The sequence below is a fragment of the Silene latifolia genome, unplaced genomic scaffold (genome assembly GCF_048544455.1).
Source record: "Silene latifolia isolate original U9 population unplaced genomic scaffold, ASM4854445v1 scaffold_95, whole genome shotgun sequence".
NCBI classification, from domain to species: Eukaryota; Viridiplantae; Streptophyta; class Magnoliopsida; order Caryophyllales; family Caryophyllaceae; genus Silene; species Silene latifolia.
The window spans coordinates 520,149-592,237 of NW_027413826.1; positions in this window are offsets into that span (position 1 = coordinate 520,149).

Genomic DNA, 72,089 nt, shown 5'->3' on the forward strand with positions numbered 1-72,089 from the left:
CTTTCATAAAACGCGTTTACAAACCTAATTACATTGAAAAGAGATTGCAACCTACGTAGTTCGCATCCTTCGCATTATTGACAGATCCCGGAGCTTGGGAGGTCGGAATTCATCATTCTTTACATTCTTGTGATCCTTGCGTCGAGGGTAAGATCTACGTACTGATTTTATGGTATTTTGTTAAGGTTGTTTAAACCCTAATTTGGTGGTTTGGGGTTTTGTTGTCTTTTATGATTGTTAGTAATTGTATGATCATATGTTAGGAGGAGGATTTGTAGAGGAGGCCTTTTGATAACAGCTGTTGAGACCGTCTGATTGTATTGCATTCCAGGTAGGGTTTCCCTACTCAGTATTAGTCCCATAATGTGTTGGTTGTGAATTGTGATTGTTGATTATCATCATACGAGTATTGTGACGGTTGTTGGTTTTGATTGCTGATTAGTAGTTGTGATTGATTGTATCTGTCTGTGTTCTTCGGGGTGCGTCCCTGGCTAAGTGGAGTCACTTGCGGGAGTGGCTTCATGCCCATTATTCGCCTTCTGTGGAACCCGCCACAGAAGGGATGTGCACATTAATGGATTTGGGTTTATCGCTCGATGGAGATGAGCGGGGCTTAGGTGGGAACGGTGCGGTCCCCCATCGGCGGCGAGGAGTAACTGTTGCGATGGGTACTGGCGGGGCTACACACTTTAGTGTGTAGTCGATTGTGGAGTTGATGATGGAGTTTGGAGTATATCTCGTGACGATTGATTTGTGTTGTTTGTTGTATTGTTGAGTTATATAAATTGTGTGATTAGTCGACCCGTTTAAATGTTTTAAAATCGTGGTGATCCATTCGGGGTGGTGAGCAGTTATTGAGCAGGTATGATATGACGCATATGGGATAGCTGGGATGAGTCATCACGTGGCAGTTAGAAGTCTTCCGCTGTGTCAGACGATGTTTTATAACTTTGATAGTTTTAGCAGTAGACCGTCTGAGAATCTTGTATTTCAGTTTAACAGTTTTGGTTTTGATCATGTAATCACTTTAAACTTTATACTATTTAAATGTTGTTTCTTTATTGTCTTTTGATTATCATTGCCTCGGGTAATCGAGATGGTAACACTTCCATGCCTTAAGTGGTCCTGGTAAGGTACTTGGAGTATGGGGATGTTACATTATGTCTAGAATTTGAAAATTGCGTACAGGTAGTTCGATATTTGAATAAAAACCGAACAAAGCTTACATCAGTGGGAGTCAATCCCCTGCCTTCTTGGTAGGTAACCAACAAAACTACCATCTATGCTACCATTTGCCTATGCAATATTTGTGCACTAAATTTTATTTATCAATTCATCTAGGGCTATAAGCAGGGACGAAGCTAGAGAAGAATAGCAACCGGGGCCGAATTTTAATTTTATAGAATTTTTTTTTTGGGTAAAATTTTAATTTCATCTCAAGTGAACCTTGCATCATTACATTTTAGAACTCTTATATATAATGAATAAATCTAACAAATAATATGAATGTCAATATGTTTATTGTTAGAGACTGTATTACAGTAACTTGCATTTTACAAACTAAAATAAAAAATTAGTACATTTATAAAGATCTCACTTGAAAGCTTTCCCTAAATAAATAAAAAATTGCTTGCAAAATCATAATAATAAATGGAAGTTATGTAAAGTGATAATCTTAAACAAAGAAGAAAATTTAAAGAAGGGAAACGTGTAAAAAAAAGGTCAAAATTTTTGAAAAAAAATTAGAAAAATAGAAAAGAAAAAAGGAGCTAGTTGGATTTGAAACCTTGACCTTCTATAATGAGCCCCTACTACACAAAAGAAAACACTACCATCTCAACCAAATAGAAGATATGCTTCTCATTCACAAAACATTCTAATTATTCTTGCTCGGGCCATGGCCTAGTGGGCCAAACCATAGCTTCGTCACTGGCTATAACCCTAGTAAAAATAGGCTAAATCCGCCCCTGTCTCATTTATCCAGAGCCTTTAGAATGACTTTCCTAAATAAATAAATTTGTTAGCATCTCGGTTGCCCTGGGTAATAAATATCATACGACAAATAATAATAGTAGTACTTTAAAACTTAATTACATCAATACTCCCTCTGATACTGACAAATGGTAACACTTACCTAAAACGTACGATCCACACTAATGGTAACATACCTTATTTGGCCTGAAAATGACTAAGTTACCTTTATACCTCCACTACCTATTTACATGTTTGCCATCAAATAGCTCACTCACCCACTCACTCAATGTTTAATTACACAATATATTACTAGTTTAGATCCCGCGCAATGAATGCGCGTTATTTATAGAGTTTTTATTTTTAGAAAAAAAAAATTAACTATAAAACTAATCCAAAAAATTGAGTAATGTCATGAAATGTGTATATTTTTAAACAAAATTAATGAAATTATTTATAATTTTTTTATTAGCATATCTATTAGGTACGATTTAGCATACAAAGAACGAATTTTTTATCACAAAAATCTTAGAGACGAATTTTAAATAAGGGATTATGTCAAAATAGGAAAGTAAATAAGAGATTTTATCAAAATAGGAAATGTGTTTTAGGCGGGAAAACTTGAAACTTTTCCTATTCTTTTAGTATATAGGGGATTCTTGTGGCCACATTCAAAGCTTCCAACTTTACCCCTCATTTTTCCACCTTTTCTTAAATAACCCCTTTTTCCTTATGTTACCATTTGTCTGGTTCGGAGGGAGTATATTCAAATCGTTTTAAACTGTCTTACAGCTTTAAACCAATAACTGAAAGACTAATGACTATTACAGTGGAAGTCTTATTTAAACTGAATGTAAATCGCGTTAACTATGTGTATGACACTACCCAACAATAAACAAGCTTACGAAAAAAAATTGGTCTCATTTGTGATGTATAATGTTAAAAGTCTATTTAATAACATGAAAATCGTTATAACTATAATAATACGATTAATTGATAGGAATACTCTAAACTATGGGTGTGCTGCTAAAAAAAACTCTAAACTATGTTTTAACTACCAATAAACTCAACAATTATACTCATTCGCTTATATTATAACAGGTTGACCGGCGACCTAATAAGCAAGACACATTTCGTTTCAAACCTCTTTTAACCGTTCTTTTCTTTTTCTCTTGTAACTACCTTTCTCTAACCTTTCTCACCTAATCTTCATTTCTCAACCACTTCATGACATAATTGATGAATCTCATCATTATTCCTCACTGATCACTTCTTAAATTCAACTTCAATTACTGTTATATGTCCAGCTTAAATTATTGAGATTATGCAGTTTTATCTTTTACTCTAATAAAACTCTAGAAAAGAAACCTCCACCGTACCTTCAACATTAAAGAAAACTCACAGTTTCGTGATTTTCAAATGTTAAGCGTAGGTACTCAAATTCTTATCAAAAATCGGAATTGTTTGCTTTTATTCGGTTGGTATGTCAAATTAATTGGTTCTCTTGTTTTTTTTTTCTCATAGAAATTTGGGACTTTTATTGTTTTTGCTAGAATTCAAGGTTCCATCATCATCTTTGATCCAAGTAAAATATCATTAAATGAGTAGGAAAAATTACAAGTTTGTGCGTTATACATCTTAGGAAAAAACAGTGGTTATTTTGCTCAATTTTTAATCAAATTGAGGTGGATTCTAACTTAATATTTTCGTTAGGAGTGTAGGTGATCATTGGCCTTCCAAGTTTTGGTCTTCGTATTCGATTAAGGTGACTTGATTCATCCTTTGGATCATCCTCCGTGGGTGTATTTCAAGTTTGTTGGAAGAAGATGAAGTATGTTGGGGATAAGGGTGGGACAACAAGGTTAAAGAGACGCCAATTATATTCAAAGTGAATGTGTATAATTGTTGGGTATATTGTTAATTAAAACATAATTTAGAGTATTTTGAGCACACTCGTAGTTCAGAGTATTTTTATCAATTAATCCTAATAAATATTACTCCCTCCAATTGTAACACCCGCACTTTTCGTTACGGTTTTAAATCGGTTTAGCTTTTTATTTAAATTAAGGGTAAATTGATAACTTATACCTAATATAATACGACTTTTTAAATTTTATACCTAAGATAATTTTTTTTCAAAACTTATACCTAACATGTATATTTTTTTTTTCAAAACTTATACCTAACATCTATATTTCTTACAAACTTTAATACCAAATCTCAACTCCGGCGAGAAAAATGACCCAATTTCGATTAAGTTCAATTTTTATTGATATAATATGTTATTATTTGACAATTTTGCTCTTACCTAAGTTTATCAATCATAAACCCAATTACACCACCCACCACCAATACCCACCACTCACCACCATCCACAACCATCACTCACGACCAACACATGACAACATCACCGAACACCTCAGATGTCTCCGGCGATCTCCTGTAGATACCCAGTATCTGCTGAGACTCCAACAAACACCCGATTATTATCGGACTATAACATGCTTTGGAATCACGATGTTTGATCGATAGTTTGTATACAACTTTACGTCGAAAAACTTAAAACGATTTCGAAAATAAAACATCTTAAAACATTTCAAAAATACCTGGAGTGTTTAATGCACGACGACGGGGTCGCAATGACACTAACTAGAGTCAAAACCGACACCGGACCAAAAACCGACTCAAAAATTCAAATCCCGACTCCAACAACGAGTCAAACCGAGTCAACCACCAAAAACAAAATATTCAAAGCCTTCTATACTAAGATTTCCCGGATTCATGAATGGTCAAGTACCAAACATGTGACTACAAATCCTAGGATAGAACAAATCATGATTGCGTTTGTGTGAAAGCGACAAGACAACTCGAAGACCGCGACGTGGCTCGCGCCTCTTTGAGCAGCCCAGGTGGCCACGTCGCTCAAAACTCACACAACCACTCATTTTCCTATAAATACCCCTCAAATGCCCCCATTTGAGAACTTACGCGAGTGGCCGCCCCCTCTTTTCTCCCTTAAAATTCTCGACTCGACTTCTTAAGTCACAATCCGACGCGTATTTACGACCTACTGATCGTAAATACAAGCCTTACACATTGTTTGGTACCGTCATCGTGCATTAAATCACTTTTCCGACCACTTCGATCACCACACCATCACTAATCTTAAAACACTCTTTTTACTTACCAAAACGGTTTTAAACCGAGTTTTTTCCGACCAAACGAGTTGTTACACTTACGTCGGTCACTCGCCACAACCAAACATGTAAGTATGAGGGTGTAAAAATCCTTCTTCTATTATGTCTTTATTTGTTTCATGACTATAACATGCTAAAACATGCATAATACGATCCAAAACATGGGATAAACGAGCCAAAACTGATTTTTGACCTGAGACAGAAGCCCCTTGGTTCGCCGGCTTGCCCGCGCCTAAATGGGGTGTCCAGATCAGAACTCAACCGTGTTTGTTCTCGTCATTTCCCTTTAATTCATTTTCATATTTGTAATCGGTTTCTACCATTTCAAATATTTTCGAACCTTTTTATTTCATTTTATTTGTTTTAACCATAAAACATTTCTCACCCTTGGTTCCTCATACCATGACGGTTAAATACGTGTTTCGGTGATAATATTTGGTTAATAACATTTAAAAGGTATTTTAAAGCCTTTTATTTCATTTCTTTACATTTTGGGAGGTATTTTAAAACCTTTCATCATTTCTTTACATTTTCAAAACAAACATATTAGTCACCAACACAAAGTCATCCTTGGTTCTACATACCATGCCGGATTTTAACCCGGGTACGATGATGAGTACCGACTAATTATATTCAAATGAACTTAAAACAATTAGTTCATAATTATTTTCAAAACTATTCATGTCAAGCTTGTCAAGTCGAACCCGACACCGAATATTATCAAAATAATGATGATTATTCGAGTCTAGTTCTTCAAATCAACAAATACGGTCTAAACGACACTTTCAAAACAAATCGGGTCAAATACCCATTTTTCAATACGTTTTCTAAACGTTTTTCAAAAGGTCAGAACACGGCATACAACCGTTGGTTGACCCGCGCATAAACAGGCCCCTCCTTTCTTATTTTCAAAACCAGGGGAGACCCCCTTGCATCGCCAATAGGCTCGCGCCTATACCGGCTGCCTGGCACAGGTCCTGTTCCCTTTCCAGCATTATTCTAGGACGATCCCGACTCCGGTTAGCCCGGATATAGGACGGATCAGATGACTATTTGCTCATTAAAAATCATATTTGCAAAATATTTTACTAAGACAAATGGATCACGTTATGCACCATAAACCTAATACGGTAAATGGATGTTTAATTTCCGTCTTGCATGCAAATCAACCATTAATCCAACTCGACATCTGATACTTGATACTTGGATTAAATCAACCGACTTAGAAAGCTCTCACATGTTAGGTTTAAATTATTAGATGCGCATTCATGCATTTAAATCGTTTTATCAACTTTTGCATTCAACCAACCAAGATCGATCAGTAGAGGCCGCTACCGCGGGCGGGATTGGGTGTCTGATTAAAAGGCTTCCCAATACGTACCTTCACCTCTTACTCAGAAACTTTGGATAGTGGACGACCTTATCCAGGGCGTACGAGAGTCATTCTAGAGATAGGATGCTAAACATGGACGATTCCTCATCTTTAGTACCTATGTCAAACCCTGCTTTGTGCTTCGTTTGATCGAGGTATAAAGTGGATTCGAACGGGTTCCAAGCATCCCACAAATGCTTAGTGGCGACTCCGAACATCTCTAATCGTTTCGAGACCCTTACCGAGATGAAACCGACCGATCTAAAACGATTCTGTCGAAAGCATTTTTACACCGCCGGGGGTGGCTTTCAAAAAGACCGCTGTATGTCCACAGATCGGCTGGGCTTGCAGGTCGGCCATGTCCACAGATTAGCGACTCCGCTGGGGAAAACTAGGACACTTACGTCTTTGTGATCCCTAGATGGTGAGACTCGAACGAGGTCTTGGTTGGAATGCATTAATTGATATTACGGTCACGGTCGGGTTCCTTGTCCGAGCCCACAATCTAACCCTTTTCGACCAATTGGCTCGTCTCGTCGGCGTGAGTTTTCTCATCCCGATTGAGTCAAGCATACCGTTGACGTTACACATTTATGTTTCGTCAAAGAGCTTTCATCACTTTCGAGCACGAGGCTAGGGCACCCTCCTTACACATTTTGTTTGGATTGGTATCCCTCTCGCAAATCGGGGTTTGATTGCTTGGTGTGTAACCCACCCTTCTAAGCCAAAACCCGTGTCAGCATAATGCATAATATAATGAACTGTGAGTGCTTATGTGCTACTTGATCATAAGTCCTTCCGTGTCATTTTCAAACTTTCAAAAAACACCTTTTGCGCCGTTATAATGGCCGTTTCAAACCTCGGTCTTTTGCCGACCGTTGCACGCCTTTCTAGGCCGTCGTAATGACGATTTTCAAACCCGGTTTTTATAACCATTTCAACACGCCTTTCTAGGCCGTCGTAATGACGATTTTTAAAACCCGGTTTTTATAACCATTTCAACATGCCTTTCTAGGTCGTTGAATGACAATTTTCAAACCCGGTTTTTATAACCATTTCAACACGCCTTTCTAGGCCGTCGTAATGACGATTTTCAAACTCGGTTTTCTACAACCATTTCAAATCACCTTTTCACGCCGTTATAATCGCCGCGTCTAGACACGGATTTTAACCCGTTTCGCGCCGACAATGGCTCTTTCGAAACCCGAGGGAAGCACACACCCTTTTCTCGAGACACTTTCGAGATCCTGAGGACCATGAACCATCCCCGAGACCTCTTCAAACATTTCAAACCCGATTTTCAAAACATACAATTTTGAATTTCAAAACCGTCTTGGGAGACAATACACTGTTTTCCGAGCCGATTCAAACTCCAAACCGTCTTTTGCAAATAAACTTAAGACAACCCTTTCAACTGACCGACTTGCGGAGATCTCTATCTTCGGAAGCCGTCCACAAAGCGACAAATGAATCTTTTTGAAAATTTCTATTTTCGAAAACTTCAGTCCACCTTCCAATTCTGCCTCGTGTCTATCGAGTCAAAGCAAACGTACTTATGGGTCTTTACTTATGAGTCGTCTCACCACGAGACCCTTCCAATGGCGTCACGCCGCTACATTGGACTCATGTTAAAAGTTCGGTCAACACCGTCACGTCATAAATCGAGTCAGCACCGAGGAACCATACACGGTCACCCTCGCCTTCATGAGTCTGATCTTTGTCTCGTCCTTTGTGTTGTCTGCGTTCACTCTTTGAACCGTGTCGGATCGAGTTGTAATGTGAGCCGTTTTTCTGCCTCAGAGCCATGGCCCCGTCTTCAACTTCGTCTGTCAACCACAACAACAATGATAACAACAGAGATGTCACGACTGATCAGCTAGCCAGCCTGCTCACCGCTCTTAAGGTCACCCTGGATCGCGTCGAGACCCGTATCGACGCCTTGGAGAACAAGAAAACTGGAGAACATAATACTCCACCTCTGACTGAAACTGAGAAGAGGCTAAAACTCTTGGAAGAACAGCTCCTAGCCCGGGGTAACAATATCCATCTTGAGAACAACCGAAGGTTCGAACCTGTTGGGGATCAATTACCCGACAACTTTACCCTAACTGATGTACCTAAGTTCAAAGGAATGGAGGACCCGCTAAATCATATCCGTGCCTTCAAAGACTACATGGCCATTAAAGGGGTCAAACAGGAGCTTTTCACCCGGATCTTTCCGTCCTCTTTGGAACCGATCCCTCGTCAGTGATACTACTCCCTTGATCCGAAAAACCTTACTACTTGGGATGAGGTCGCAGTTGAATTCGCCAAACAATACGCCGATAATGTTGAAATCCAAGCCAATACCCGTACTCTCGAGGTTCTAACCCAGAACGATAAGGAGGGGTTCACCGAGCTCTTAACCCGTTGGAGGAGGGTAAGTACTCAGCTGGTCAGCAAGCCGAGTGAATCAACTTTGGTGGAAAAGTTCGTTAACAATCTCCGCCCAGTGTATGCCAACTTACTGAGGTATCAAAATACTAAGACCTTCCAGGATCTGCAAATTTTGGGGACACGCATTGAAGATGACCTCCGGAAAGGTGTCTTGGCCAAGACCACTAGCAGAGGCTACCAAGGATCCACCTCAACCGGATCTCGCCCTTATGGCCAAACGAACAAAATTGATGAAGTCAACCTCGTTGAACCATCTGCTAAGAGAGCTGAGCGCCCCCAGAGAGTGTTCACTAATATAGGGTCGACTTATGTGAGTGCCCTGAAAAGGCTCATGGACCAGGGAAAGTTACAACCAATCGGACCCACCCCGGATCCGACCGATGCTAAGAAATCTCGCTTCTGGAACCCCAATGCCTACTGTCAATACCATCAAGGGAAAGGGCATGATACTGAAACCTGCTTCAAACTCAAACACATCATCCAAGACATGATTGAGAAAGGGGATTTGCCTCTACCCCCGCTGACTAAGCCAAACAACAAAACAAATCCTCTGGGAATCCACGCCATCTCCAACGATGAGCCAACTCTGGACTGCTCACACCTCATCCCGCCAGTTGATGACGAGGTGAATGCCTTGGAGAAAGATCCCTCGGACGGGATATTTGTGTTCAGTGCCGCCACTATGCTCACCATGCTCCAACAGGTTGAGGAAGCCATAGCCAGTCTCTCCGAAAGGATCACCCGACTTGATGATGCCTACCGCCGACTTATCTTCAATCCTCCACCATCACGCCCGAGGTAAAGTCCCCCGAGCGCCCAAAACTACCCTCACCAGGACGGATTGCTTCCGCAACCATTCTGGCATGCACCTCACAATAATCACCCTCATAATAATCACCCTCACAAAAACTACCCCCATAAAAATTACCCTCACAGAAATATCCCTCACAAAAACTGCCCACCAAGAAATACCCCTCCAAGGTGCCTTCGAGATCCTGAAATCAATGGCGTCTAGAGAGATGATGTTGAAGATGTCTACCTTGTCCCAGGGAAAGAGAAACGGGGGAAAGTGATCGGTCACCTTACCCGGTCCGGACGCCCCTATCAGAACCCGAACAATCCAACGGTCGTTCCAACAACGAACGACCAAGTTGTCCTGGACGCGGACACTCAACCAAAGGCTCCTGAGAATTCAATCCTCAAACAGCTTCAGAAGGCAAAAGCCGAAATATCGATCTGGCAACTTATCGCGACATCCTTTGAGCATCGACAGGCTTTGCTACAGGCTCTGGGAAAATTAACGGTGCCCTCCACCTCTTCCCCCGAAGAAATAGTGGCACATATGACAAGGGACGCCCCTGACTTGAACAACCCAATCGTCTTCTCTGACGAAGATATCTCTCCTTTCGGAACCAATCATAACCTTGCCTTATACATTACCGTACCATGTCTCAAGAAGAATGTGCCCATGGTCCTTGTAGATGACGAGTCTGCGGTGAATGTCATTCCCCTCAAGACTGCTCACAAGATGGGTATTAAGGAAGCTGATTTGGTCCCGACAAACCAAGAAGTACGCGCCTACGACGGCACTCGTCCCAAGGTCGCAGGGCTTATCACTCTGACTGTCGCAACCGGACCACTGGAAAGGCAAACCAGTTTTCAGGTGGTCGACATCGACGCCTCCTTCAATATGCTCCTGGGACGTCCCTGACTTCACGCTGTCAAGGCAGTTACCTCGACTCTCCACCAGAAAATCAGGGTCCCCTTCAACGGGAAAACAATCACGATTCCTACTTCCCCGATCAAAGCCGTCATGAGAAAGGGGCCTCCCAAGCCATTGAGGAGGATGACAATGAAATATGGGGTTTCCAAGCTGTGAATGCCATAACTGATGAATCAACACCCTTTGATTGTGACCCGTTTGCCAACCTCACAGTCAACCGTATCATGATGCGCCAGGGTTACTTCCCGGGTTTACCTCTCAATCCACTGAAGAGCACCTTACCTCCCTTGAAAGAGGCTAAGGTCCACAACATTCCCTTCGGGTTAGGATATGAACCTACCAATGAATATATCCAGAAGATGAACCTCCTAGTTCGAAAACGCAAGAAGCACGGAGTTATCCTCCGTCCATATCATCTGACCCTCAATGGATACTTTGTCCCCGAGGGAGAATCGGAGCTCTACCATGGCTTTCCGGAGCCGATCTATGACTCTGTGGCCAAAGCTAGGTACCCGGGTGTGGAAGTCTTCCAGGATTGCTACTTCATCCCCAACAACGCCAAAGCTGCATCAACCGAGTCTAAGCCGTCGTCATGCCTCGACGGACAAGCTGTCACTCTCCTCTTTGGGGAAGATAACATCAAGCACCTCGACTACGAGGACATTATCAACATCGCCCTGAAGGACAATCAATTTGACCCAACCGCCTTGATCCCTGACACTGACCCGGAGAAAGCTACACAAGGCTGGAGGAAGACCGTCAAGTGGACCGATCGCCAAGGCCGCATTCTCAAGATCACAACTGGAGAAGGCCCTATGTTCAAGGAGGGAAGTGAAGAAGGATCTGAATCTGAGTCTGAGTCGGAGTCAGAGTCTGTCATAGCTCCTAACACTCCTGATGTCCCAGTCAAGGTCCCCTTCCTACTGTTTTATCATAAGGTCGTGGCTGATTCAGAGGCTGAGTCTGCTAGGGTCGCCCCCACTCCCATGAAAGGTGACAATCTGGAGCCTGTTCCAGGGGACACCTCCTCTGCTGTGTCGCCTCTGACTGACCACGAAATGTCTATCCTCTCCGAGCTTTTCGCTCGTGTCAACTTAATGAACGCTAAGTTTGCTTATGACTCGTCTCAATTTAACTGCAATGCAATTCTGAATGACTATGAGGAATTTGACTTGAGTGACTACCCACCTCACTTAGCCAAAGAACTTGACAAATGGGAAACCAGAACCCCCATTATTGAGGAGATCGAACCTATTAACGTAGGAACCAACAACACATCTCAAGAACTTAGGATAGGGACAACCCCGGACCCCTCAAAAAGACAACAGTTCATTGACCTCCTCCACGAATACAAGGACGTATTCTCCTGGTCCTACAGAGATATGCCTGCGATCGACAGAGAAATTGCAGAGCACCGGATACCCATTAAGCCCGGAGCTAAACTCGTGAAGCAAAAGCTACGCCGGATGCGTCCTGAATGGGCCTTGAAAATCAAGGAAGAAGTGGATAAACAGTTCAAGGCCGGGTTCATCAAGGTGTCTGAATACTCTGATTGGGTGGCCTACATTGTGCCAGTACCGAAGAAGGACGGAAGAATTCGGGTTTGTGTCGACTTCAGGGATCTGAACAAAGCAAGTCCAAAGGACGACTTCCCTTTGCCACATGTTGACATTCTGGTAGACAATACTGCCGAACAGACTCTCCTATCATTCATGGACGGGTATGCTGGGTACAACCAGATTAAGATGGCTGAGGAAGACATGCACAAGACTGCATTCACTACGCAGTGGGGTACATATTGCTACACGGTCATGCCCTTTGGCCTCATCAACGCCGGAGCAACCTATCAAAGAACCGCTACCACTCTCCTACATGATATGATGCACAAGGAGGTAGAGGTATATGTCGATGACATGATCGTCAAATCAAGAGAACGGGACGGCCACATCAACACCCTTCGGAAATTCTTCGCTCGTCTGCGGAAATATAACATAAGACTAAATCCTCAGAAGTGTGCATTCGGGGTCACCTCCGGAAAACTCTTGGGACATGTCGTCAGCAAAAGAGGCATTGAGATTGATCCAACCAAAATCAAAGCCCTTTAACAAATGCCTCGGCCTAGGAACGAGAAGGAGATTCGGGGATTTCTCGGTCAGGTTCAATACATCAGCCGCTTCATTGCCAGGCTCACTATGATTTGCGAACCGATATTCAAGAAGCTTCGCGCCTCCGATCACACCAATTGGGACGACGATTGTCAAAAGGCCTTCGACAGGATAAAGGAAATCCTATCCAAGCCTCTTGTCCTCATGCCACCTCAACTGGGGATTCCTTTATCCCTATACCTGACTATTACCAACACAATCATGGGGGCTATGCTAGCACAAACAGTCGACAGCGAAGAATGAGCCATCTACTACATCAGCAAAAAGTTCATTGAATACGAAACGAGGTACACCCAACTGGAAAAGACATGCCTTGCCCTAGTATGGTCAACAAAGAAGCTACGACATTATATGCTCAGCTACACGGTCCACATCTACTCCAAGATGGACCCGGTCAAATACATCTTCGAAAAACGCGTACTAAACGGAAGGCTGTCTAGGTGGACACTCATGCTGTCCGAGTTTGATCTCAAGTTTGTACCCCTCAAGGTTATCAAGGGAAGAGCAGTTGCCGATTTCCTAGCCGAGAATCCCGTCAATGAGGATCCAACGACTGACACATGGTCACTTCCTGACGAAGACATCCTTTGTGTTGATTCCGACGCATGGGACGTATACTTTGATGGTGCATCTAATTTGAGAGGCTTCGGGGTAGGAATCCTTTTAATATCACCAGAGGGAGAACATGTTCCGATCTCAGTTAAGTTGGACTTCGCCGTCACCAACAATGCCGCTGAATATGAAGCATGTCTTATCGGCATACAAGCAGCCATCACACTTAGCATCAAGAGACTGAGGGTCCATGGCGATTCCTCGCTCATCATCAATCAGATGTCAGGATCATGGAAAATCCGAAGTGACAGCTTTGCTCCCTACCGAGCAAAGATCAATCAAGAGGCTGAGTTCTTCGACCAAATCGACTATTTCCATCTGCCGCGAGAGGAAAATCAATTTGCTGATGCCCTAGCAAAACTTGCCGCACTCGTCAATATACCTGACGACATGACATCGATGCCCCTATGTGTCGAGAGAAGGAGCGAGCCAGCTCACATTTGTGCCATCCACAACGACGAGGAAAGCCATGATGAACCTTGGTACCAAGCCATCCTCAACTACAAAACCAAAAACGAATTCCCTCCCAACTCTGACCCAAGAGGACAAAGAGCCATCCGTTTACTTGCATCACAATTCGTGATAAACCAAAATCAACTATACAAAAGAACACCCCAAGGAATTCTCCTCCTTTGCATTGACCATCACAAAGCCAAAAAAGTCATGGGAGAGGTCCACGATGGAGAATGTGGCCCCCATATGAGCGCAATGATGCTTACCCGTAAAATCATGCGGCTAGGTTACTACTGGACCACCATGGAAGCTGATTGCCGTAACTACGTCAAACATTGCCACAATTGCCAAATCTTCGCCAACATACAACATATACCACCATCCCTTTTAAACACAATGACCTCACCCTGGCCTTTCTCAACCTGGGGCATCGACATCATTGGGAAAGTCAACCCGGTAGGCACTAAGGGGCATTGTTTCGTCCTCGTTGCCATCGACTACTTCACCAAATGGGTGGAAGCGCAGTCATATGCAGTCTTGACCGCCAAAAAAGTGGCCAAGTTCATCCAAAATAACATCATCTGCCGATATGGGGTACCTCACGAAAACATCAGCGATCAAGGCTCTCACTTCCGGGCGGAAACCCAGGCCTTGCTGGACAATACAAAATCAAACGACATCGATCATCCCCCTACCGTCGCCAAACTAACGGAGCGGTGGAGGCAGCGAATAAGACTCTTGTCACCAATATCAAGAAAATGCAAGACAACTACCGCGATTGGCCGAGCAAACTCCCATTCGCACTCTGGGGATACCGAACCTCCATTCGAACATCGACAGGAGCCACACTCTTCTACCTAGCATATGGCATGGAGGCGGTTCAACCGGTGGAGTTAGAGGTCCCTTCTCTACGCATCCTACTGGAGAGTCAAGTCCCTGAGGCGGAATGGACCCGTCGAAGGTACGAGCAACTCACTCTTCTAGATGAGCGGCGATTCAACGCCTTGCACAACGACCAACTATACCAATGACGTATACAACGGGCATTCAACAAGAAGGTCAAACCCAGGAACATCCAGGAAGGCGACTTGGTCCTCAAGTCGGTCCGAGCACCATTACCCTTCGATCCGAGGGAAAAATTCAAACCCAATTGGGCCGGGCCATACCTGGTCAAGCAAAATACTTTCGGGGGGCGCAGTGAGACTGAGTGACCTAGATAGGGAGGATTTTACAAACCCGACCAACCTATACCAACTCAAAAAATACTACCCTTGAAACATAGCATCCAACGACCTAGCCTAGTTTTACAACTAGCAACCACCTCAACCCTTTTCAAGTCAAGTTCCTCAACGTGTTCTGATTTAATATTGCATGTTTTATCGAGTCTAAGTTACGGCACCTTACCCGTTTTAAAGTTCCTTTGATCTGTCAAAGGCAACATCCCTTTGCACTGAAACAAAAAAAAAACCCTGACCTACGAGCATGGTTTGATTTCACCTCTTCAGGTGGATACGTAGGCAGTCCCTCTTATACCTGAGGGATACAACCACAAAACCCAAACAAATTCACAAAACATTTCGAACTACGGTCATGGTTTGATTCCACCTCTTCAGGTGAATACGTAGGCAGTCCTTTCTTACACAAGAACGATACAACCATCCCCACAATCAAAAACAATCATCCCCACAATCAAAGACAACCATCCCCATACAACAAAAACCCCCACATACAAAAAAAACACATCCCAAAAAAAAACAAAAGAGAAAGGGAAAACCATTCCCTTTCCCACAAAATACAAAAATAAGCCTTTCTCCCTTCCCACAAAAATCCCACTTTCCCAAGTGCAAATGTTTAGGACGATTCAAATCGAATTGCCTTTACAAAATGGATGGAAGAAACAAGCGTTCACAATTTTCGACACGAGCAATCCTCTTATTTAATTAATAATGGGAGGGATTACAAATTCAACAACAAATAACTCTCGACGAGTCTAGAACTTGTCAAAGCTAAGGTGTCAACTAAAACACCTCACATAATAAAACTAGCACAAAACACACAAAACATAGCTAGTACAACATAATAAAAACTCACAACACTAATACAACATAATAATAAAGTGGGTAATGGAGGTCTTCACTCTTCCATTTTACCCTTGCCTTTTATCTCGGGGTACATCTTCCCCTTGTTTCTCTTGTGGGCCCGCCTAGCATGGATTTCCTCCTCGGAACGGATCCTCAACGGCGACGGCCTCCGGTCTAGCACAAGACCCCATATTCGACCCGAAACGAGCCAATGCACGGGCCACCATGTTCTTGGGACACGAGGTTCTCCTCTTTGGTGGCCTCATCACATCGGGACTAGCTCCATCAACATACACCTCAAAGAAGGCGCGGTTGGCCTTGCCAACCTCTCGATACTTCAAGTCGACAACCTCGTCCTTACGGAACTTGGACCTCTCTTCCAAGGACGGAGCGCGTGACCACTTGATATAGGCGGGAGTCACCCATGCCGTGGCAACGGGGTTTGGTACCACCCAAAGCGGCCGAGTGGCCCACCATCTTTCGAAGACTTCCACAAGCTCGGAGTTCCGGAAAACATTATCTTGGACAAGGGTATCTTGAGCGGGCACCTTTTGTTGACGCCCCATTTGCCTCATGAGCCTTTCGGGATATATGAAGGAAGCAACCTTCAAACCCACCACCATCAAAGAACGAGGACTAGCACCCGAAGCGGGCAACCCCGTGAAGGACCTCAAGTGCCACCATGGCACCACCCAACGGACGTGAGGACCACCCTCCTCCGCTAATCTTGCGGCCCAATAAGCCTCGGTGGAAGCAAAGCCATCCGAGTACAACTTCTTCCTCATGGTAAGGTGACGGAAGGAATAAGAAGAAGAATCAACCGGAGGCTCTACATACCTTAGCCTCTCCAATAGCCACACTTGAAGGATCCTTGGGGACCCAAATGAAGGAGCTTCTCCGCAAGAGCCTTCCTTGTCCAAAGCTTGGATGATCTCGCCAAGCACCAACCATGATGGATCTCTACCATGCTCCATTTGCTCAACCACATGTATAAGGGTCATGCTACCATAGCACTTCGGCCCTTCCTTCTTCAAAATATCAACAAAGAGGTAAACATGGACAAGGTAAAAGGTAAGAGCCCTTCTCCTAGTCACCTCCGAAACATTGGCATCTAATCGGTTTGAAAAGATGTTGATAAGAGCCAACATATCCACACCATGGGGAGCAAGGAGAAATTTGACTTGACTCGTCGACAAGCCCAACATGGAACGAAATTTCTCCTTGTAGCACAACCGAGTCGGAGGAAGCACCGGAACACAACCCGGCCATCTACCAATGGCTCCAACTTCTTCGGTAAGAGGACAAATTTCACCTTTCGGGAAAACGAAAACATGGTTTTTCGAATCCCAAAACCGAGAACATGCTTCGAGAAATGAAGGTTGCACCTTGACTTGACGAAGCACCAACAATTGACCAACTCCCATGCAAATGAGTTGATACTTTTCGGGAGGCGACAAATCCCGTCACCATTGTCGCAATGCATTCTCAAAAGCATCCATGAAATATTTTTGTGGAAGAAGAAGAAGAGGTTTTGCAGAGATGTTTTTGTGTTTCGGATGAGGAAACAATGAAGCGCAAACGTCCCTATTTATACAAAAATGATCAGCGCGTTTTTCAGAAAAAGGGGAGAGCTGACTTCCATCGCCAGGCAGCTCGCGCCTCTTTAGGCCTTCCCCAGGATTCCCGCTTTTGACTTGTCTCTTTCAACTTGTGTTTTCTCCTGACACCTCAAACCTCCCGCCAGGACGCTCGCGCCTCTTCGGGATGATCCAGGACATTTTGTGTTTCCTCACACTCACATTTCCTTGTTTTCGCGTTTTACGAAATCCGACACGGTTTCCATGACGCAGTTTTAAACATACGAATTTTGTTTCTTTTTTTTAAAGGGGGAAGGGCTAGTCGCCCCAATCCGCGACGGATCGTTTCCATGTCAATCAAAATTCCGAAATTTTTTCGCCTTTTTCGCAATTTCCCAGCAAAATTAAAAATTGAAAATTGATAACACGACGTCAGTTTTCCTCAAATTCAAGCACTCACAAATTCGAGTCTTGACCTCATCAAATCAAATACGCTCGCAAAAAAAAAAAAATCTGTTCTAAAATTCATTCCCGACGGTTTGAGTTTGAATTTTTCGAGTCACATATCAACGCAATTTAATTCACGACACGAGTTAATTGCTCAATTTTCAAATTATGTCCTTTTGGGAGTCCAAACGTGACGACTTGTCGCAAAAATATTCAAAATTCATTTCAAATTCCAAATTTCAATTTTAACTTCAAGTCATCTTGGTTAATTTTTGTCTTCAATCAAATGCTTTGACGTGTTTACGTTTATGCATATATTCTACCTGTTGCCCGTTGTTTTTTACACTAACAATGCAAGAACTAGTGCAAAGCAAAAAGGAGAATTGACAGCCGACAACACTCCTCCGAAACACAACACAAAAAAGCCAAAAATCACAAAATGAGCCACGCTCCAAAAACACATATATACAAACCATCTCACGCAAAATACATCGACACACGTTTGATACGGACAACTGACCGTACAAACAGGATCCAGTACAGACATCTATCATACAGACACTGGCCTAAAACAACTATCTATCATACAGACACTGGCCTAAGACAACGAACTGGGGGCTATCCGCCACCTACCGAAATAAGCACTCTCTATCCTCTCAAACGGAAAAGAAAGGGAGCAACACAAGAAACAAAGGAGCAACAACGGAAGCAGAGGTGGTTACCATGACGGTAATACCTCGTTCCTGCTCCACGACAAAAAGAAAAATGATGCCTGGTAGACTACGGGCGAAGCGACAACCGAGGATCGTAACTTAGCGCGTTACCCCGATGTTGAACCCCAATCAGCAGAATTCGACAACGATCAAAAGTGGCAACATGGGATAACACTGTTTGAAATCTATATCTCATTATACAACATATTTATATATGTTTCCAAATTAATTTAGTCATAAAATTAATTAGATCTTATGCATGCAAACTTAATAACATAAGATGAGAAAATCGTTTTCTCACCAATAAATTTTCGGTCATATTGGGCACCAACAGGATCTCCTACTTGTTAGTTCTTGAGCTATAATGAATATAAGGATGATCCTCCAAAATCCCAAAGTAGAGATTCTTCTCTTGATTGCAACCAAGATTATCCCTTATCCCCACTAAATAATATTAGCTAGATATTAGTTTAGTAGTTTACCTTAAAATTGATTACTAACACTCATATATTACATTAATAATTTTAGTAATCTTTTATGAACAATTTGAATCAAAAATCTCATGTTTTGATGAAGATTAAAGAGAGAGAAGGGAGAATAATTCATGAACTTTTGCATGTGATATGTTAGAATGAATAATAAGAGAACTAATCCTCTTCATAGTGGAGGGTTCACGGTTGGAGTGGAGTATATGGCATCTACTTTTCAGTTTTTGTCTTCACAAGAAATAGATGTGTAAGAGCAGGTGTAAGGCTAGTGTAGTGTAGGCTTATTATTTAATTCTATCACATAAAATAATATATGCACAACCCACTACATACTTCTCCAATTCGGCCCACCCTCCATAATATGGACTACCATTTTATTTTGTCAATTTGTCATTTGTCACACAATATGTCTCATGCAATATATTACATGTTATTAATTAATTTAATGCATATTTATCCCATAAATATCATTTTACAAATTAATTAAATTACATACAAGAAATTGACTAGTGATACTTGATCACATAAATAAAATGGGTCATAAAATTATAATTCACAACATCTTGTAATTATAATTAGCCATTCATTCTTATCTCTATTGTTTCTCAAACAATGAACAATTTTAGTAACAAAGCATTTTATTACTAAAATAAATCTTATTTAATCCCATTACAATAAGATAATATTATTCTCTCTCACAATTTGAATTGTTCAATTTTAAGGAATTGATCAACTTGTATCGTCATACAATTAATCAACTTTATAGATACGGACATCATCTTTTAGGTGTGACCTTAAGGGATCAACTAACCACCACCGTCCCACGACAGTAACGTCAAACTCTAGCAAGCCAATCATTGCCGATTAATGTTGATCAGTTGACTATAAAACGAATCATCCCTTACGTATTCTTAAAAATGAGATTTAAACATGTGATCATCATGATCGACAATTGTGATCGCATTATTGTCGGAGGACACATATTCCAACAATGTCCCACTTATCCTCACAAGTGTGCGTCACCAATTCTCTTGTCCTATTACTATCTCCCACTCAATGCAAGGTGTCTTTCGGGTCGTAGTTGCAAGTGATCATATCGAGAGTGGTTTCCTCGATCAGGAGAATAACTGATTGACCGGAATTTATCTACCATAGATACCTTCCGAGCGCGGCCACGCATTTCCAGTTCATTCTCCTCGAGTGGCCTTGAGATATTGTTTTAACCCTGACAAGGGGGTGGACAATTCCTATCGCACTTATTCCCTTCGACTAGCCACAACCATCATAACCCAAAATATGCCCATTTGACCCCATTTACGAAGGTCGTAGTAACACAAATCAAAGTTAATCTGAAACTGTGCCATCTTAGGCGAACAATCTTTAGTCAAAAGAATCGACTCATTAGAATACTATAGTAGCTCTCGCCACGACCAGGCTGTATAAATTTGCCAGAACTCTATAAGCGGTCACTGCCCGACAAAGTGTTCCTAACAGTCTGCCTATGTGATCGACTAGTCATCTCACACGACTGTATGGCACTGAACTTGCCATCAATCGCATCACACTCTAGTCACTTTGAGACGTCACCTCATACAAGTGACTATGGGCGAATACTATGTTAATCCGTGTTCACTTTAACGGGGTTCAATTGTCACCACAACCCGTTTGGATGTAACAAAGTATAATAGGAGTTTTTCAGCTTAAAAACTCGAACGACAAATGTGATTATCACATATGAATAGTCAATACCTGATTACTATTTCATATTCTATAATCTAATTTGATCTTTTATGTAGTTAATAATCTCAATCCAATTGAAATGACATGACTCATCATGTTAAGCCTATGAGAAGGCTTTGGTTAGTAAGTTTTATCAACTTCTTGTACCTTACTCAACCTTACCACATACTCGTTTCCTTTGTAATGTATACATTTGCATTACAAAACTTTATGAGTACGTGTCGAGATCCAATAAAGACATAGGCCCTCTAGCCTTAGAATAGCTCCCACTGTTTTCACAGTGTGCGGGACTCATCCTTCTTGCACATCTCATGATTGCAAGTGTACTCAATTTTCGTTGTAAATATTTCTCATTGTTCTTTATTGCCTAGAACGATTCTAGAAAATCTATTTCTTAAACCACATAGCCACAATGGTATCTTAACCATCCTAATGTATTTTGATTATGGTTTTGTCAGAAACCATGCGCAATCTCAATTGTCAATTGTCACTTGTGTAACACCCTTACACAAAATTGCATCAAAAACACTTTGCATTGCATCCTTAATGCTTCTGCAAGCACTTAAGGGTAATCTTCATGGCTTACTTGGTAACTATTACTTAAATTCGATTTGAAACAATTCATCATACTCAAAGTATATGAAGTGTTATACATCATTTCCTATTTAATTGATTCGGCAGCGGAAGCAAATGGAATCAATCAAATATGTTCAATTCAATTGAACTAGTCATGAATCTTATCAACATAAGACTTCTTCTTAGACGCTAAAGTCATGTAGTTTTATCTCCATAAATCCGGATATTAAAGATGTATTATAATACTCCAAAAGTCTTAAATCATACCCAATGATCAATATGTCATCCACATATAAGACTAATTAAAATTTCCGTAACTCCCACTAAACTCCATGTATAAACACAACTTCTCGACTTATCGAGAAAAGTTTTATAACATGATCAAAACATTGATTCCAACTCATTGATGTCCTACTTAAGACTCTCTCTTAAGTTTCACATTATCTTAGGATTGCAAGAATCTACAAAACTCAAGACATGTATTGAATACATTCCTTTTAATTGAAGAAGTGAGTTTTTTATTCACTCGCTATATGTATTGTAATACCCTCCCTTTTAGAGACCCTTTGACCAGCGTTGACTAACCTTAGGAGCGGTAATAGTTCTTAGATATGCGTGCCAAAGCTATCTTGGGTGACGAGTTAGGGGTGGTACTCGATAGAGTAGAGGCTACTCGATCGAGTAGCGTGGTTACTCGATCGAGTAGGGGGTCACTCGATCGAGTATGTGGGATACTCGATCGAGTATCGGGTTTTCAGCGAGGATTTTTAATCGCGTTTTGTTAAATCCGCAAATCATTTCCGCCTCATTCCTTCTATCCTTTAGTCGCCTCTTTCCCTTCCCTTCACCATAAAACCTCCATGGAAGCCTTTTGAAGGTCCTTGTGCCTTAGGAGAGCATAGCTTAAGTCGGGTAGCGATCTTTTGCCGGGTTTCTCTTTATAGGTATGTCGTCATCATCATCCGTATCCTTGTCTTTGCAGTTAGGGTTTGCTTGGTAGTAATAGATGATTGTGTTGTGGTTATAGGCTTTGCTTGATTGCTGGATATGTCGTATGTTGGCATAGATTGGTTGCAGTTGCTTAAAGGTAGGTTCGCCTACTCAGTTTCTGTAGATGGTCTAGTGTGTCGGTTGTTGTGGTTGTATTGTGGTTGTTGTGTATTGTCGTATTCGTATTGCAGCGGTTGTTGATTGTGATTGTTTGTCTCTGGTTCTCGAGATGCGTTCTCGGCTGAGTGGAGTCACTTGCGGGAGTGGCTTCACGCCCTAGTTTCGCCCTCCGTGGAACCCGCCACGGGAGGGGATGTGCACATTAATGGGACAGGGTTATCGCTCGGTATGATGAGCGGGGATTTGGTGGGTACGGCTGCGGTCCCCCACTGGCAGGGCTGGTCCAGTGGACAGTCGGTGACGGAGATTGGTTGGAGTGGGTGTGATTGTGTGTGTGCCTGATTGTGTTGTGTTGTATTGCTAAGTGTCATTGGTTTTGCCATATCTGATCTCAGTACTGACCTTGTGTGGTTGTCTTGTTGTTTTATATGTCTGCCGTGATCCCTTATGGCGAGCAGTCTGTCTTAGCAGGTGTTGATATAGTTGATAGCCGGAGTCCGGGCAGGGATGAGTCTTCACGAGATTTGATAGTTATAGCGAGTAGCCTTTGAGTTGTATCTTTTATATCATCAGTTGGTTTTAAATCACTTGTAATATAACATAATAATTCTTTTATCGACATTTGATTATTACTGTCCTCGGGCAACCGAGATGGTAATGCCCTTATATGCTAAGGAAGGCCTAGTTAAGGCTCCTCTGGATATGGGGGTGTTACAAAGTGGTATCAGAGCGACAATTTTGGAACCTGTAACCAATGAAAATAATGAACGTAGTGAGTCTAATAAAATAAACCTGGTGTATGTATAATGAGAGCCCCGCTGATGCTAGGTTTTGGGTGAGTAGGCGCCCTCATTTCAAAATCTTGGCCCCATGATACTTAAGCCAGTCACAGGGCATGGGAATGTGGAGTCCGTGTGTATATATGTGATGTATATGTTAGTTGTGTCGGAGTTATTTGTGGTTGAGTCTTTGCTAACGTAGAGATGGGCATAGTAGTTGCGATTGGATGGTGTATAATGAGGAATTGGCATGATTAGTAGGCTTATACGATGATTATGAGAAACGTGGCAAGGGTATATTTGATAGAGTGGTGAAAATATGAAAGTGTATGCTGTGATATGAAGGTGATCATGTTAGTGTTTGCTTCAGGTTGTTAATAACGGTAATCATATATGAGTTATAATATGAGACATAGCATATAGTGATGCGTAAATGCTTTGTTTATTAGTTGAAACTTTTCGCTGCGTGACGATCGATTTGTGTAGTAAAACTTTGTTTGTGTTGAGTTTGAACGTGATAAGCTTTAAATTGCTATGTGGAGTATACATTATATCTTTATGACATATGAAAGAATGAATTATCGTCAATTATATGTTTCATGTTGATGTGAACACGAGTTTGGTAGTAATGTGGTAAGATAAGTTTAAGTAAGGTATGATGACGTGATTATGCTTATGAATGACTCGGTAGCAGGTAAACCGAGTTGGGTAATTTGTTGTAGCATAGTATGAAATAAGCCTTAATTGTTGAGACGATATGGTATGCTTGAGTAATAATGGTAATATGTGAACGAGTATGATAACTAGTGGCGAATTCCGAACTTAGTTTGGAATCGACACGCGATATTGTTTTTGAAGGAACCATCTATATTTCGTATTTCAGACCAAGTACTCAATCTTACTTGACCGAGTGCGAGTGTTTACTAGACCGAGTAGACCTCACTCGATCTAGTTAGGAGGCTATGACGTCGGAATGTAGAAATTTTCTGCAGGTACCCGATGACATAGCACCTACTCGATCGAGTAGAGGGCACTCGATCGAGTACCCTAGGCACTCGATCGAGTAGGCTACAGTGCAGGGGTTCTTACGGGTTTCATAAAGCCCTTACTTTTCTCATTCCTCTTATTTCATCTTCTTTATTTCGAAACCCTAAGCCCTCATATCTCTCAAAGGCTCTAAAATCCCTCATATTCTTGTGTTGGTAGTGATTAGTTTGGGTTCTTTGCCTTGTTTAATTTCGTTTTTCTACTTCCCTATTTAGTCAAGGTATGATTTCTCCTATATTTACATGTTTTTATTGCTTTAATTTGTGGGAATGAAGGTGGAATCTGAAATTTTCGATTCATAGGGGCAAACTATTGCTTTTAATTGTTGTAATATGATTCACATGCTTCCTTTCATGAATGTTGGTGGTTAATTGCTGTAGAAATAGGCTAGAAATTGCCAAATCAAAGAAATTTTCTAGGGTTACCAAAATCAAAATTTATTTTGGGTTGTTTTTACATGTTATATGATGAAATTGGACACTATATGTGGTACATATCATGTTGAAGGTTGAATTTTAGTAATTTTCACCTTAAAAGTTGCCTTAAAACTCCGTCTTAAAAGTGCCCCAAATTGAAATTCGTCTTCTATATTTGAAATTTGGTGTTGAATATGAATGTTTAGGTAAGGGATAAACTTCAATATGATAGTAGTGATGTTAATTGATGGTGAATATGTCAAAATTGTTACAGCTGTAAAGACCGTCTGACAAAACTAATTGAATTGTTTGTGTCTAATATTGAAGGTTAAGGATGATATGTTCTAAATTACTTTGCCATGAGTATGTACAAATGCCTCACATGTTATTAGGTGTGTGTATAGAGTAACATTTGAATCATGCTAGGATGTTAGAATTGGTCGGGTATGTGGTGTTTACCATGCTAAACTTTTCACAATTGTTGGATATAAGTTGCTATAAACTGAATGTGCATATCAAATTGGGAAATTACTGGTGAAAGTGTGTACCTAGTTTTGCATCCAAGTTCAATTGCGTGAATTGTATGCTTTACATGTTTATGCAAGTTTGTTTAAGTTATATGCTGAAACAGATGCCGAGACCGAACGTAGGGACCCGTCAGAGTAAACGGGGAAGGGTGACACAGCCTGAGATTGGGGAAGGGAGTGGACCCGTGGTACCCGCGGTACCGGAGTACCCTTCGGTTGTGTTTGTAGATTTCAAACAAAGAGAGCATTTTGTAGCTTTGCAAAAACGCAAAATGAGGCCAACGAGGTGTGTGGATACCACACTTCTGACTGATTTGGGAATAGAGACGGATGTCCGTCACATATTTGAGACCTTGGGCTTTACGGGTTTGTATCGGCTGAGGAAACATTCCTACCCTTTCCTTACCTTGGAGTTTATGAGCTCCTTTAGCTTTGACCCAGCTGCCCAGATCGTTGAGTTTCGGTTGATGAACACCAGTTTCTTGCTTGCCATGGATCTTTTTGCTTCTCACCTTGGGTTGACCAAGCCTCCCAAGGATTCTATCACTGATATTCCTGCTGAGTGCGGTGTCTGCCGCCTAATGCCTTGTCTTACCGGGAAACCAGCTCCCACCTCAAGCAACATGCTGATTAATGATGTTCAGCATGTTACATTGAGGATCTTTCTTCGTTCTCTGTCGAACCTCCTTTATGATAGACCGGATATCAGTAAACTGAACAATCATGAGGTGTTGCTTCTGACGTCTTACTTGAATCCAGAGCGGGCCAGGAAGGTGGTCTTCAATGCTCCTGCCATCGTCTGCGCTAGCCTTGCTTTGATGGCTACTGCCACTTCCCGGTACCTGAGTTGTGGCGCTATCGCCACTCGGTTAGCTGAAAAGCTAACCTCCTTTGAGGCTTCTTTGGAGTATGTGCCTCTGGCTACACCGGTGCCTACGATGGACCGTGACTACTATCTCGACCTGAAATGGTTGAGAACTTTGGCCGACGGTAGCCTAGCCTGGAGAGTGTGGGGGGATGAGTTGGATGGGAATCCCGGCTCCTGAGCACCTTCCACCGACCGAGCCGTTAGAGCAGGTGGTGACAGCTGTTGACTCCGACGTGGAGGAGGAGGATGATGACGTGCCCCGCCAATTGCAGCCCTACCTCATTGATGACACGATTCTCGAGGTGATGCCCGAGCCGAGGAAGGGGGAGAACGCGGAGGTAGCGGAGGAGAGGCCCAGGATGGGGAGAGGACCCCGTCGAGTGAGAGAGAGGACCGCTGAGGCCAGACCACGACCGGTAGCACCACCACAGCAGCACCCTTTTCCGTGCTACCCCTACCTTGACACCCCGGAGACGCGATCGAGCTACTTAGTGGAGAGAGTGTCATCTACCTTGACACTCCGGAACATTCACGAGATGGCGTACACTCAGGGGATTGGGACAGAGGGACCGCATCCGATATGGTGGAGTGGAGTTGGGGACTATAGTGGGGTTTTCCACTCTTACGGGATGGATCAGTCAGCTTGGGGGACGCCTCAGTCCTTTGCCTATGGTGGCTTAACCCCATGGTACGTAGGTCCGGGAGCTGGAGCGGGAGTTGATGCAGGCATTGGCTCATCGGGAACGGGGACTTCGGGAGGCGATGGTGGTGGTGTAGATACCCGTATCCGTCGATATTGGAATTTATAGAGAACCCGACAAACACCCGGTGATGATAGGACACATGTATTCTTTAGTTGTCATTGTCATTATTTGGGTTCGTTTTACGATGTAGAATGGGCGTCGTCGATGAAGTATTTTATTAATTTAAATGATATTTAAATTAATGTTTTTTAGTGAGTTCATTTTATTATTTTAAATGATATTTAAATTAATGTTTTTTTGAGGTGAATTCAATTTACTTTATTTTATTTTGAATTTATTTTCCCAAGTTTATTTTATTGAAAATAAAATAAATAATCGATTTGAAAAATCATTTTATGAGTATATTTGATTTGAAAAATCATTTATTTTAATGTGTTAATTGATTTGAAAAATCGATTTTAAAAGCGAAGAAAACTCGTTTTAAAAGCATGTTTTTGAGCTCGATTTTAGCTCGGTTTTTGGGCCCGTTTTCTTTGCGAGTTGGCACGAATATCGAGTACACTAACCAACCTAGACCAATACCCATCCACCCCAGCTCGAACCCCCTATCCACGGCCCAAAATTCCATCCCAAACACCCCCCAAACAGCCCGCAACAAACAAGCAGCCCCCCTGTTTTGGCAGCTCAATCCCGAGCCCAAAACCCGCTCCAAATACCACCAAAACCCGTACCCATTAACCCTAACCCATACCCTAGTATCCTACCCATATTACCCTAGCTTAATCACCAAGAAAACCCCCCTCAAACCCTCACAAAAGCTGCTGGACAGCAGCTATGCGTGAGCAGGCCCGACTGCCTCTCCCTCTCTTTTACCCTACTTAAACTCCTTATAAATACTACCCCTTCACCATACATTCATTCCTCTAAGTTCTACATATATACTACCTTCACTCACAAGCTTTAAACCTCAGAAACAAACCCTAATTGCCTCTCAAAAACCCTCCACAAAACCGACATCCAAACTGAAACTGTTTGTGTGTCCTCTTCGAAAAACAATTCGTTCCTCCTTCAAACCTCCATCAAAACTCGAGTTTCTTGTTCCTAATTAACCATATAACATCCATCTACACATTAGACAAAGATTTACGAGCCAAATTGCCCTTGAGAGTACACGAAATCCCTCGAAAAACAGAGTGTTATACACTCTGTTTTCGCGGTTTGTTCCTGTCTTTCCAGTTCTGTTTGTGCTCGTTTTTCGTGCCCAATAACTCAAAACGAGCAGGGGTTGCTTTAAGATCTCTGTTCTCCTCTCTTTCTAGTTTTCAAAACATCTTTTAAATCGAATTTTCATCGTGAAACGAGGGAGAAATCGCTGTTTGAAAGTTGCTGTCCAGATTCGATAAAAACGCGTGTTTGCTTTGTTTCTTCGTCGACGACGGCCTCTCGAGATAAAATCTACCATCGATTACGACCCAAGACGGTGTCAACGATACATGTAGGTTGAGGGTGCATCAAATCCTTTTCTTTCTCCCTTTTATTTCGTTTTTTTATGTTTGTTTTTTTATAGTTTGCTTTTGTTTGTTTATCGTTTTTTGTTTATCGATTGTTCTAATTAACTACGAAACTAGTTTAGTCCGAGTATGAGTTAAAGTACCACCATGAACACCGCGTTGACTTGAGATGGGAAAGAAACCGCTACATCAGTCGGTCGTACACCCCGTCTCATTTACATATCCTCGTGTTCAAGGTAGGGCATTAATAAAACAAATTTTAACTTCGTTCTTCGCTTTTGACACCTCCTCTTCTCTCGTGTGATTCGACCCATCTTAGGACCCGTCACATGTTAGTATAACCTCTGATTGTTAACATATAACTCATTTAGATGAAATTAGATCAATTTGATAACCTAATTAGACACATTAGGGTACATCGACATAGCTTTAAAATCAATCGACAATTTCAGAACTTAATGAATGCATCTCTCTCTTTCACCTAATTTCTCGCTAGTATAAGAGTGCGTGACTAGCACCTACTTATTAACACTCGATGAGTTAACTTAATGAGCAAACTTGACCTAATTTGACCCCTTTTAGGCCGTGTAGAATACACCTTTGCGCGACATTCTTCCAATCGATCAACGTTGTTTCTAATTCGTTTTCTAACTTGTTTCCTATCCCATTTCGCAATAATCTATCTAACCTAATGAACCTGACCTAGGACCTAGGTTTGGCCGTGGCCTTTGGCCTTTATTGTTCCGTTTGTTTTTGCATCGTTCGTTCTTTATTTGTTTTGTCGCTTGTAATTTATCGTTTGTTCATCGAGTTGTAATTTTCAAGTTAGTTTCCCTTTATCGAGTCAAAACCTCTTTCAAAAACCTTAGTTTTGTTTGGTTAGATGGTTGTGTCCTAATGCATGTAAGAGCGTAGTAAATCGCATGTTGTCTAAAGCAACATGGCCCGGTTTATGCTAATGCATGCTTTGGTGCGTAGCCCTATGTCTAATTCGATGAGATTAAGTGAAAGCACACATCACGAGGAGTGACCCAAGGCCGTGAGTCATGTAAGCCATGGGCCACCCCTCTTGTGCACGGTTTCCTAGGCCGATTGGCCGTGTAATGTGTCGTGTACGGTTCTGTATGTAGCAATTGTATTTAGATCGAGTTGTATCTTTAACTTATTGTTGTGTCGGCATGAAATGCCTGGTTTGTAATAGGTAGATCCCAACGGCTCACCCATTCCCCCCTAAGCCTTGTTTGCTTTCGTTTATATGTTGCTTAGATTAATCAACCCACATGCTAAATTACAACTTTGACAAAGTTAGTTTAGTTGCATTTAAAACGACATAGAAATTGTTGTCACATGTTAGGGTTTAAAACGATGTTTGCATATCATATACCGTAGTAGCTATGACCTTGTTTGAAATCCATACTTGACTTAGTAGAGGCCGTTATTGACGGGCGGGGTTGGGTGTCCTTATGGGCTTCCCAACACGTACCCTCACCCCTTACTCAAGATCTATGGTTTGTGGATCCGTCTAAATACCATTGGATTACGAGAGTCATTCAAATCGAGTGATATAGGGTACAAGTCTTTATCTTTAATCACTCGCAGTCGATTGGCTTTATGCTTTTCGATGAAAGGTGTAAAGTTGACTTGAACGGTTCCAAGTTCCCAAAAAACTTGGTGGCGACTCTAATATGTCTTAATTCGATTCGAAAGAACCTCGAGTCGATTATGCCTAGTGTGGATCCCGCGGACGCGGTTCCCGAGGGCCTTGTCCACAGTTTGGCGACTCCGCTGGGGAAAAGAGGACTAGTTACACTTTGTTTCTAGGGTCTTTTCCTCCGAGGTGAAACTTGAAAAGAAAGTGTTGGAAAGTAAAACATTACTCATAGTGCTACGATTCATGCATAAACCCTTAAGGACTTGCCCGGGCCGTCCCAGCGTTTCTTCGTGATGCGTGGGGGGCGACGTCCCACTATGCTAGGAAGCTGCACATTGCTCGCTTCCACTTCACCTCGCGTGGTTCTTGATGGTGGGGACGATCTTCTAGGTACTCTACCTTAAGACACCTTGCTCTATAAGACCGCAAAAGGATGGAGGGCATAGACCTTCTTGTAGAAGACTTGCCGAGACTTAGAGATGTCTAGGAGCATACATCCTTGTAACATGAGAATGACGATGTGCAAATTGTTTTCCCGAGTCTTTTCGAAATTTCCCATGTCCTTTTCAAAACCGAACTTTTGAACAACTTACTTTCAAAATAGCATGGTTTTAAAAACGCGGAATGCTGCCCAAATAGGACTAGAATTTTCGGCCCAAAACAAGCTTTTATAGCCAACTTGCTGCCCATTTCAAATCTCATTTTTCAAATCGATCATTCATTTTTCAAAATCAATCCAAAATATTTCTCGAACCTCAACCAAGCATGAAATGTGTTAAGTCGTGTCCAGGTCATGGCCGTGTTAGGCCGGGTGTGTTTCGTTCTAAGAGTCTAGAACACGACCTTGTTGGGTCACCCAAGCTCACCTCTTGGGCCTTGAGTCATGTTGGTCGACCTTTTGGTCTAGGATAGTCCACAAAAACGCCCAAGCTAGGCCATTTAGGGCGTTTCACCCGAACCTATGGGCTATGTTAGTCCAATCACGGGTTTGGCCACACCGAGTCCGGTTTATAACCGATTTACGACAGTTTGAGTCATGTCGTTTTGTCGAGTCTAAAATGAACCAAGGTCTAGATCCAACCGTGAGTCGAACCTTTGGTTAGTCAATCTCAAGTCGAGTCTTTGTTTAAGTCAAGTTGGGGTCGTGTCCTTAAGTGTGCAGGGGCTCTTACTTTAAATATTGACTCAGTACGGGGTTTTCTTGTAGAAAGGCCGCCAAAAACCCAACGTCAAGCAATGGAAGATGCTGTTAACAAGCTTACTGAGGCCGTGAACCTCATGATGACCCGAATGGATGCAATCGAATCTAAGTTGGGTGAAGATTCCCCTCCACCACTGACTGATCTGAAAAAACGGTTCAAGTTCATCGAAGACCGTTTGAAACTCTCCCAGGGGAAAAACATTCACTATGAGAATGCTAGGGCCTATGCCCCGGTGCAGGATAAGTTGCCCACGAACATGGTACTCACTGACATCCCAAAGTTTAAGGGCACAGAAGATCCAGTCCACCATGTTAAGGCCTATAAGGGGTACTTAGCACTGAAGGGAGTACCTGTCGACATGCTCTCGAAATTTTCGCTCAATCTCCGGATGAACACCGAAGGCGTGGTTCTACAATCTTGACCTTAAGAACTTCCCCACTTTCGAAGATATTACGGTGGAGTTCTCGTAAGCACTATCGACAATGTCGAGATTCAAACCAACATAAGAACATTGGAGGTGATGACACAGAAAGAAAAAGAAGGCTTTACTGAATTCCTTGCAAGATGGCGCGCTGAAAGCGTGAAACTAGCCAAGAAGCCTGATGAAGTTGAAATGGTAGATAAGTTCGTAAAGAATCTACGACCTGTTTATCGCAATGCTCTGAAATACCAGAATTTTGGCTCTTTCAAAGAATTGATAAGAATCGGGATAAAGGTAGAAGATGACGTCAGAATGGCAGAGGCTGAAAAGCCGAAAGGGTACCAAGGGGCCTCATCGTCTAAGGCCAAAGCGCCAGCAACGACCCATATTGATGAAGCCATCAATCTCTTAGAAGGGCAATCGAAGAAGTCACAGCTCCAAGCTCCGAGGGAATTCACCGATATCGGATGCACTTATACATATGCTCTCCAAAGGTTCATAGCCCAAGGAAAGCTGAAGCCTATTGGTCCAACTCCGGACCCTCCCGCTGATTAACAAGGTAAATGGTATAAACCAAATGCCTACTGTGCCTTTCATCAAGGGAAAGGCCATGATACTGAAAGGTGCTATCGACTGAAGCACGAAATCCAAGACATGATTGAGAATGGAACACTCCCGATCCCAGCTGTTAAACCCAATAACATCACCAATCCATTTGGCGATCACTCCAACTTTGTTTCTGTCGAAGACAATGTCGATTATTCCCATCTTATCCGCCCATGTCACTTGAAAGGGGTGTTTATCGGGAAGATATTTGTGGATTGCTTTGAATTCTTGCCAAACCCGAAGAATGAAATTCAAGTCGGGAGTCTTGCTCCAGAATGTACTCCTCTCGTTAACAAAGTTAATAAAGGACAATTCGGTTCACCAACCTTTATCACTGGCGTAGATCCTCAGAGGACTACCTCAGGATGGAGGCAAACCATCACAGGGATCAAGGACAAGAGCCGAGCATCTAAGTTGACAACTGAACAAGGGAAAGCTCAAAACTAGATTTGAAAATTATGAGTCGGGATCTGTTTTCTTATCTTAGTCGAGTCGAGTCTAGGACTTTCTTTTCCTGAAGTTGAGTCGTTTTTTCCGCGATGACCTAGGGTGTGTCCTAGGAATCGTTCCTTCGAGTCTGTTAAGCATTTGTCATTCCAATAAAAATTGCAGTTTCGTTTCCAAATATGTCTTGTTTTCAATCCTCAATCATTCCGAAAGCATCACAAAATGCACAACACACTCAAAGAGATCCCTGGGGTAGAAATATGTCCCGTTTCAAAATGTAAGGTACACTAGGATCCCGTGTTTGATTCCTTTACCTATTCCATGTCTGGCGGTAGAAAACCTCCATCTGTACCAATGTTTGTGACAAGCTTTTAGATGATTCTATGATGAACCCGGACTAACTCCTGGTTTCCCTATCGATGATGGAAGGGAAGCTCATCCCCACAAAATCATCCCATCTCGAAGAGAGAAGATATCAACCCGTTCTAAGAAGGAATTGATAATTCTAACCCAATTTAGTTGGCGAAGCCCAGTTTTTAAGGTGTATCCGTTTATGACTAAGAGAATGAATAGAAGATCATTTTCAAAGAGAGAAAAAAAAGGGTGAAAAAAAAATGAAAAAAAAAATGAAAAAAAAAGGAAAAATGAAGAAAAAAAGATGAAAGAAAAAGAAAAAAAGAAAAAAAAAGATGTTGAAGTTATTGCGGAATGCTTTTTGGTTGAATGTCGAAGTTACGGAAGCCAGAATTCAAGTCAAGTACCCATAGCTGAAGTTCAATGGGCGAAGCCCAAAAGCTTAAGTAGTAACCTCTTTACCCTCTAAGTCCTTCCAGAGACAGTTACAAAGGGATAGTCGGGAATTTTGAGAATCATTCCGCCAGGTCGTTACACCCAAACCTTTAGGGTCCAGATATGGAGATTTGAACCCACATTGTTTTCCAACCCATTTGCACTCGGATTTCATCAAAACCGAGACACCTTTTCCAACCACGATGTAAGCCATAACCCGTTGGCCTTAGCACCACAAAGCAAACCTTCAGAATGATGGTTAACCATTCCAACTTGTTATTACCAAGCTCCACATCCCAAAAAACCACAACCTGTTGTACCAACCCTAGACACGGGATTTAACAGTACTTTACAGGCTAGAATGGGATACGACATGATACCTTAGGTGAAACCTTCGAGTGTGTACACACAATCAAAATGCCAAGTTTATGCACCACGATCAAACTACGTCGGATTTGATTTCGCTCCACGCGAATACGTAGGCAGTCCTTCGGAATAAGGATTCAATCCACTCATCAACCAAGTTGTCATCTTGTCGGTTTCTTACGGGTCTTAACCAAGTCCAAATGAAGCCACCTTTGTTTGAGTCGGTCTTAGCACTCGATGTAGGCTAGGATAAGGATATAGGTTCGGATGAATAGTATCAAGTCTCAGAATGAGCTTTATCGAACGGTTTAGGCAAAGATGCCGAGTCATATAGATGCAGGTTTGTGTTGGGAACAGAAAATATGAAAAACCCGCTGAAAAGAAAGAAGGCGTGGAAGAAAAATAGTAAAAGCCCGCTGAAAAGAAAGAAGGCGGTGGCAAGAAATGATGAATACTCGCTGAAAAGAAAGGAGGCGAGGAGAAGAGTGGCAGAATGTTCCCAACAAGAGTGATGTGTGATGTCCAACTGTTCTCATAAAATCAGTCTGGGTTTAATGTCTAGGCGAAGCTAACGTTGTTGCTCCGTGAGTTTAATCCACCCTGTCAATGCCAAGTGATCTTGATTCCCGTGTGCCCTCAGGAGCACGCCCATGCCATACGAAATCTCCGTCCCAAGTTCGACGACCTTGTGATTCCCATTTGCCATCTTTTGGCGCCGGAACGGCCAATTTACATTTCTACCCCCAACAAGTCAATAATTGAATTAAAACCCGTGCACACTTACGGTTTTATTTTCCTTTTTGTTTTACGGTAGCGGGCTACGCCCACGTTGTTTACGAGTCATACGGAGTGTCTGAGTCGTATTTCATGCTCACCCATCAAGGTTCGATTTCAAAATGCCAGATATTTCAAAATTTCAAAATTTCAAAAACTTTTTGCGCATTATGGATAGATAATCCAAGTCGAGGTTCAAATCTCAAATTCAAAATTCAAAATCAAATTTTGGGTCGACGACCCAACTTCCAATTGATTCATTTCAAATTCCAAATTTGGGTCGATAGCCAAATTATTCAAAATTTTCAACATGTTCAAATTTCGGGTCGATGACCCAGTCTATCAAACTCAAATTTCGGGTCGATGACCCAACATTCCAAGTGATGTCAAATTCAAAGGTCGGGTCGATGGCCCAATTATTCAAAATTTTCAAATTCAATTTTCGGGTCGATGACCCAACCTTTCAAATGATCCAATTTCAAGATTGATGATCCAAATGTGCTTAAGTGATGATTATTGCTCGTATATTTTCTATGTTTCAAATGTAGCAGGATATGCTTCAACTGGGGGCTCTAAAGTCTTCGACTTTAGAGCCATTGCAAACTGGGGGCTCTGAAGCCGTTGGCTTCAGAGACCATTATCAAGATGAAAAGGATGACATCCACTCAGAATTCAATTCAATACAAGAGTATGAAATGGAAGAATTCCGTAGCTGAAAGCAAATGATGAAAGCGGCGGCAACCTCCTTGGAAAGTCCCGTCCCATTCGGACAAGCGCCAGCAGATGATAAATTTTGGGCAAATGTCAGCAGATGATGAATTTTGGACATACGCCAGCAGATGATAAACTTTGGGCATGTGTCAGCAGCTGCCGAACTACGACGCGGGTTTGATTCCGTCAGAAACGGATACGTAGGCGCCTAAGGATAAGGCTCAATCCACCATATATGCAATTTATGGGTCGACGACCAACGATGATAATTCGACGCAACAGAAGCAAGAGTCAGTCCCCAGCGAAGTTTCAGGTATAATCTCTTCTTATGGCTGGCGAGCTTATATACGCAAGTCTAATGGACTATAAACGACCCGAAGAATCCTCAGGTCGAGAGGGACCTGGGGTATACTTTGACTTTCGCCTTGTCCAAGCCTCAGTCAAAGTGGGGGCTCTGTAGATACCCGTATCCGTCGATATTGGAATTTATAGAGAACCCGACAAACACCCGGTGATGATAGGACACATGTATTCTTTAGTTGTCATTGTCATTATTTGGGTTCGTTTTACGATGTAGAATGGGCGTCGTCGATGAAGTATTTTATTAATTTAAATGATATTTAAATTAATGTTTTTTAGTGAGTTCATTTTATTATTTTAAATGATATTTAAATTAATGTTTTTTTTGAGGTGAATTCAATTTACTTTATTTTATTTTGAATTTATTTTCCCAAGTTTATTTTATTGAAAATAAAATAAATAATCGATTTGAAAAATCATTTTGTGAGTATATTTGATTTGAAAAATCATTTATTTTAATGTGTTAATTGATTTGAAAAATCGATTTTAAAAGCGAAGAAAACTCGTTTTAAAAGCATGTTTTTGAGCTCGATTTTAGCTCGGTTTTTGGGCCCGTTTTCTTTGCGAGTTGGCACGAATATCGAGTACACTAACTAACCTAGACTAATACCCATCCACCCCAGCTCGAACCCCCTATCCACGGCCCAAAATTCCATCCCAAACACCCCCCAAACAGCCCGCAACAAACAAGCAGCCCCCCTGTTTTGGCAGCTCAATCCCGAGCTCAAAACCCGCTCCAAATACCACCAAAACCCGTACCCATTAACCCTAACCCATACCCTAGTATCCTACCCATATTACCCTAGCTTAATCACCAAGAAAACCCCCCTCAAAGCCTCACAAAAGCTGCTGGACAGCAGCTATGCGTGAGCAGGCCCGACTGCCTCTCCCTCTCTTTTACCCTACTTAAACTCCTTATAAATACTACCCCTTCACCATACATTCATTCCTCTAAGTTCTACATACATACTACCTTCACTCACAAGCTTTAAACCTCAGAAACAAACCCTAATTGCCTCTCAAAAACCTTCCACAAAACCGACATCCAAACTGAAACTATTTGTGTGTCCTCTTCGAAAAACAATTCGTTCCTCCTTCAAACCTCCATCAAAACTCGAGTTTCTTGTTCCTAATTAACCATATAACATCCATCTACACATTAGACAAAGATTTACGAGCCAAATTGCCCTTGAGAGTACACGAAATCCCTCGAAAAACAGAGTGTTATACACTCTGTTTTCGCGGTTTGTTCCTGTCTGTCCAGTTCTGTTTGTGCTCGTTTTTCGTGCCCAATAACTCAAAACGAGCAGGGGTTGCTTTAAGATCTCTGTTCTCCTCTCTTTCTAGTTTTCAAAACATCTTTTAAATCGAATTTTCATCGTGAAACGAGGGAGAAATCGCTGTTTGAAAGTTGCTGTCCAGATTCGATAAAAACGCGTGTTTGCTTTGTTTCTTCGTCGACGACGGCCTCTCGAGATAAAATCTACCATCGATTACGACCCAAGACGGTGTCAACGATACATGTAGGTTGAGGGTGCATCAAATCCTTTTCTTTCTCCCTTTTATTTCGTTTTTTTATGTTTGTTTTTTTATAGTTTGCTTTTGTTTGTTTATCGTTTTTTGTTTATCGATTGTTCTAATTAACTACGAAACTAGTTTAGTCCGAGTATGAGTTAAAGTACCACCATGAACACCCGCGTTGACTTGAGATGGGAAAGAAACCGCTACATCAGTCGGTCGTACACCCCCGTCTCATTTACATATCCTCGTGTTCAAGGTAGGGCATTAATAAAACAAATTTTAACTTCGTTCTTCGCTTTTGACACCTCCTCTTCTCTCGTGTGATTCGACCCATCTTAGGACCCGTCACATGTTAGTATAACCTCTGATTGTTAACATATAACTCATTTAGATGAAATTAGATCAATTTGATAACCTAATTAGACACATTAGGGTACATCGACATAGCTTTAAAATCAATCGACAATTCTGTAACTTAATGAATGCATCTCTCTCTTTCACCTAATTTCTCGCTAGTATAAGAGTGCGTGACTAGCACCTACTTATTAACACTCGATGAGTTAACTTAATTAGCAAACTTGACCTAATTTGACCCCTTTTAGGCCGTGTAGAATACACCTTTGCGCGACATTCTTCCAATCGATCAACGTTGTTTCTAATTCGTTTTCTAACTTGTTTCCTATCCCGTTTCGCAATCATCTATCTAACCTAATGAACCTGACCTAGGACCTAGGTTTGGCCGTGGCCTTTGGCCTTTCTTGTTCCGTTTGTTTTTGCATCGTTCGTTCTTTATTTGTTTTGTCGCTTGTAATTTATCGTTTGTTCATCGAGTTGTAATTTTCAAGTTAGTTTCCCTTTATCGAGTCAAAACCTCTTTCAAAAACCTTAGTTTTGTTTGGTTAGATGGTTGTGTCCTAATGCATGTAAGAGCGTAGTAAATCGCATGTTGTCTAAAGCAACATGGCCCGGTTTATGCTAATGTATGCTTTGGTGCGTAGCCCTATGTCTAATTCGATGAGATTAAGTGAAAGCACACATCACGAGGAGTGACCCAAGGCCGTGAGTCATGTAAGCCGTGGGCCACCCCTCTTGTGCACGGTTTCCTAGGCCGATTGGCCGTGTAATGTGTCGTGTACGGTTCTGTATGTAGCAATTGTATTTAGATCGAGTTGTATCTTTAACTTATTGTTGTGTCGGCATGAAATGCCTGGTTTCTAATAGGTAGATCCCAACGGCTCCCCCATTCCCCCCTAAGCCTTGTTTGCTTTCGTTTATATGTTGCTTAGATTAATCAACCCACATGCTAAATTACAACTTTGACAAAGTTAGTTTAGTTGCATTTAAAACGACATAGAAATTGTTGTAACATGTTAGGGTTTAAAACGATGTTTGCATATCATATACCGTAGTAGCTATGACCTTGTTTGAAATCCATACTTTACTTAGTAGAGGCCGTTATTGACGGGCGGGGTTGGGTGTCCTTATGGGCTTCCCAACACGTACCCTCACCCCTTACTCAAGATCTATGGTTTGTGGATCCGTCTAAATACCATTGGATTACGAGAGTCATTCAAATCGAGTGATATAGGGTACAAGTCTTTATCTTTAATCACTCGCAGTCGATTGGCTTTATGCTTTTCGATGAAAGGTGTAAAGTTGACTTGAACGGTTCCAAGTTCCCAAAAAACTTGGTGGCGACTCTAATATGTCTTAATTCGATTCGAAAGAACCTCGAGTCGATTATGCCTAGTGTGGATCCCGCGGACGCAGTTCCCGAGGGCCTTGTCCACAGGTGGTGATGATGTGATGGAGGAGGAGCAGCAGCAGCAGTAGGAGGAGTGATACTCCTATTTCTTTATCCTTGTTGTGATTGGTTGAGGGTAGTCGTCGTTAGTTATGGTAGTTGTTGGTTGTCAGAACTTTTATTTTCGGATTTGTATGCTTGGCCATAAGGCCGGATTTGCTAGTTGACTTTGTTGCAGGATTTTGTGAGTCAGGAGGTCATTCCGACTCAAGTTATGTGACGATTTTATGTATATACATGTGGTTTATGACGGGTTTTCCAAGGCATTTGACCTGTAGGTACTCGACAGAGTACCCCATACTCGGTCGAGTAGCTGCAGGTATTTCAGAAGTGATGCATTCTGATCTCAGGGCTACTCGATTGAGTAGCCAAGACACTCGATCGAGTAGCAGGGCACTCGATCGAGTACCACTATATACTCGATCGAGTAGCACTGTTACAGGAACTTTTCGAAAATTAAAATTGTTTAATTGTTATATAATTGCAAGTTTGGTGTCTAACGTGGTTATTAGCGAATAATAACATGTTCGGATCATTTATTTCAATTGTTGGAGGTCGTGCTTGGTTTTAAAGGCGTATATTTGCAACGAATAGTGGAGTTGTGATTATTCTAATTGCATTTGTTTTACATCCGTTTTGTTTACAAGTCATATTTCACCGAATTCTATATATACACATTCAGATGATACGCTTAACATGCTTTTTCGACGGCGGCTAGTCATTCAGGTGGGTTGTGTATGTTTTCTAATTTAATGAGTATATGATTAGTGAGTAATGTCCATAATAAATGATATGGTTTTAATTTATGTTACGATGCAAGTAATAAGTAACATGTGTGGTATATTGGTGGTGAACTTCGGGGACGAAGTTCCTTTTTAGAGGGGAAGAGTAATGTCGCAAAATAAAAAGGCTGATTTTGAGATTATGTTGTTGTTCGTTTAAAATGTTTTGTCGTTTATTTACAAAGTTTTCTTTTACCTTGGTCACTTTGATTGTATGAAGTTGTAATTGGTTACTTTAGTTCGTCGAGTAATTCATACGTTGAAGTGAAAATTGATAGTATGTTTAAAAGATGGTCATAAAGAGATAGTTGTGGTGCAATGCGTCGTAGTAGAATTGCGTTGTTGAGTAACATGGTGGTATAGTCGTGCGGCATGAAGTTGACATCAGATATGTTTCGTGTTGATAGTTGTTACTAATGAGTAATCTCATATATGATGGGTGATCGTTGTTTGTGCTGGTTCGTATTGCGAGGTTGATGTTTTATATATGATAGTTTGTAAGAGTTGATATATACATATAGAGTGACAGTTGATGATGATGACATAGAGGAATGGTATTTCCGGGGAGTAGTGACTTGTGTCGAAAGAGGAGTGAGGTCGTTGTGTTTCCGTGTCAAGTGCGTTGAGATAGGTGAGTTGAACTTCGGGGACGAAGTTCTTTTTAAGAGGGGAAGACTGTAATACCCGCCCTTTTAGAGACCCTTTGACCAGCGTTGACTAACCTTAAGAGCGGTAATTGTTCATAGATGTGCGTGCCAAAGCTATCTTGGGTGACGAGTTAGGGGTGGTACTCGATAGAGTAGAGGCTACTCGATCGAGTAGCGTGGTTACTCGATCGAGTAGGGGGTCACTCGATCGAGTATGTGGGATACTCGATCGAGTATCGGGTTTTCAGCGAGGGTTTTTAATCGCGTTTTGTTAAATCCGCAAATCATTTCCGCCTCATTCCTTCTATCCTTTAGTCGCCTTTTTCCCTTCCCTTCACCATAAAACCTCCATGGAAGCCTTTTGAAGGTCCTTGTGCCTTAGGAGAGCATAGCTTAAGTCGGGTAGCGTTATTTTGCCGGGTTTCTCTTTATAGGTATGTCGTCATCATCATCCGTATCCTTGTCTTTGCAGTTAGGGTTTGCTTGGTAGTAATAGATGATTGTGTTGTGGTTATAGGCTTTGCTTGATTGCTGGATATGTCGTATGTTGGCATGGATTGGTTGCAGTTGCTTAAAGGCAGGTTCGCCTACACAGTTTCTGTAGATGGTCTAGTGTGTCGGTTGTTGTGGTTGTATTGTGGTTGTTGTGTATTGTCGTATTCGTATTGCAGCGGTTGTTGATTGTGATTGTTTATCTCTGGTTCTCGAGATGCGTTCTCGGCTGAGTGGAGTCACTTGCGGGAGTAGCTTCACGCCTTAGTTTCGCCCTCCGTGGAACCCGCCACGAGAGGGGATGTGCACATTAATGGGACAGGGTTATCGTTCGGTATGATGAGCGGGGATTTGGTGGGTACGGCTGCTGTCCCCCACTGGCAGGGCTGGTCCAGTGGACAGTCGGTGACGGAGATTGGTTGGAGTGGGTGTGATTGTGTGTGTGCCTGATTGTGTTGTGTTGTATTGCTAAGTGTCATTGGTTTTGCCATATCTTATCTCAGTACTGACCTTGTGTGGTTGTCTTGTTGTTTTATGTGTCTGCCGTGATCCCTTATGGTGAGCAGTCTGTCTTAGTAGGTGTTGATATCGTTGATAGCTGGAGTCCGGGCAGGGATGAGTCTTCACGAGATTTGATAGTTATAGCGAGTAGCCTTTGAGTTGTATCTTTTATATCATCAGTTGGTTTTAAATCACTTGTAATATAACATAATAGTTCTTTTATCGACATTTGATTATTACTGTCCTCTGGCAACCGAGATGGTAATGCTCTTATATGCTAAGGAAGGCCTAGTTAAGGCTCCTCTAGATATGGGGGTGTTACATGTATATCATCATAATGAAACACAATCCCTAAGAAGATCCAAATAGACTTAAGCATTTCAACTAGTGCAAAACCCTTTGCAACCAATCAAGCTTTGATATCTAATAATTCACTTGGAAGTTATTTCGGATTTTCATGGCTCTAAGCCATGTATTGAGTTGTGACTTCAACACTCTCATGTAAGTCATATGTTCATTACTTTCCATAAGTAATCAACTTGAATCAAATAATTTCTTTGTAAGTTTTAAGCTCTTTACTTCCCTAAAAGTAACATGAATTCATCATCTTCAACAAGTGATGACTTTAACCTCCTAGGTTTTGAAGAAACAACGTCTTACACAAAACGTCTCATGTAGCCAAGAAAGACCAGTTTCTTGCGACATAACATTCTTTGTGGCTCTTGAATAATTTCTCCCACTCTGTCTTCTAGAAATAAACTTGTATTTTAGAAAGACAGCTTCACGAGCCACAAACCCGTTGTACTCGTGATTATAATAAGGAAAAATGAGAATTTGTTTCTATTGAAAACTTACAACCATGGTACCCTACCATTTCATATCTCATATGATTCGTTTTAGATTTAGTGGAAAAATAATTTAGACAAAATAATAAAATCCTCAAAAGGATCAAGTAACTCAAAGTAACTTGATCGAAGTCCAAACCATATCGAATAGCGTTTGATTTCTTTATCCAACCACACATTATCCCATAATGTGTGCTAAGAGAGATTAATTTGTGATACTATATCACATTTCATTTGGCTTGCATCAAGGTCTTCACTTGATAATCCCATCACGACTAAATCCTGATTCCTTGAATTCTTTGAACTTCTTCAAAGATTTCTCTATTTACCTTATTAAGTGAACACATTAGCGTCAACTTAAATCATTGGTAAAAGAAAATGATCAACCTATTTTGGATCAATGATTTACAACCTCGATCTCCTTTTCAACCAAAAGGCATGAGACATCTTGCTTTGAATACAAGATACGCATATACCATAAGATCTAATGGTTTCAAGAGTACTCGATAACTCTTTGCGTTCCATCATTCCAGAATCTAAGGTTTAATCTTGGGTTACCAATTTGAGTCTTGCATCATCTACATGATATATCATTCTAGTTTGGTTTAGAATATATTCACCTTGATAATGGGCTAGCCATACATCAAATCGTGGTGTATAGGGTCACAAAATTGAAACCTCTTTTGTATCTTAACAAGTTTATATTCTTATTTAGAATTTATACACTTAATAGTCACAATTAAGTACAACTCTAAACCCAAAACTAGATTGATTACACAATGACTCTATCTCTCAACATCATTGTTGCTAGTCGTCATATTCTAATCATCCTATATATCAAGTACAATGATGAAAACCACCACCGGTTTCTAATATTGATGAAGTAGTACTAGCAAAATTTATGTCAATCAAATAAACATTTAAAGAAGAAGGTCCGATTAGATGTCCCACAACTAACTTGCTGATTCTTCAATAATCTGGGGTAGTTTCCTTTCTAGCGTCCAACACTTAAGACAATGGAAACTTTATCGGTCGGGATTGATAGGTTTAGTATCGTTATTCTCAATAACGTTACTTTTAACATTACCTTGTATCAATTCCATTGTAATTTTACTTCTTTAAAACCTTATCCTTTTCTTAAAGGTTTAAGAGAATGCTCCCACTCATTTCAATGAGTCTTTGCTTTGAGAAGCAAAATTATATTCATGAAGACTACTCTTCATTCGTTTGTTTAGTCTTAAAACTTTCATTGAAGTGGTTGCGGTATTTTGGTCTATTACGATTTCCGACAAATCTAATTACCAAAACAATTTATCGCTTCAAGTACTTAACTCAATTAAGTATATGAAAAACAATCCATTGTAAGTAGATGTGTTAGTCAAGAATCAAAAACCTGTTTGATAATGAATAAGTTTTATCTATACTCTTAACAAGAGATCCTTAGCAATGGTTCATATGAGGTTTTAGAAGAAAATTCATATTTGTCTTTAGTTACGATGTTTTAATGGAGATTTGAAAAAACGAAATGATATCGTATATGAATTGTGGTAAAGAAATAGAACAATATAATAACGGAATAGTGGAAAACTCAACATTTATCGTTATAATAATACTTGTAAATAACAAGTAAAGCATTTACATAGTGACCTCTACCCAACTATGATAAATGATTCCAAGATCCAAATTCATATTAACTTGGACACGGTAGGGCCGATTCATCCCTTATCAATATAACTCGGTGGATTAACTCTTTAATCGATTCTACTTTTAGAACTCTTGGTCGATAAAATTACATTAATATTTATCTTTAGCCCGGAACACATGCGACTACGGTCACGAATACTTCCGTTGAGCTCAATCCAAATTTCGAATAAATGTGTCCATGATCCAAATCCACAGCAACTTGGGCACGGTAGGGCCGATTCATCCCTTATCAACATGAATTCGGTGGATAGACATTTATCACCCACTTCCCCTACGTAACAAGGTTTGTACCCCGGTAGGGCCGAGTGCACTCCCTCATGAAATAGGTTTTCATGGTTTCTACTTTTTGGTAAGGCTAAGTCTCAATTGTTTATTTTAGCGAGAGGTCATGTCAATTTATTATCTATCACGTTTTAAGTGAACTAAAGCGGTGAACTACGATAATTATAATTGACACGGTCGATAAACTCGATTAAAAAAAAGATGCATGTTTTAGTTATGGCGATTTAGCGATGCATGCGACATATAAAAAAAATGCAAAGCATAAATTAAATCCTAGTATGGCCTTCCTAAAATAGAAAATCTAATTAACTATTACATATTCGGAAACCAACTCCATTGGTCCCTTGAACTTCGGTTTTGGCACGCATCTCGAGGTAACACCGTCTTTAATGGATCGCCTTCTCGAGTGACACCGTCTTCAAGGTTCTCCGGAATAAACAAATTACATAACAAATTACATAATTTCCTATTATACATTCGTAATTAAAATAAAATAAATCTATTAAATTACAAAACGGTGATACGAGATCACAATAAATTACAACCGAATTGATATTCCCATACATTTCGGGTAATACCAATTAAAAACTAAGGCCATACTAAGTAAAATTACATAATTCAAAAATTACATAAAATAAAATTATGACAATCATAAATAAAATGCAGCATTATAATATGTATGAACATGCCCAATTTTATGCTAAATCGCCTTTAAGGAGCCAATATCGTATATTAAATGGTTTTTACGGATTTGCGTGATTCAACCTTTTAAAATCACAATAAATTACATAAAATCATATTTATGCACAAGTTAATTACCCTAACCAACTTAGGACTCAAAATTAGTCTCCACTAACATATTGACTATAATTAACTTATATTTCTTAAAATTGTTCATTAATGGACTCAAAATTACAATAAAATGCCATAAACTCCAAATAAATCACAAACAATTCAAATAAATTTGAAATTTGAAATTTTAAACTCATGAACATTATGGAAAAATACCATGACACTTATAATGTTCAAAAACTTAGGTTAAAAATTTCGAAAATTTATCGGGAAAAACAATGTTGCGGTTTATCGGATTTATTAATTATAATCATGAAAACATGAGAAAAATTACATTTATCAACTTTTCAATTTTAGATCTGAAATAGGTAATAAAATTCAACATGTGACGTTTTTCCTTAGTCATGAAGTATGTTTTAGCAATTATTCACTAATTAAAGTCACTATTTATGCTATTTTTCATCAAAAATTCATAAATCATGCATAAAGACTTCATTATAGCCTATTATTTTACACACATCTTGTAAAATTTCATGTGACAACATACTAAATTTCTATGACCATATTCGAAATTTATCTCATATTAACCTATTTTTCATTTAAATTCGATTTTTATCATGAAAAATCCATATTTCGAGCATAAGAACTCCAAAAATTATGAAAATTTACAGGTCATCTAAAAATAATATATGTGAAAACAGATCTAAAAACCACTGGAAAAATCGAAGTTTAGCTAATTTTAGTCCGAAAATGACATTTTTGTCATAAAATCACATTTTTAATGCCATTATAAAATAAAATGAACAATAAAAATCCATAAATTAACCAAAATATCCTAAATACATTTTAGGATCAGAAACTTTAACATGCAAAATTAATTTCGTGATATATCATAATAAACACAAATTTATAAGTTTTATATGTTAATCATATAACTCGGAAAAACTATAACCGATTTGCATGCAAACAACCTAAGGCTCTGATACCTCTTGTTAGAAATCTATATCTCATTATACAACATATTCATATATGTTTCAAAATTAATTTAGTCATAAAATTAATTAGATCTTATGCATGCAAACTTAATAACAAAAGATGAGAAAATCGTTTTCTCACCAATAAATTTTTGATCATATTGGGCACCAACAAGATCCTACTTGTTAATTCTTGAGCTATAATGAATATAAGGATGATCCTCCAAAATCCCAAAGTAGAGATTCTTCTCTTGATTGCACCCAAGATTATCCCTTATCCCCACTAAATAATATTAGCTAGATATTAGTTTAGTAGTTTACCTTAAAATTGATTACTAACACTCATATATTACATTAATAATTTTAATAATCTTTTATGAACAATTTGAATCAAAAATCTCATGTTTTGATGAAGATTAAAGAGAGAGAAGGGAGAATAATTCATGAACTTTTGCATGTGATATCTTAGAATGAATAATAAGAGAACTAATCCTCTTCATAGTGGAGGGTTCACGGTTGGAGTGGAGTATATGGCATCTACTTTTCACTTTTTGTCTTCACAAGAAATAGATGAGTAAGAGTAGGTGTAAGACTAGTGTAGTGTAGGCTTATTATTTAATTCTATCACATAAAATAATATATGCACAACCCACTACATACTTCTCCAATTCGGCCCACCCTCCATAATATGGACTACCATTTTATTTTGTCAATTTGTCATTTGTCACACAATATGTCTCATGCAATATATTACATGTTATTAATTAATTTAATGTATATTTATCCCATAAATATCATTTTAAAAATTAATTAAATTACATACAAGAAATTGACTAGTGATACTTGATCACATAAATAAAATGGGTCATAAAATTATAATTCACAACATCTTGTAATTATAATTAGACATTCATTCTTATCTCTATTGTTTCTCAAACAATGAACAATTTTAGTAACAAAACATTTTATTACTAAAATAAATCTTATTTAATCCCATTACAATAAGATAATATTATTCTCTCTCACAATTTGAATTGTTCAATTTTAAGGAATTGATCAACTTGTATCGTCATACAATTAATCAACTTTATAGATAAGGGCATCATCCTTTAGGTGTGACCTTAAGGGATCAACTAACCACCACCGTCCCACGACAGTAATGTCAAACTCTAGCAAGCCAATCGTTGCCGATTAATGTTGATCAGTTGACTATAAAACGAATCATCCCTTACGTATTCTTAAAAATGAGATTTAAACATGTGATCATCATGATCGACAATTGTGATCGCATTATTGTCGGAGGACACATATTCCAACAAACACGCCCGTACTGAACCCACTCATCGGACATCCGAACCTCTGCAGACAACGACCAACGATCGATACCCGATCATTGGCCGGGAAAAGGCCACCAGGGAGAAACATAACCAAGCCTGTAACAAAAAACAGTCGTCTCTTCCCCTCCAGGATCATCTTCCTCCTCCAAGGCCTCCACAACGGACCCCATAGGTCCCAAATGATACCCTGCAATCAAAAGCAATCAAAGAACGTCAGCCGAAAGTTCGGCATTATGACGGCGTAAAATGGAAAAATCCAAAAAAATCGACAACCTACAAAGCAAAACAAGGGCAATCCCGCCCAAACCCAGGCAAACAAAAACAATTCACAACAAAAAACGCAAAAAAAAACGAATCTCCCTTCTTTTCAAGCAAAAGACGAGTCAAAACAACCACAACAAAAAAACGGCACCCCAAGACCCACACGAGGTCCGCCAACAAACCAAAATGCATTCCCAATGCAATGGAAAATTTTTCTACGGCTAAAAAAAGCAATTTATACGCCAATTTGAACGCAAACCGGTCAAAAATTCAAAAACGACCGCAAAAAGGCAAACGTGATTTCATCACGCCTCAAGGTGACCTAAACTACCAATAAGGTCCATTTCAAGGCAAACTGACTCAGTTCAAGCTCAAAAAGACGCTTATTTTGTCAGACATGAGACCGTCACAATAGGCAAAAATTCCAATTTTGCCCACAATACCCAACGAAGGTCCATAATGCCAAATACGGTCTTTACCGACTACAATGCAGCCTAGTGGGACCCACTACCCAAGCAAATAAACTTGGCATTGCGAGATGAGACGGTTTCTCCACCTCAGTCACGTTTTTGAGCATAGGGAGCGGGAACGGGGACCAAAATGCAAACTAAAAGCACCCCTATACTCCTAAACAGGTTTCTAACCTAATGCAATCATCAATTTCACTTGAAATGGGCTCAATAAAAAACGCCCAAATCAATTTTCTAGGGTAATATTCTCGCCCCAATTCAATCTATCAAATGACCAACAAATTTAAATGGATTCATAGGGAAATATGTACCTTGAGATGACATTGATGATATCGGCGCAAATGAAAGCAAGCTAAAGGACCAACAATGGCGTCTTTTGGGTTTTTTTTTGTGTCGAAAAGTTGAAGATGAGTGAGGATGATATGCAACCAAACCTCGCGTCTTTTACAGAAAAATAGGGAAGCCCCCTTGGTTCGCCAGGTGGCTCGCGCCTCAATCAGGCGTTCCCTACTCTTTCAGCGAATTTTGGGCTTTGGCCCAATTTCCACATAACAAACTTCAAATTTTCATCGACGAGCTTAAAGACCGTCATTTTTTCAAATACAAAAACAAATAGTGAAATCAATATTCACTATTTTCCTTCAAAAATTTCAAACAAACGGCGATCAAAACCGCCATTTTCCCTTCGAAAAACGAAATAATAATGAAGATTCCAAATTCACTATTTCCTTCAAATGTCAGCGGCGGCACATAAACCGTCACTTCAAATAATAGTGAAGATTCCAAATTCACTATTTCCTTCAAATGTCAACGGCGGCACATAAACCGTCACTTCAAATAATAGTGAAAATTCCAAAATCACTATTTCCTTCAAATGTCAACGGCGGCACATAAACCGTCACTTCAAATAATAGTGAAGATTCCAAATTCACTATTTCCTTCAAATGTCAACGGCGGCACGTAAACCGTCACTTCAAATAATAGTGATGATTCCAAATTCACTATTTCCTTCAAATGTCAATGGCGGCACATAAACCGTCACTCCAAACGTGATAGCAAAAGTTAAAATTTGCTATTTCCTTCAAAATTCGAACAGACGGCGATCAAAACTGCCACTTTAAATTCAAAAAACAACGAATAGTGAAGATTCCAAATTCACTATTCCTTCAAATGTCAACAGGGGGCTTCCTCGCGAAACTCGCTCATTTCCAAAACAGTGATAGTGAAAATTCAAATTCACTATTTCCACGGCGGCATCATGAGTTCGCTACTTTCAAAACAAGCCCATTTGACCCGGCTATTCTCACGGTCCATTAACCGACCTCCTCATGGCTGGCGAGCCTTATTACGCCTCATGGCTGGCGAGCCTTATTACGCCTCGCAGCTGGCGAGCCCTCCTCATATACGCCCTATGGTTGGCGAGCCTTACTACGCATCGCGGCTAGCGAGCCCTCCTCAGATACGCCCCATGGCTGGCGAGCCTTACTACGCATCGCGGCTGGCAAGCCCTCCTCATTTACGCCTCATGGCTGGCGAGCCTTATTACGCCCCATGGCTGACGAGCCTTATTACGCCTCATGGCTGGCGAGCCTTATTACGCCTCATGGCTGGCGAGCCTTATTACGCCCCATGGCTGGCGAGCCTTACTACGCATCGCGGCTGGCGAGCCCTCCTTAGATACGCCCCATGGCTGGCGAGCCTTACAACGCATCACGGCTGGCGAGCCCTCCTCAGGTACGCACCATGGCTAGCGAGCCTTACAACGCATCGCGGCTGGCGAGCCCTCTTCATATACGCCCCATGGCTGGCGAGCCTTACTACGCACCGGGGCTGGCGAGCCCTCCTCATATACGCCCTATGGCTGACGAGCCTTACTACGCATCGCGGCTGGCGAGCCCTCCTCAGATACGCCCCATGGCTGGTGAGCCTTACAACGCATTACGGCTGGCGAGCCCTCCTCAGGTACGCACCATGGCTGGCGAGCCTTACAACGCATCGCGGCTGGCGAGCCCTCCTCATATACGCCCCATGGCTGGCGAGCCTTACTACGCATCGCGGCTGGCGAGCCCTCCTCAGGTACGCCCCATGGTTGGCGAGCCTTACTACGCATCTCGGCTGGCGAGCCCTCTTCAGGTACGCACCATGGCTGACAAGCCTAACTACGCATCGCGGCTGGCGAGCCCTCCTCATGTACGCACCATGGATGGCGAGCCTTACTACGCACCGCAGCTGGCGAGCCCTCCTCATGTACGCACCACAGTTGGCGAGCCTTTGTCCGCATGCGCGCAAGGACATATCCGAAGATGCCTCAGGTATGACTCCTTCTTATGGCTGGCGAGCTTTTGTAGGCAGTCTAACGGACTTTAAACGACCCGCACGGATAGTCGACACACTCTAAACTGTTCCTAACGACAGGTCCTTGACTTGTACCCTCGAGTCGCCTTGACGTCGCCCTTCCCGACGGCAGGTCCTTGGCCTGAATCCTTTCGAGCCGCCTCGACGTCGCTTGGGTCTCCAGGTTGTAATCTTCGATTGACCTGGGGGCTCTACTTTGACTTTCGCCCTGTCCAAGCCTCAGTCAAAGTGGGGGCTCAGAGATACCCAAGATTCTCTGCTGAGACTCCAACAAACACCCGATGATTATCTGACTATAACATGCTTTGGAATCGCGGCGTTTGATCGACAGTTTGTGTACAACTTTACGTCGGAAAACTTAAAACGATTTCGAAAATAAAATATCTCAAAACATTTCAAAAATACCTGGAGTGTTTTATGCATGACGACGGGGTCACAATGACACTAACTAGAGTCAAAACCGACACCGGACCAAAAACCGACTCAAAAATTCAAATCCCGACTCCAACAACGAGTCAAACCGAGTCAACCACCAAAAACAAAATATTCAAAGCCTTCTATACTAAGATTTACCGGATTCATGAATGGTCAAGTACCAAACATGTGACTACAAATCCTAGGATGGAACAAATCATGATTGCGTTTGTGTGAAAGCGACAAGACAACTCGAAGACCGCAACGTGGCTCGTGCCTCTTTGAGCAGCCCAGGTGGCCACGTCGCTCAAAACTCACACAACCACTCATTTTCCTATAAATACCCCTCAAATTCCCCCATTTGAGAACTTACGCGAGTGTCCGCCCCCTCTTTTCTCCCTTAAAATTCTCGACTCGACTTCCTAAGTCACAATCCGACGCGTATTTACGACCTATCGATCGTAAATACAAGCCTTACACATTGTTTGGTACCGACATCGTGCATTAAATCACTTGATCGACCACTTCGACCACCACACCGTCACTAATCTTAAAACACTCTTTTTACTTACCAAAACGGTTTTAAACCGAGTTTTTTCCGACCAAACGAGTTGTTACACTTACGTCGATCACTCGCCACAACCAAACATGTAAGTATGAGGGTGTAAAAATCCTTCTTCTATCATGTCTTTATTTGTTTCATGACTATAACATGCTAAAACATGCATAATACGATCCAAAACATGGGATAAACGAGCCAAAACTGATTTTTGGCCTGAGACAGAAGCCCCTTGGTTCGCCGGCTTGCCCGCGCCTAAATGGGGTGTCCAGGTCAGAACTCAACCGTGTTTGTTCTCGTCTTTTCCCTTTAATTCATTTTCATATTTGTAATCGGTTTTTACCATTTCAAATATTTTCGAACCTTTTTATTTTATTTTATTTGTTTTAACCATAAAACATTTCTCACCCTTGGTTCCTCATACCACGACGGTTAAATCCGTCTTTTCCCGACTCCGGTTAGCCCAGATATAGGACAGATCAGATGACTATTTGCTCATTCAAAATCATATTTGCAAAATGCTTTACTAAGACGAATGGATCACGTTATGCACCATAAACCTAATACGGTAAATGGATGTTTAATTTCCGTCTTGCATGCAAATCAACCATTTATCCAACTCGACATCTTATACTTGATACTTGGATTAAATCAACCGACTTAGAAAGCTCTCATATGTTAGGTTTAATTTATTGGATGCGCATTTATGCATTTAAACCGTTTTATCAACTTTTGCATTCAACCAACCAAGATCGATCAAGAGAGGCGCTCATGGCAGGATTGGGTGTCTGATTAAAGGGCTTCCCAATACGTACTTTCACCTCTTACACAGAAACTTTGGATAGTGGACGACCTTATCCAGGGCGTACGAGAGTCATTCTAGAGATATGATGCTAAAGAGGGACGATTCCTCATCTTTAGTACCTATGTCAAACCCTGCTTTGTGCTTCGTTTGACCGAGGTATAAAGTGGATTCGAACGGGTTCCAAGCATCCCACAAATGCTTGGCGGCGACTCCGAACATCTCTAATCATTTCGAGACCCTTACCGAGACGAAACCGACCGATCTAAAACGATCCGGTCGAAAGCATTTTTACGCCGCCGAGCGTGGCTTTCAAAAAGACCGATGTATCTCTACAGATCGGCTGGGCTTGCAGGTGGCTACGTCCACATCTCCCTACCGCCACCATCTCAACTTTAATTTTTCCAAACCCCTCCTCAAACTACCACACATTCACAAATCACACTCCAACCCTAATCTCGATCATCCTCATCTCGCTACTGCTGGCCACACACTATGGAAATGAGACTACGCCACCTCTGCCAATTCTCACATTTCTCTCTTCATTCTACTTACCGTCGCCAAGCCTAGTCCTTAACCACGCACGCCTTCTCTTATGCTTGTTGTGCACAGATCTGCATTTCGTCGGACGGTAATAATAATTAAGGTTATCCTAGAAAGTTGGCTTTGTGGGATCATCGATTTCATGGTTATTATAGTTGCGAGTGGTGGTTATTGGATTCTGATGGTGATGTATAACTATTTGTGCGAATGGTGGTGGGTTGGTATCCTATTTCTGGAGATGGATAGGGATAGGGTGGTGGTTGCAGTGGGTAGTGTTAGGGTTGTTGAGGTCGACGTTGATGCAAGAAAGAGGGCGTCGACGATGGTGTGGCGGAGATTACCAGCAAAAGGGGTGTGTATGTGGTGGCGGTTGTGGGTGTTATTTGGTTTATGTGGTGGGGAAATCGTTGCTGGGCATAGTTAGTGTTAATGGGTTAAATGGAAAGGGCAAAATGGTCAATTCGTCATTTTATTCGTCAGAATTTCAACTTGGTATTAAGTTTAGAAAAAATGAATATATTTGGTATAAGTTTTGGAAAAAAATTATGTTAGGTATAATGTTTGAAAAAGTGTATTATATTAGGTATAAATTATCAATTTACCCTTAAATTAATTATACTTTAAAAATATATTTTTATAAACATATAGCTTTAGAAGTATAATAATAATAATAATAACGATGATAATAGTATCCGTCTTAAGTGTATAACTAGCTTTAGGACGTGTTTTTAGTGTATATCGACTCAATTTTACATTTTGGGCCTAGTATGACTATTGGGCTCCCATAGTACTCCTTTCTCCTCATAAAACTCATGAAGGAAACCCTAACTACTCCTTCTTCCTCAAAATTTCAGCACACCATCTTCAACAACCATCACCATTTTTACACATTTCTCTTACAAATCTTCAAAACACCATAACTTGCTCAATTCTCCTCCGAATGGAGTCATTTTCACGCCAAATTCTTCCTTTTTCCGTCCTCCATCTGTCTAGGTAAGAAAGTTCTAGTATTTTGTACTTTTTAGAAAATAAATCTTTTTGTGAGATGAGTTTTCTCACCTTTTTTTGGTGTAATGTGAGTATATTATATATCATAACAAAATCAAATAATTACAAGAGGTTCTGGGATCGAATCCCAGTACAAGCAAATCATATCACTCCCATACTATGCAGCCAACTGAGGACAATCTGGTCATCAACTGCCTTGCATTTCAGTTTAACTCTTCTCCTAATATCCTCCTCAATTCGTGCAGCAACTATCTCAGGTCTTAATAGACAGTCATTAATCCTGGCATTATTTCTTTGATACCAAATAGCATAGTTAAAGGCATTGAACATGGCAACCTTGATCTTCCACTGCATACTATTCCTGCTGACTGCAATCAAGGTGTTCACAGTAGGGAAAGAGCCACCATACCAATGTACCAGATGGGTCTGAACTCTGACAGTATACACACAGGTTGTGAACAGGTGCTCCACCGTTTCAGGCTGTCTCTGACACAGTATACACAAATCATCCGCACAGCAACCAAACCTGACTAATTTACTCTTCACATTCATTCCTTCATGCATTCTAAGCCAGGTAGTCATAGAGTGTTTTGGGATGTTCCAATTGTTCCACACAAGAGCAGTCCAGTCAAGGGTAACATGATCAGGAGATAGCCAGTCATATCCACCCTTGATAGAGTATCCTTTAGGACTCATGGTCCAGATGCTGTCAATATACCCATTTTTGAGCTTATCTTTCACTTTACAAATATTCTTCCATACCCAAGTTGAATCAATAGGAGGTGAGTAGCTATGCCAGTCTTGATTCTTGATATACACATCATTAATCCATTTAATCCAAAGTTTATCAGCTTTGCAATAGATCCAGTTAACCAACTTGCCCACTGTGGCAATATTCCAGACATCAGCTTTTTTAATCCCCAACCCACCTTCCTTTTTAGGCATTGTAACCTTATCCCAGGCTACAAGAGGAACCCTGTGGTAGTCAGGGGAACCATCCCACAGATAGTTCCTGCAAATAGCCATAATATGGTTGATGATGCTCTTAGGAATAATGAACATTTGAGCCCAATAATTTTGAAGAGTATTGAGAACAACATTGATGAGACTTATCCTGCCAGCATAAGAAAGTTTTTTTGCTCCCAATCCTCTAATCCTAGCTACCATCTTTTCTGTTAATGCAGAGCATTCCAGCTTGGTAAGCCTACCAGCCTTAATAGGCACTCCCAAGTACCTGAAAGGCATGGTGCCTTCCCTGAAGCCAGTCACCAATTTAATACCTTCTCTAATGTCTTCAGTAACTCCATTAAAGAAAATTCCAGACTTAGCATTATTCATAGCCAAGCCAGAAGCCTTAGAGAATGAGGAGAAAGCTCTCATGAGAAGCCAGATAGACTGAGGCTTACCCTTGTAGAAAAGCAGCAAATCATCTGCAAACATGAGATGAGTAAGCTTCAAATTCTTGCAAAGGGGTTGATATTGGAATGGCCATTTATCAGTGGCAAATTTGATTAGTCTGGTTAGATACTCTATGCAGATAGTGAACAAAAGTGGAGAGATAGGGTCTCCCTACCTCAGACCCCTTTGTCCTTTAAAATAACCAAAGTTATTCCTATTCAGGGACAAGGTAAAGGAGGTAGACCTTACACATTGCATCACCAGCTGAATAAAATGAGATGGAAACTTGAGACCATGAAGCATTTGTTCAACAAAATCCCACTCAACCATATCATAAGCTTTTTGCAAGTCTATTTTGAACATGCATCTAGGAGTGACTGCTTTCGTTGCATACAGATGGATAATATCCTGGCAGATAAGGACATTTTCAATGATAGACCTGCCTTTAATAAAGGCTCCTTGGTTCTCATGTATAATATCAAGTAAAACCAGAGATAATCTATTGCACAACAATTTTGAAATCACTTTGTAGACCAGATTACAGCAAGTTATAGGTTTGAAATGGCTAACAGCAGTAGGTCTGTCACATTTTAGAATAAGAGTGATATTGGTAGCATTTATCTGAGTGAGCAGACTACCAGTAGCAAAGAAATCCATTATAGCACTACAAATTTCATCCCCAACAATGTCCCAGGAGTCCCTGAAGAAGCCACTAGTGTAACCATCAGGCCCTGGTGCTTTGTCTATAGGAATAGAAAACACTACCCCTTTAATTTCCTCCTTAGTGACAGGAGCTAATAAGGAAATAGTATGGTTCTCATTACAATAGGGTCCTATTTGCAGCACCTCACTTCTCACCTGTTCAGTCCCTTTCTGGCTACCCAATAAACCCTGATAGAAATTCAAGAAAGCTTCCTGAATACTGACTGTATCAGTACATAATTTGCCATTCTGATCTTCAATCTGTACAATCTTATTTCTCAGGCATCGTTTCTTAATGATATTATGGAAATAGGCTGTATTGCTGTCTCCCTCATCTAGCCATTGAGTCTTTGCTTTCTGCTGTAGGAAACTGTCCCTTGCTTTAGACCAATGCTTCACCTCATCAAGAGCCTTCAATTCTAGAGCAATAAGATCAGGTCTATCATACCTTTCCTGGAGATGCAGCTGAATATCCTCAAGGTTAATAATAGCTTGACTGGCTTTGAGTTCTACATCAGAGAAGCATTCTTTATTAAGTATTTTGAGATCACCCTTGAGAGCTTTCAATTTCTTAGCCACCCCAAACATCTTTGTGCAACTTATCTGTTGACTCCATGTGTTCTTTACAGTCTCAAGGAAAGCAGGAGCACCACTCCACATGTTAAAGTATTTGAAACTAGTAGATCTCCTACCATCCAATCTAATATTCCTGACAATACAAGGAGTATGGTCCATAATCCCCTTAGGGTGGAAATGAGCATTCATATCTGGAAACTCATATATCCATTCTTGGTTGACCAAAAATCTATCTAGTCTACTAAATTTCATGTGGTTAGATTCCTGCTTATTTGTCCAAGTGAAGAAAGCTCCTGTTGCAGGTATATCAATCATACCACAAGCAGACAAACAATCAATAAAAGCATCCATGTCCTCCTGTTTAGAAGCAGCTCCCAATCTCTCATCAGAGGAAATGACAGTGTTGAAATCACCAGCCAAAGCCCATGGAACAGCACAGTGACCAGCAATAGACCTCAACTTATCCCATAAATCCAGTCTCTCAGAGCCCTCATTAAAAGCATATACAATAGTGAGGAAGAAAACTTTCTTAGTTGCTTTAATAATAATTTTGGAATGAATAAATTGAGAATCATATTGAATAATATGAACTTCAAAAATATTAGGACGCCATGATAACCAGACCCTTCCTCCTTTATGCAAGCTGCAATTGGTTGTGACACTCCACCTTTCAAGCATATTATGAGCTATATTTCCTACATTAACACCATTTATTTTTGTTTCTAACAGACCAAATAAACAAGCTTCATTATTCTGAATAAAAATTTTAACTATTTTTTGTTTATTCACACTATTCATGCCACGAACATTCCAGAACCCTATATTATTCATGATTATTAATATTATTATTAGGGTCACCAATATCCACTACCTGATTCTCCAAATTTTCAGTTTCCTGATTTATAACATCTTCCACCTGAATACTGTCAATATCAGTAGCAACATCAGGAGGTTCAGATGCTGATACAGGGGGTTCTGCAGCAGCAACTGGCTCAGGAGTTGAAGTTTCAATCAGACGAGGGGTTATCACAGTAGACAGAGCAGGGAACTCTTTATCAGATACAGTAGGGTTACTCACATTGGCCTTAGGAATAGGTCTCCAAACTCTTTTAACACTAGGCCTGGACTGAGTAAACCTGTGCTGATCTTTTCTGCAATTCTTACTTTCATGCCCTAATCCCTTGCATTTTCCACACAAGATTGGTTTCCATTCATATTCAATTTTTAGCTGGACAATATTTCCATTGTTATCTCGAAATTTAACTGATGAAGAAAATGCTTGCCTAACCTTTAATTCAATCATTGTCCTAGCAAATCCCAGTCCAGTTTTCTCCATAGTTGCAGCATCAGACTTCACATAAGGGCCAATAAGTCCAGCAATGGAAGGTAAACATGTACCCCAAAACTTGAGAGGCAGGCCATGTATACGAATCCACGCAGGAACAACTTTCACTTCCTCCTTCAAAAGATCAACATCCTCTTGCCAGGGCTTAACAATCAGGGGCTTGTTATCAAACATATGGTATCCTGCATTCAAAACCTCCTCCTTATCCTTCATCTCCTTAAATCTTACCAAAAAAAATACCATTTGGCAAAAAGGAAATCTTGTCAATACCATGACGTCCCCAAATTCTATGCACATACCCCTGCAAAACCTCCCAAGGAGGGTTTGCACCAAGAACAAAGCAGTAAACAACCTGGTTCCAGTAAGCAATTTCTTCACTTACATCTTCAGTTGTGAATTGCAGCAAATCCTCCATATCAGTCTCACTATTCTCTTCACTACTCTCGTCTGTCTCAACTACTATGGATTGTTTACCTGTCTTTTTACCCCTCTTTGTCACCCATTATATGTTGTCGTCTGGATTCTCCTCATCCTCAAAGGACAAGCCAGGGATCGAGTTAACTTCATGCATGGGTTTTGTATGTAAAACTTCATCTTCTTCTGGCCCCTGCCTCTTCTCACATCCAATCCTTCTGTCACTCCCTTGCAGTGAATCATTACTACTACTACTACTTTTATTATGTTTTTTTGGTGATTTTGATGAAGAAAAACGAGCCATAATCAAGGAAATTAATGCCCTAGTTGTAGATGAGCAATCGCTTTCTCAGTCGGCATTAGGGTTTTTGAGTTTTCTCACCTTTTTTTCCTTAAACTTGTTCTAGGATGAAGATTAAGCATTCCGGGATAGTATTGAGTCGGAATCGTGTTCATAGAATAGCTAAAAGGTAACGGTGATAGGTTACTCGACATTATGTCAATTTTGTGTGTTTATATGTTTTAGTATACTCATATGTGTGTTAAAGTTTGAATCTTTACATGTTTTACATGTAGTATACTCATATGTGTGTTAAAGTTTGTCTCTCCAAGGGTCCCTTGCGACGGTCAGGGTGACGAGGCCTACGACCTTACGGCGAGTGTCGTCCTAGGCGCGCACTCCTTGATTGGTTGTGATTAAGTCAGCTTCCTTGATCTCCAGTCTATGAGCCGTTTTGAGGGGAATGACATTGACTGCAGATCCGTCATCCAGTAGGACCATGGGTATGTTCTTCTTCAGGCACTGCACGGTGATGTACAGGGCCAAGTTATAGTTGGCTCCGAAATAAGGGATATCTGTTAGGTTCATATACCCCTTATTAGACTCATCTAATTCATTTTATTAATTACTCATTAATATATATCTTGGATCTAGTTGCATGCATAGCAAAAGAATAAGAAAAACGATTTCCTTACATTGAGAAAGGCACGAAATGGGCATAAGTAAGGTCTCCTACCTTCACTTGTTCTTGATCTATGAATAATAGGATGATCCTCCAACCTCAAGTATAGAGATACTCCTTAAAAATTGCACCCAAGACTTTCCCTTAAAACTAATACACTAATTAACTAGATTAATATATTAGTAGTCCTTAATAATTCTAATTGAAGGAAAGGTAGATCTTTATACCTAACAACATACTCATATATGTATAAATTTAATTTGTCATAAAATTAACTAATGATCTTATGCATGCAAACATTAAAACAAAGTAAGGAAGAAACATTATTCTTACATTGCAATATCGGTATATATGGGCACAAGTAAGGTCTCCTACCTTCACTTGTTCTTGAGCTATAATGAGTATTAGGATGATCCTCCAAAGACCTCAAGTATAGAAGTCACTCCTCTCGATTGCACCCAAGATTATCCCATATCTCCACTAAACTATATGTGCTAGATATTTGTTTAGTAGTTTACCTTAAAATTGATTACTAATACTCATATATTACACTAATAATATTAGTAACCTTTATGAACAAATTGAATCAAAATTCATATTTTTGATGAAGAAGAAGATGAACATTTTCAGAGGTTTTTTTTTAGAGGTATTCAGCATATGTCATATTAAGAATATCATGGAGTAAAAAGATGAGCACCAAAAGCTATTATTAGCCCTCAAGAGCCACGGCCCTTTGGCCTTCAAAAAGCCAATTTTTTACTCTTTAAAATTCTCTTTAGAAAAGCATATCATAATGGTGTCTTTAGAGAATAATTGAGTAAATTACAAAAGAACCAAAAAGCTCTTCTTACACACTTGATGGTGCGGCCCTTTGCTCTTAATATGGTCCATATTTGTCTTATAATATTTGTCCCACAAATGCTTATAAGTCTCATGTTTAATTATCTCACATAATTAAATATTAATTTGATCATACAACAATTATGACACAAATTAATAAACATATATCCACTCAACTTTTTGAGTAATATTATATCATTATATTAACATATAATGAGTCCCATAATAGCTAGTTAGTTAAATTCACAACCTCTTGTAAATGTAAATAACTAATTACCTCTACCTCCAAACTATTCTAAAACCTCAACTTAATTTAGTGAATTAACATATTAATCCACTAAATGTGATCTTATTTAATCACATTAACATAAGATACATATTTCCTCTTATTAAAAATCAACTGTTCATATTTAAGGAATTAATCAACTTGTATCAACATACAAATAATTAACTTTATAGATAAGGGCATCATCCTTTAGGTGTGACCTTAAGGGATCAATCGACCACCACCGTCCCCACGACGATAACGTCAAACTCTAGCAAGCCAATCGTTACCGATTAATGTTGATCAGTTGACTATATAATTGAATCATCCCTTACGTATTCTTTATATGAGATTTAATAATGATATTTAAATCATGTGATCGCACTATTGTTGAGGACACATTTCCCAACAATCTCCCACTTGTCCTCGACAAGTGTGCGTCACCAATTCTCTTGTCCTATTACTATCTCCCACTCAATGCAAGGTGTCTTTCAGGTCGTACTTGCAAGTGATCATATCGTGAGTGGTTTCCTCGATCTGGAGAATAACTGATTGACCGGATTTATCCACCATGGATATATTCCGAGCGTGGCCACGCATTTCCAGTTCATTACTCCTCGAGTGGCCCTGAGATATTGTTATAACCCTGACAAAGGGGTGGACAATTCCTATCGCACTCATTCCCTTCGACTAGCCACAGCCATCATAACCCAAAATATGCCCATTTGACCCCATTTACGAAGGTCGTAGTAACACAAATCAAAGTTAATCTGAAACTGTGCCATCTTAGGAGAATAGTCTTTAGTCAAAAGAATCGACTCATTTGAATACTATAGCAGCTCTCGCCACGACCAGGCTATATAAATTTGCCAGAACTCTATAAGCGGTCATTAGGCCCGACAAAATGTTCCTAACAGTCTGCCTATGTGATCGACTAGTCATCTCACATGACTCTATGGCACTTGAACTTGCCATCAATCGCATCACACTCTAGTCACTTCGAGATGTCACCTCATACAAGTGACTATGGGCGAATACAATGTTAATCCGTGTTCACTTTAACGGGGTTCAATTGTCTCTACAACCCGTTTGGATGTAACAAAGTATAAAAGGAGTTTTTAAAGAAAAACTCGAACGACAAATGTGATTATCACATATGAATAGTCAATGCCTGATTACTATTTCATAATCTATAATCTAATTTGATCTTGTACGTAGTTGTTCATTTCAACTCAATTGAAATGACATGACTCATCATGTTTAGCCTTTGAGAAGGCTTTGGTTAGTAGGTTTTATCAACTTCTTATACCTTACTCAACCTTACTACATACTCGTTTTCCTTTGTAATGTACACATTTGCATTACAAAACTTTCTGAGTACGTGTCGAGATCCAATCAAGACATAGGCCCTCTAGCCTAAGAATAGCTCCCACTGTTTTCACAGTGTGCGGGACTCATCCTTCTTGCACATCTCATGATTGCAAGTGTACTCAATTTCCGTTATAAATATCTCTCATTGTTCTTTATTGCCTAGAACGATTCTAGAAAATCTACTTCTTAATTATCATAGCCATAATGGTCTCTTAACCACCCTAATGTGTTTTGATTATGGTTTTGTCGAAACCATGCGCAATCTCAATTGTCAATTGTCACTTGTGTAATACCCTTACACAAAATTGCATCATAAACACTTTGCTTTACTTCCTTAATGCTTCTGCAAGCACTTAAGGGTAATCTTCATGGCTTACTTGATAAAGATTACTTAAATTCGATTTTGAAAACAATTCATCATACTCAAAGTATATGAAGTGTTATACATCATTACTCATTTAATTGATCCGGCAGCGGAAGCAAATGGAATCAATCAAATATGTTCAATTTAATTGAACTAGTCATGAATCTTATCAACATAAGACTTCTTATTGACGCTAATATCATGTAGATTTATCTTCATAAATCTGGATATTAAAGATGTATTATATTACTCCAAAAGTCTTAAATCATTCTTAATGATCAATATGTCATCCACATATCGGACTAAATAAAATTTCCGTAACTCCCACTAAACTTCATGTATAAAAACAACTTCTCGTCTTATCGAGAAAAGTTTTATAACATGATCAAAACATTGATTCTAACTCATTGATGTCCTACTTAAGACCCTCTCTTAAGTTTCACATTATCTTAGGATTGCAAGAATCTATAAAACTCATGACATGTATTGAATACATTCCTTCTATTGAAGAAGTGGGTTCTAGATTCACTTGTTGTATTCATATCCTCATAATGAAACACAATCCCTAAGAAGATCCAAATAGACTTAAGCATTTCAATCAGTGCAAAACTCTTTGCGGCCAATCTTGCTTTGAAATCTCTCTTTATTAGTGCAAAACCCTTTGTCACTAATCAAGCCTTTTTGTTTCGGATTTTCATGGCTCTAAGCCGTGTATTGAGTTGTGACTTAAACACTTTTATGTAAGTCATATGTTCATTACTTTCTAGAAGTAATCAACTTGAATCAAACAATTTCTTTTGTAAGTTATAAGCTCTTTACTTTCTTAAAAGTAGCTTGAATTCATCATCTTTAACAAGTGACGAATTTAACCTCCTAGGTTTTAACGAAACAAAGTCTTACACAACACGTCCCATGTAGCCAAGAAAGACCTGTTTCTTGCGACATGACATTCTTTGTGGCTCTTGAATAATTTTCTCCCACTCTGTCTTCTAGAAATAAACTTGTATTTTAGAAAGACAGCTTCACGAGCCACAAACCTGGTGTACTCGTGATTATCATAAGGAAAAATGAGCATTTGTTTCTTGTGAAAACTTACAAACATGGTACCCTTACCATTTCATATCTCATATGATTCTATTTAGTGGAAAAATAATTTAGACAAAAATGATAAAATCCCCAAAAGGATCAAGTAACTCAAAGTAACTTGATTGAAGTCCAAACCATATCGAATAGCGTTTGATTTCTTATCCAGCCACACATTACTCCATAATGCGTGCTTAAGAGAGATTAATTTGTGATACTATATCACATTTCCTTTGGCTTATATCAAAGTCTTCACTTTGATAATCCCATCACGACTAAATCGTGATTCCTTGAATTCTTTGAACTTCTTCAAAAGATTTCTCTATTTACCTCATCAACTTAAATCGTTGGTAAAAGAAAATGATCAACCTATTTTGGATCAATGATTTACAACCTCGATCTCCTTTTCAACCAAAAGGCACGAGACATCTTGCTTTGAATGCAAGATACGCATATACCATTAACAATCTAATGGTTTCAAGAGTACTCGATAACTCTTTGCGTTTATCATTCCAAAATTTAAGGTTTAATCTTGGGTTACCAATTTGAGTCTTGCATCATCTTCATGATATATCATTCTAGTTTGGTTTAGAATATAATCACCTTGATAATGGGCTAGCCATACATCAAATCGTGGTGTATAGGGTCACAAAAGTGAAACCTCTTTTGTATCTTAACAAGTTGTATTCTTATTTAGAGTTTATGCACTTAATAGTCATAATTAAGTACAACTCTAAACCCAAAACTAGATTTAGTACACAATGACTCTATCTCTCGACTTCATTGTTGCTAGTCGTCATATTCTAATCATCTTATGTATCAAACATAATGATGAAAACCACCACTGGTTTCTAATATTGACGAAGTGGTACTAGCAAAATTTATGTTTAATCAAATAAACATTTAAAGAAGAAGATCCCATTAGATGTCCCACAACTAACTTGTTGATTCTTCAATAATTTGGGGTAGTTTCCTTTCTCGTGTCCAACATTTAAGACAATGGAAACTTTATCGGTCGGGATTGATAGGTTTAGTATCGTCATTCTCAACAACTTTACTTTTAACATTACCTTGTATCAATTCCATTATAATCTTTACTTCTTGAACCTCGTCCTTATCTTAACGGTTTAAGAGAATGCTCCCACTCATTTCAATGAGTCTTTGCTTTGAGAAGCAAAATTGAATTCATGAAGAACACTCTTCATTTGTTCGTTTTAGTCTTAAAAACTCTCATTGAGGTGGTTGCATTATTTTGGTCAATTACGAATTCTGACAAAACTAATTACCAAAACAATCATTTCAAGGTACTTAATTCTTTTAAGTACATGAAAAACAATCCATTATAAGTAGATGTGTTAGTCTAGAATCAAAAACCTGTTTGATAATAGATAACTTTAATCTATACTCTTTAGAAGAGATTTTTAGCAATGGTTCATTTGAGGTTTTAGAAGCAAATTCATATTTGTCTCTAGTTACGATGTTTTAAAGGAGATTTTGTAAAATCGAAATGATATCGTATATGAATTGTGGTAAAGAAATAGAACAATATGATAACGGAATAGTGGAAAACTTAACATTTATCGTTTTAATAATACTTGTAGATAACAAGTTTTATGCATTTTTCTAGTGACCTCTACCCAACTAGATAAATGATTCCAAGATCCAAATTCATATCGACTTAGGCACGGTATGGCCGATGAAACCCTTGTCAATATAACTCGGTGGATTAACGCTTTAATCGATTCTACTTTTAGAACTCTTGGTCGATAAAAATTACTCTAATAATTATCTATAGCCCAAAACACATCCGACAAGGGCACGGTATGGCCGATGAAACCCTTATCGAAAAACTTTTGTTGAGTTCAATCCAAATTTCGAATAAATGTGTCCATGATCCAAATCCACATCAATTTAGGCACGGTATGGCCGATGAAACCTTCATTGACATGAACTCGGTGGATTAACACTTATCACCCACTTCCCCTACGTAACAAGGTTTGTACCCCGGTAGGGCCGAGTGCACTCCCTCACGAAATAGGTTTTCATGGTTTCTACTATTTGGTAAGGCTATATCTCAATTAATTGTTTTAGCGAGAGGTCATGTCAATTTATTATCTATCACGTTTTAAGTGAACTAAAGCGGTGAACTACGATAATTCTAATTGACACGGTCGAAGGACTCGATTAGTACGATGCATGTTTTAGTTATGGCGATTTAGCGATGCATGCAACATAAATAAAAAGCAAAACATAAAAAAATCCTAGTATGGCCTTCCTAGAAATAGAAAACTGTTTAACTATTACATATTCGGAAACCAACTCCATTGGTCCCTTGAACTTCGGTTGTGGCACGCATCTCGAGGTAACACCGTCTTTATGTATCGTCATCTTGAAGAAATCCGGCTTTGGGAACTCCGAAATGAATTAAAATTACATAATAAATTACATAATTCCTATTATACATTTGTAACTATAATAAAATAAATCTATTAAATTACAAGACGGTGATACGAGATCACAATAAAAATTACAACCGAATCGATATTCCCATCATTTCGGGTAATACCAATTAAAATCTAAGGCCATACTAAGTAAAATTACATAATTCAAAATTACATAAATAAAATCCATTCAACAATTGAAATATGCAGCATTATAATATGTATGAACATGCCCAATTTTATGCTAAATCGCCTTTAAATTAGCCAATATCATATATAACTCGGTTTTTACGGATTTGCGTGATTTCAACATTTTACAATCACCAAAAATTACATAAATTCATATTTATGTACATAAATTCATATTTATGCTCAAGTTAATTATCCTAACTCCTTAGGACTCAAAATTAGTCTCCACTAACTTTTTGACCATAATTAACTCATATTTGTTCATAATGGACTTAAAATTATTATAAAAAGCTATAAACTTCAAATAAATCATAAAAATTTCAAATAAATTTGAAATTTGAAATTTAAACTCATGAACATTCTGGAAAAATACCATGACACTCATAATGTTCAGAAACTTAGGTTAAAAATTTCGAAATTTTATCCGGAAAAACAATGTTGCGGTTTATCGATTTAAACTAAAATAATCATAAAAACATGAGAAAAAATTATTTTCACCAACTTTTCAATTTTAGATCTGAAAAAGATAATAAAAAGCAACATATCACGTTTTTCCCTAGTCATGAAGCATGTTTTAGCAATTTTCACTAAATAAGTCACTATTTATGCTATTTTTCATCAAAAATCCATAAATCATGCATAAAGACTTCAATATAGCCAATTATTTTACACACATCTTGTAAAATTGCATGTGACAACATACTAAATTTATATGACCAGAATCGAAATTTATCTCATATTAACCTATTTTTCACCAAAAAACGAATTTAATAATGAAAAATTCATTTTTCGAGCATAACAACTCATAAAATTATGAAACTTTCCAGATCATCTAATAATAATATATGTGAAAACATATCCAAAAAGAACTGGAAAATTCGAAGTTTAGCTAATTTTCGTCCAAAAATGGCATTTTTATCATAAAAATCACATTTTAATGCCAATATTATATAATATGAACAGTAAAATCCGTAAATTAACCAAAAATCCTAAAAATCATTTTAGGATCAGAAACTTAACATGCATAAATTAATTTCGTGATATATCATAATATCACAAATTTACAAGTTTTATATGTTAATCGTATAACTCGGAAAAACTATAACCGATTTGCATGCAAACAACCATTGCTCTGATACCAATTGAAGGAAAGGTAGATCTTTATACCTAACAACATACTCATATATGTATAAATTTAATTTGTCATAAAATTAACTAATGATCTTATGCATGCAAACATTAAAACAAAGTAAGGAAGAAACATTATTCTTACATTGCAATATCGGTATATATGGGCACAAGTAAGGTCTCCTACCTTCACTTGTTCTTGAGCTATAATGAGTATTAGGATGATCCTCCAAAGACCTCAAGTATAGAAGTCACTCCTCTCGATTGCACCCAAGATTATCCCATATCTCCACTAAACTATATGTGCTAGATATTTGTTTAGTAGTTTACCTTAAAATTGATTACTAATACTCATATATTACACTAATAATATTAGTAACCTTTATGAACAAATTGAATCAAAATTCATATTTTTGATGAAGAAGAAGATGAACATTTTCAGAGGTTTTTTTTTAGAGGTATTCAGCATATGTCATATTAAGAATATCATGGAGTAAAAAGATGAGCACCAAAAGCTATTATTAGCCCTCAAGAGCCACGGCCCTTTGGCCTTCAAAAAGCCAATTTTTTACTCTTTAAAATTCTCTTTAGAAAAGCATATCATAATGGTGTCTTTAGAGAATAATTGAGTAAATTACAAAAGAACCAAAAAGCTCTTCTTACACACTTGATGGTGCGGCCCTTTGCTCTTAATATGGTCCATATTTGTCTTATAATATTTGTCCCACAAATGCTTATAAGTCTCATGTTTAATTATCTCACATAATTAAATATTAATTTGATCATACAACAATTATGACACAAATTAATAAACATATATCCACTCAACTTTTTGAGTAATATTATATCATTATATTAACATATAATGAGTCCCATAATAGCTAGTTAGTTAAATTCACAACCTCTTGTAAATGTAAATAACTAATTACCTCTACCTCCAAACTATTCTAAAACCTCAACTTAATTTAGTGAATTAACATATTAATCCACTAAATGTGATCTTATTTAATCACATTAACATAAGATACATATTTCCTCTTATTAAAAATCAACTGTTCATATTTAAGGAATTAATCAACTTGTATCAACATACAAATAATTAACTTTATAGATAAGGGCATCATCCTTTAGGTGTGACCTTAAGGGATCAACTGACCACCACCGTCCCACGACAGTAACGTCAAACTCTAGCAAGCCAATCGTTACCGATTAATGTTGATCAGTTGACTATATAATTGAATCATCCCTTACGTATTCTTTATATGAGATTTAATAATGATATTTAAATCATGTGATCGCACTATTGTTGAGGACACATTTCCCAACACTAATAATATATATGTATTACTACACTAGTAATAATGTTGTATTAATATTAGAATTTGATGAACAATTTTAGAGATTCTAAAACTATTTTAGAGAGATGTAGTGAGAAGATGAATAAGAATGATAAATTACATGAATGAATGAATAGAAAACAATTTTTCTATTTACAAAAGGGGGAGCCGGTTTTTGGAAGCCTAGAGAAGGCCAATGCATGGCCTTTACTTTTCCTTTTGTTCTTCACAAGAAAATAGGTGTAAGACTACTTACAAAATAGGTCATCATTGTGTTTTATTTAACAATTAAATAAAACACCCACCAACCTATAAATCCCTCCATTTTTCGGTCCATAGATAAAATGGACATCCATTTTATGTTTGTCAATTTGTCAATTTGTAATAAGGTAGATCATGTGTCACACACCATGCCTACATGTATTTTAATGCATATTTAATCCCTTAAATATCATTTTACAATAAATAAATTACTTGTGACAAAATAACTAGTAATACATGATTACCATTATTAAAATGGGTCATATACATATAATTCACAAGATTTTGTAATTATAATTATTCAATCATTCTTAATTTAATTGTTTCACAAACAATAATGAATTTTAGTAATAAAATCTTTTAATTACTAAAATAAATCTTATTTAATCAAATTACAATAAGATACAAAAATTCTCACTCACAAATGAATTGTTCAAATTTAAGGAATTGATTAACTTGTATTGACATACAATTAATCAACTTATCTATTAAGGGAATTGTCCTATAGGTGTGAGCATAAGGGATCAACTGATCACCACCGTCAAACGACAGTAATGTCAAACTCTAGTTAGCCAATCATTACCGATTAATGTTGATCAGTTGACTATATAATGAATCATCCCTTACGTATTCTTATTATGAGATTTAATTATGATGTTTATTCATGTGATCGCACCAGTGTTGAGGACACTTACTCCAACAATCTCCCACTTGTCCGAGACAAGTGTGCGTCACCAATTCTCTTATCCTGTTACAATCTCCTACTCAATGCAAGGTGTCTTGCAGGTTGTACTTGCATTTGATCATCTTGAGTGGTTTCCTCGATCTGGAGAGTAACTATCTGACCGGAATTATCTACCGTAGATATCTTCCGAGCGTGGCCACGCATTTTCATTTCACTACTCCTCGCGTGGCCCTGAGATTTTAGATAACCTTGAAAAGGGGGTGGATAATTCCTATCGCACTATTCCCTTCATATACCCATTTGACTTCAGTTACGACAGTCGTAGAGCATAAATCAAAGCCAATCAGAAACTGTGCCAACTTGGGCGAACAATCTTTAGTCAAAGAATCGACTCAAAAGAATACTATAGTAGCTCTCGCCACGACCAGACTTTATAAAAATTACCAGAACTCTATAAGCGGTCACTGCCCAACAGAGTGTCTCATACAGTCTGCCTATGTGATCGACTAGTCATCTCTTATGACTCTATGACACTTGAACTTGCCATCAATCACATCACACTCTAGTCACTTCAAGACGTCACCTCAAATAAGCAACTAGGGGCCAATACTATGTTAATCCAGTTCTCTTCAATAGGGTTCAACGTTATCCTTACAACCTATTTGGATATAACAAAGTAATAAAAGAGTTTTTAATAAAACTCAAACGATGAATGCATTATCACATATGTAAAATTGATACCATATCAATTACTACATAATCTATAATCCATACTTAATATTGTATATAACTATACATTTCAAGTCAATTGAAATTGCATGACTTATCATGCTTAGCCTATTAAAAAGCCTTGGTTAGCAAGTTTTAGCAATACATTGCACTTTCCCTAACCTTACTATATACTATTTCCCATTGTTATGTATAACCTTTATTATAAAAACCTTTTGAGTAAATGTCTAGATCCAATCTAGATATAGGCTCTCTTGCCTTTGAATAACTCCCACTGTCCTCACAGTGTATAGAGATAGGAACCTCGGTTATTGGAACGAACTACCATACTTCTTTCAATTCATAAAACCGAATCCTAATATCATCCCTTCCTTCTTGCATATGTCATTATTGCAAGTGTACTCAATTTTCGTTATGTGTGTCTCATTGTTCAACTGCCTAGGATGTTTCTAGCAGATGTCCTCCTTAATAAATATAGCCAAGATGGTTCTCTAACCATCCTTATGCGTTTAGAATATGGTTTTTGTGTAACTCCTTGTACATAAATCCATCTCAATTCTAAATGCTTAACTTTATTTCTTTAGTACTTCCTGAGTACTAACTAATGAACTATGTGGCTATATAGAGACTTCTCTCAAAGATTCGATTTGTAACTTTTCGTCATACTCCAAGTATAAGAAATTTAAGAATGGTGATACATCTTAGCGTAATGAATTAATCCTGCAGCGGAAGCATGTGGATTCAATTTCTACATGTTCAATACTTTTGAACTTTGTCAAGATTCTTATTAACATAAGAATATTCATTCAACGCTAATATCTTCTTAGAACTATCTTTATTGGTCTGGATACCTTAGAGATGTATTATTCTTCTCCTAAGTTTTCCATCATTCAGAATGATCAATATGTCCCTTACATATAAGACTAGTAACACCACATTACTCCCACTAAACTCCATATATAAATAGAACTACTCGACAATTCGAGAAAAGTTTATCACATGACTCATGACCAAAATACAAAATTCAACTCTTTGACATCTACTTAATATTTCTTCTTAAGTTTGCATCCTACCTTAGGATAGTTGCGATTTTCAAAACTCATGCAAGATGATTTTAAAATTCAACTACAAAATCCAAATTTAATGAGGCGTTGTTGTTGCGTGCAAAACCCTTTGCCACCAACCAACCAAGCTAAATAAACATTTTCAAGTTTATGCTCATTTCGGACTTTTCTGGAGTTGAAACTAGATAAAGCATCTTAATAAGTTACAAGCTTGTTACTTTCAAAGATAACATGACTCCCGTCCACTTTAAATTTCGAAGAAATAATTACTGATTTTGACCAAGAAGGAACATCTTCCTACGTCTTATTCTCAGTTTGTGGCTCTTGAACATTTTCTCCCACTCTGTCTTTAAGAAATATCCATCATTTCTTTAATAGACAGCATCACGAGCCACAAACCCTTTGTTCTCGTTATTATGTAGGAAGAGAGAGCACGTGTTTACTATTGAAACAAGTTACAATTTAGGTACCATGCCTAACCATATCTCATATGAAAAGTAGATGATTGCTTTAACCATGTTTTGTTTTAGTGGAAAATTTAAATGCCAAACAAATTTTATAACAGAAACTACCACCAACTGTAATGTAAAGATTCAATCATATCATAATGAAAATGAACTTGCGATACGATATCACACTCTTTTGGTGCAGATAAAAGTCATCACTTTATTGTTCCCCATTTTAACAAAGTAATAATACATTGGTATTTATACTTCATAAGAAGAATTCATTGAATTTATTCAAAGAATTTCTCTTCTTACCTCATTAAGTGGATACCAAGTATCTACCTAGTTCGTCGGTAAAAGAGAAGAAGTAATAATGACCTTCTCAGATTGAAAATATATTTGACCATACATATTGAAGTGTAATTTGGTGAATAACTTATTCTATTCGCTATACTTTTCAAGAAAAGTCACGAAACATCTTGCTTCGAATACAAGATTCGCACATTTCATGAGATTCACAATCAAATGGTGTGGGATACTAGTCAAAATTAATTTT